This window comes from Setaria viridis, chromosome 4 (assembly GCF_005286985.2).
Source record: "Setaria viridis chromosome 4, Setaria_viridis_v4.0, whole genome shotgun sequence".
NCBI classification, from domain to species: domain Eukaryota; kingdom Viridiplantae; phylum Streptophyta; class Magnoliopsida; order Poales; family Poaceae; genus Setaria; species Setaria viridis.
Genome location: NC_048266.2, coordinates 39,192,049 through 39,263,935, shown reverse-complemented (window position 1 = coordinate 39,263,935; position 71,887 = coordinate 39,192,049). Strand labels below are relative to the sequence as shown.

The following is a 71,887-nucleotide window of genomic DNA, read 5'->3' as shown; positions in this document are numbered from 1 at the left end:
GCGGAGGCTTGTAGATAGAGCGGGCCCGAGTTTAAACTCCCCGAAGGAGTCGGAGCGGAGGCGGGCGGTTGCGGAGTCGGCGGCGGCCGTTGCGGGGAGTCCCGGCCGGATACGGCCGGATGAGGAAGATGACGGGTGGCGGGCCGGCGCGACTTCGTGGGCTGGTGCGCGTTCACGGGCCGCGAGACGTCGGGCGAGCGGCAGCCGGAGGCGGAGCGATGGGCCGCGAAGGGCTTCGCGGGCCGGCAGAAGAGAAAACGGAGGGGGCCGGCGAGCGAGGAAGGCGGGGGCTTCACGGGCCGGCGAGAGGAAAAGGTGGAGCGGGCCGAGCGGCTGGCGCTGGGCTGCCGGCAGAGCTGCTGCGGCTGGGCCGTGTGGGAGTAAGGGGCAAAGGGGCTGGGCCGAAAGAAGAAGAAGAAAGAGAGAGAAAGAAAGATGCGGCCCAGGAGGAGAAGAAGAAAAGGAAAAGAAAATAAAGAAAAGAAAAGGAAATGGTTTTGGAAATTGAATTTAAATTGGAAATCCAAATTTTTGGTTCAAACTCCAACAATAAAAAATTATGCTCCAGCATGTATGCACAAATAATTCCTATGATGAGTTAATCAAATTAAAGAAAATGAAATTAAATGCCTAGAATTTAAATGACACCCTAATTTGAGCAAATTTTTATGAATTTGAATTATTCAAAAATTTGGGTGTTACACGACGCAAGCGGTGGAACAGGTATCCCCGCGGCTACCTCGCCCTCCGCCGCAACCGCCGAGGGAGGCTCCCCTGCTCCTGCCAGAGCCCCTCGAGTGGGCTCCTCCGCCTCCGCCGCCGGTGCCACCTCCGCTGGGATCCCCAGGGTGGAGGTCCCCGCCTGTGTCGCCGCTGCCTCCTCCTCCGTGGCCGCGGAGGCAGACGCTCTCTCCTCTATCGCCGCCGCCGCCGACCCCATCGTGGCTGCGGGGACATCCATCCCTCCTCCCGTCGCCGCCGTCCCCTCCGCCTCGTCGGCGTCAAGGTCGATCACATCCGTAGGGTCGACCGGGGGAACAGAAGGTGGAACGGGGGCCACGCCCTCTCCCGCGCTTGACGCCGCCGCCACTCCGCCGGTCGCCGTCACAAGGGCCGCTCCCGCGGCGGGATCCGCGACCTCACTAGGGACCCCGCCGCTCACCGCGGGCGGGACCGCGGTCCGCCCCACAGAAGCGGACAACACCCGCAGCGCCTTCTTGGGCGCCAGCTGCAAGATGAGACCACGGGGGGCGGCGCTGCGAATCAACGAACAAACGTTAGCGGAAACAAACGTAGGGAGGGGAAAGGAGCAAGGTTCATGAAGAAGTACGACTCACGTTCCCCCAGAGCAGGGACAGTGCGCGCGCTTCGCCTCGGAGCCGGACGCCGACCCCGGGGCATCCGGCAGCGGCCGCTTGTCGCCGCTCCTCCGCTCTTGGTTCTCGGGCGCGACGGCGGGGGTGGGATCCGCAGACCTCCGGGAAGCACCCCGCGCGAACTCCTGGAGGACGCCCCGCGCCGTCTCCTGGGTGACGGTGGGAGCGGGCTCTGAAGACCACCGGGGAGCGCTCCGCGCCAACTTCTGAGGAGCGCCCCGCGCCAGCTCCTGGGAGGCGCCCTGTGCCGACCCCAGGGGGGCATCCCGTGCCGACCCTGGGGAACACTTTGCGCCAACCCCTGGGGGGCACTCCGCGCCGACCCCTGGGGCGCAGCCCCGGAGCCTTGCGGAACAAAGCCCCGGGCAAACGATCCCTCCGCCTCATCCCTCGCGGCTGTTTGCGGGCGCACCTCCCGGATTACGAGCGCACCCGACCGAAGGGATGAAACCAGCTCTTCCCCCTCTTCATCATCTTCCTCATCTTCCTCCTCGTCATCATCATCATCATCGTCGTCGTCGTCCGACACGACTTGCCCTTTCCGCCGCCGTTGGAACTCCTTGGCGGCCTTCTTCTTCCTTTTCGCCGTCTCCTTGTCCTTACGGCGCTTCTGCTCTTCGGCAAGGAGACGGTTTTGCGTCCGCCGATCGGCGTCCTCCGGCACCGGCGGGTGCGAGTCCACGACCCGGGTCAGCATGCCCTGCGAACACGAAATGGCCCCGCGTCAGGGCGGCGACTATGGGACGCGAAAAAAGGAAGGGAGGCACCCCGAGCCCTTACCAGGTCGACGAAGCCCTCGTCCGGGCGCATCGGCGGGTGCCCAAGCACCGAGTAGTTGGCATCCTTGTCCTCCAACGCCTCTCGAATCCGTTGCCGAATCTCGGAGGCGGCGAGCGCGCCCGCCACCAGGGCGGTGCCCTCGGTCGGCGCGTCCGGAGTCATGGCGGCGAGCGAACGAACCCAGAGCATCAGCGGCGCCACCCGCCGGGTGTGGCGTCCCGCCCCCCGGGGCCGGGCCCGCTTACACCTGGCAACTCTGTAGAATATCAAGAATTCCCTCACAGACCAACACAAGTCTTTTCTGCGCACTTTGTCCTCACTCGTGAGCACCCGGGAAGAACTTCCCGGTCGGTCACCCATCCCGAAATTGCTCCGGGCCAAGCACGCTTAACCCCGGAGTTCTTTGAGGATGAGTTTCCGGAAAAGAAGTTGCAACTTGTTGGTATGAGTATTTTATTAATCCTATTAAGCCTTGGGCCAAGATGTCACACCGGGCATGGTACGCCCCGATGACCCCGGCACCGGTAAGCCCCCTCCTCTTCAGCTGCTCGATAGCTTGTAGCAGGTCGAGGATCCGCTTCTTCTCCTTCTCCACCGGCCCGTACGCCCACACCTCCGGCGCCACGTCGATTGTGTGGCCGGTGAATTCCGGCAGGGGGGAGTTCGAGTAGTTCTTCACATAGAACCACTGATTATGCCACCCCTTGTGGGACGCTGAGGTCTTCATCGCCATATACTCCTTGGAGCGAGTATGGCGGAGGTGGATTCTGGCGCACCCGATCGGCACCGGGGACGACCGCTGCTGGCTCCCCCTCCTCTCCGTCTTCTGGTACAGGCTCACCGCGAAGAAGTACTTCCACAGCGAGAAGTTGGGCTCGATGCCCATGAACCCCTCGCACAGCGCGACGAACGCCATGATGTGCTGGATCCCGTTGGGGTTGAGGTGCTGAAGCTCGAGCCCGTAGTAGTGGAGGAGCCCCCGGAAGAAGCGGCTCGGCGGAGTCGCGAACCCCCGCTTGTGGAAATGGGCGAAGGAGAGGATGTAGCCGGCGGGAGGCGACGGCACCTGCTCCGACCCCGGCAACTCCCACTCGCCTGCCTCCGTCCTCTCGCAGAGGAGGCCTTTCCTCACCAGGCCTTCGGTGCGCGAGGAGTTGAAGTGAGAAATCCCCCAAGATCCCATCGCCGGAGGAGGAAGAAACCTGACGGGGGTGGGAAGAAAGGGCGTAGCTTTGAGCGGAGGAAGACGAAGCGGGCGCAGGTGAGCTAAGGGCGAGTCTGGAGGGCGAAAAGGCTTGAAAGCAGAAGGCGGGCGGAATCGGCGAGGCAGAGCTTCCATTTTTATAGGAAAGGCGCAAGGGGAGCGGAACCGACGCCCCTGTCGCCATAAATGCGGTGCCAGGTACGCCCCCATCACGCCCACTTTCTTTTCGAAAACCGCGCGCACGACCGACCGCAAAAACATCCTCTCCCCCTCAATTCATGGGTCGGCGCTCTCCATAACTCTATCTCCCGGAAGGCACGCCCACGATGTCCCCCACGTTCGGCCCAAGACGCAACATCTGCCCCGATTCAGCCCGAGGCCCACCGAAAGGTAAGAAAGGGATACAGGGCTGAAAACGCCCCTACGGCCCATTATGATCTAGAGGTTCGAAGGCTGGCCCGCTACGGGTTCGACAGCTGCCTCAGGACATCCCCCGAGCGAGGGGTGAGAAGGGGCGGGTCTGCTAGCGGCCGACACCCGGGTGAGCAAAAGCCATGGGCGTCCCGTTCTCACGTTCGAGTCCAGACCGGCATCAAAGTTCATGGTTTTTCCATGAGGAAAGGCAACGAGCCCCCGGATCCGACAGAACGGACTCGGGAACTATATGAGCTGGCCGGCTGGAGTCTGGTGTACGCCACCAGCTTGGCCCGAGCTGGACCCCCCCCGAACAGGGACCGGGACTCCACTCCAACCTACCCGTTCGCAGCTCAACGAGCACCACGGTTCGTCCAACGAGGATAGCGTGGCACGGCTCAACCCCTCCGTCCTAGCGAATGGATGCTTGAGGGGTAACGATCAAAAGTCGATCTAGCCTCCCGATCGGTCTCCTGCAACGCGCGGGGGCTCGGGGGCTAGCGTCGCAACCGACGACCACGCGTGTGGTCGTGATTCGAGGATTCCCCAGTCAAGCCGAACTAACAACGCTCCCTACCCCTAATCAGCCGCAGCTCCCAGGATGAACAGAAGATCTCCGGCGGAAACAACGAAAGAAACCTCTAGAGGAGCATTCTTGCTCCACCACAGGCTCGGGGGCTACTGTCGGGGGGAAATATTAACGACCTCCTAAATACCGCTTAAAACAACAGTCATGAAGGCCCAGGCCTATCTAAGGTGGCGAAATTGCCATCGGCCCAGCACGGAAAGAAGAGGCCACGCTCCGCCTCACCCGACTGAAGACCCGGGGTCGGACGCTCCCGACTTCTTGTAGACTGCACTCCGCCTCGCCCGACCCCGAGTTTCGGGGTCGGGCGTTCCCGACCCCCGGAAGACCAAGCTCCGCCTCGCCCGACCGTAGATCTGGGGTCGGGCAGATCCGGGCCCGCCCGACAAGGATCTGCCTCGGGCGGGGATCTCGTGGGTCCCCCTGTCAATCTCGCCATAAATGTGCCGCAGGTATGTCAGGAAGAAGGATGATCACGCTCCTCACGCAACCTACTGCAAGTACCCATGCACGGCCGCACTGTACAAGCTACAGTACCAGCGGCCTCCTTCCATTCGCCGCAAGGCACTCATGGCCTATGCCGCTCGGAGCAGAGGGAACACTCGCCCGTTCTCGGGCCCCGCGCGCCCGGCAGCAGGGATGTGACGCCCGCCCTCCGCGAGCCATCAGCAGGACGGCGGTATCCGCCGTCCCTCCCAACGGACACCAGAGTCACGACGAAACTCCCTCATCATGACCCGGCGGCTACAGCCACTGAGGAGGCCACCTGCAGGGCGCAACGACAGTTGGCGCGCCACCACCCTTCTCCTCCAGCATACGCGTCGGCAGACGCCGAAGGCCGGCGAGAACGCCGGGAACCTAGGAACTTGGTTCCTCCCTTCGTGTTGTATTTTTACCCTACTATGTTTAACTCTTTACTGCTCTCACCACCCGTCTCATCTGTAGCCCCGGCGGTCTCCTTACGATATAAAAGGAGCGTCGGGGGCTAGAGAGGGGGGGGGGGAGATTCTTTCCCTCAAGCCAACCGCACACTCTCACATTCCCTTAGAGCACAAGCACCTTCAAGAGACCTGGGATTAGATCCCTCTCTCGTCCATCTGTAACCCCTACTACAGAACCCCGCGTGGGCAACACGAGCAGCCTCGATACTGGACGTAGGGCCTCCTTTGCCAGAACCAGTCTAACCCCGTGTCTCCCATGCCACCATCCGAAGCCTTACGCGCATAAAAGAAATTTACTAGTCTAAGTCTTGATCCGCAAATCTTGACAACGACAGAGTGGAAGTCGAATTGGATCGAGATATGTTTCCTACTCGGAATCGGAGGAATCGTCCGTGCCTAGCTCGGTGTTTCTTCTCCAATTGGAGGGCTTCCTCGTTTTTTTATAAGCCACCAATCCCTTCTTCTCCAATCAATGCCCCCGCCTCGGCGTCTACCGCTGCCGCCACTACGGGCACCACCCATGCCCACGCTCAACTCACTCCCCTGGTGAGTCACCATCGCACCATCTTCGACCAATAGGTGCGTACCTGCGTTTCCTTCTTCTCTGTTGCACTTTGTTGTCCTCGATTCGGATTTGGATACTTGGATTTGTCGGTTTGGGTTGTAATAAAAGATTGTGCCTGATTGAGTTCCATTTGGCCATCGATTATTACGATTCAAATCGTAGGGATCAATCTCAGTGCCAACCTCTGTTCGAACCTTAAGGAATCAGATATAGGCCTTGTTTGGCATAACTCCAACTCTGGGTGGAGCTACTCCACTCTAGAACTTCAGGTGGAGACAGCTCTGGGTGGAGTTGGAGCTGTCTGATGAGGGTGTTTGGCTGGCAGGGTGTCCCCAGCTCCAGAAAAGAGGAGTTTGAGGGTAGATTGACTTTCTTACCCCTGGTTCAACTTGAACTACTTATCACAAATATGAAATGAAAGTACATGCAGTGAAGTCCAAAGTAATAATAAATTACATGTCATTTGCCTAGAACCAAAATTTTGAAATAAGTTCATAATTCGAAAATAAGGTCATTACAATAATCATTGCACTAATTCCATGCTAGGGTGATGGATGTAGCCATACTATCACGAAAGGTGTCCATAGTCACAAAGATTGATTCCGAAGTTGATCCATCGGAGGCATGTTGAGACATGGGATACTTGTTGTACCTTTCTGGAATAGTAGGCATGTAGGTAGGATCTCTATCAAAATTAGCAAAGTCCACATCAACACTAGCTTGTTCACGTATGAAATTGTGTAGGACCATGGTAGTAGCAATAATCTTCTTTTGTGTGACCATTGAATAACCGGACATCTTATAGAGGATTTTCCATTTAATTTTGAATACTCCAAATGAGCACTCAATAACATTTAGAACAGATGAGTGTATATGGTTGAACTTCTCTTTTGGAGTATTTGGTTCCATACCTCGATACCACTCGGGTAAGTGGTATCTTTCACCCTTGTATGGAGCCAGGTACCCCGGACGATTAGGATAACCCGCATCTACAATGTAGTATCTTTCATATGTATTCATGTGTTTCGATGGTTTTAATCTGTACCTCTAAACCAACACATCATGAAAAATAACCTCATTCATCCGAAGCATTCGATGACACTCCCTTGGAGTGTTTACCATCTCCATCAACCATCCCATTCCACTTTGTTGTGAAAACATAAACCTCGGCGGTGCATTCAAGTGTGTGTTTGGCCGATTTCCTTTTCCAACTTGTTTGGCAAACAACATACATAGCACCCGAGTGTTTTTCGAGTTCCAATCAATTCCAGGCATCTATCGAACTCACAAATTTCATATAAACAAATCATTTTAAACTTGATAGATATATAACTTGCTAGGGGCATAGATTCCTACAAAAATTTTAGTATATGTACTTGTTGACGCCAGATTTTGACACGTATGGAGTTGGTTGTAACAGGCTATAAATAGCTATCCTAAGAGATTTGTAAACAACATATCAATCAATACAAACAAATCTACTTTTTCATCGCACTTTAGTTTCAAGTCGGCGACTTCACCAAAATACTTTTCTTCTTTCATGAGTTCGTACGGGTTGGCAGGGCTGCATCGACACGATTTCCGGCAGATTCTGTAAGTTCCGTTTATCGAGTAATATCTAAGATTTAACTTCGGGCGCATCGCTGTTGTTTCGTTTAGATTTATTCATCAGTTATCGATATTTACTAGAATTATATGTTTTATCTGTTGTTCTAGTTTTATCATCAGTTATCCAGCTTGAAATTTGAACTGTCGGCTCTATATAGCCGATTAGATCTATTTCGAGAGTTGCTTTCGTAGCTTTGGCTAGTTTACTCTAGTAGTTCCCTTCGCAATCGCTACATGATTGTCGGCTGTATCATAGCCGATTATCTTTATATAGCAAATCGGCCAATTCGCTGATACGCTTTTCGAGATCAGAACCTTAGCCGATCAGAACCCCTGGAATTTGACACGTTTTGTTCCTTGCCAATCAACAGGTCAGATTGGCTGGCACGTCGCGCGAATCGCACCAGGGCAGTTACCCGAAAAGGAGCTAAGCAGATTCTCTCGGGTCATGTGTTCGACACTGAGGGTCAATCAGCTGACTTTTAGCAGCAACACACTTTTGGCAAGCCTGGTGGGACCACTTCAACCTCCAACATGTCGAAAGCTGCCGAAATCTCTGAAGACAATGTCATCAAAGTGACGGAAGCAGATCTCAAGGACGACCAGAAAGAAGAGTTGGCAAAGCAAATAGAACAATCTTGGAAAACATGCTTGCAATATTTCAGTCGTACCAGGAGCAGGGAGACCGTCAAGAAAACTCTTTTCCCAACTCCCTGCCAGATCACCATCGCTAAGGATTCGGCCAAGATGTCCGACATGATCCAACAGTCTGTCTACCAGGCCTTCATCGATCAATCCTCGGTGATGGCCAACACGGTGTACAATGCCGTCATCAGCTCCTTGGCCAACGGCGTATCTCAAGGATATCAGGGGCCGGCGTACGCCCCACCCATTGCAGCCCCAATCAGGAGCTTACCGAGCACGTCGCAATCGGCTCCTTAGCCGATGCCGACACAGCATGGAGGACACAACACTTCACTGCCTTCAATGCATCCAGGATACAACAGTGCGCCATGCTTTCAATCACAGGCACCGCCGCAGCCTGCTCAAGTTTCCTCCGTGCAATCATTGCCATCAAACTCAGTGCCTTGGGGGGCACCGTCGATAGCGACCGTTCTGGATCAATCGGCCGGCTATGGAGGCTCTCCGATCCAGGCACCATTCCAATCGGCCACCCGGCCGACGGTTCCACAGTACGTCAGAAATCAGCAGGGGGCAGACGCTGCTGAGGTACTCCGAGGTGCGGCGCCGATGATACTGTACGATGAGATGGCCGGTTCACTGCGCCATCAAATGTCAACCGCTCAGCCGGCCACGTTACCGCAGAATCCGCCGCACGCTTTGATTCATCACCCGGTCATCCTGCCGCCGATCCACCAACATGTGCCGATTCCCCAGCCAGTAATTCATCAGCAGCAAGTAGGCTGGACGGCAAGGATAGTGGAGGTGATTCAAGATCAATTCAGGTTGAAGCCAAAAGTACAAACTTACACGTACAAAACGCCATACCCGCTTGCCTACGATCTACTGCCGTTTCCCCATCGGTACAAAGTTCCCGACTTCACTAAGTTTTCGGGGCTGGATGACACCTCAACTGTGCAACACGTAAATAGATTCATCATCCAATGTGGGGAGGCGGCTACACAGGATGCTCTGCGGGTGCGTCTGTTCTCATCGTCCCTGTCCGGGTCGGCTTTCCAGTGGTTCACTACGCTGCCGCCCAATTCCATCATCACCTAGGCCAACCTGGAAAAATAGTTCCACAAATACTTCTATGCGGGAGTCCACGAGATGAAGCTTTCGGATCTGACTAGCCTCAGGCAGAGGAGCGATGAGCCTGTGTCCAATTATGTGCAGAGGTTCAGAGAGATCAGAAACAAGTGCTACACCCTAGCCCTGACCGACGCGCAGCTGGCCGATATCACCTTCCAAGGTCTCCTGCCGCACATCAAAGAAAAGTACGCTTCCTAGGAGTTCAAAAGCCTGAGTCAGGTCGTTCACCAATTAGCCGGCCAAGAAGTACGCCCTTTTGATCATCGGAGAAATTTTCAGAAAAAGGTGGCATACCTGGAGGGATCTGAATCTGACGAAGAAGCAGAAATCGGCCTAGTAGAATGGGTGAAAGGGAAGAAGCTGATATCATGCCCGTTCGGGAAGAAAGAACCAGAAGCGTTCGGCTTTGACACTTCAAAGGCCGACAAGATTTTCGACTTACTTCTCCAAGAGGGGCAGATCAAGCTCTCGCCTTATCATACAATCCCATCGGTCGAGCAGCTTAAGAAGATGAAGTATTGCAAATGGCACAACGCCACGTCCCACGACACAAACGACTGCAAAATCTTCCATCAGCAGATACAATCAGCCATTGAGCAAGGCAGGCTCAAGTTCGAGGTCCCGACAATGCCAGCAAAGCCAATGAAGATTCACCAGCATCCTTTCCCCTCCAACATGGTTGATACGGGAAGAAACGTCCTTCAAACCAAAGTGTTGATGTCGGAATTGGCTAAAAAGAGCGGCGCTATGGACCCCAGAAATCAAGCTACGGTCGAAGATGTCAAGGGGAAGAGACGAGTTGAAGATAAGGGTGAAGGATCGGAAATGCCACGTAGACCTATTACCTCCCAATTCTTGCTCAACAAATACCAGCAGCAGTAGGAAAGTTTGAGATATCGCGAAGAGATAGTGCGACGACACGAAGATCATTGGATATGTCTGTTCTTCATCCACTGTTGGGAAAATAACCTCAGGTTGCCATCGGCCGATAATTGCCTGGAGTGCAGCGGTCCATACCGTGACGATCGCCCGTTCAAGAGGTCTCGCTCTAGGGATGGAAAGTCAGAGCCAATCTGTATAAACTAGCATGAGAAAAAGGATTGGTGCCTTTCAGTGCGTGATCGGCTAGGGGGCAGAGTTGACCAATATGATCGGCCAAGGGGTAGACTTGAATAGTATGATCGGCCAGAGGGCAGATTTGACCAGCACAAGCGACCGGGGGACAGAGTCAGCGCGCACGATCGGCTAGAGGAGATGGCCAATGCCAGTGTGTCAGATGAAAACCCCCTAGACGGGAACCAGACTGGGAGCGCGCCAGACCGCCGGCCAAACCGGTGAACCCCAGGTGGTGCCCTGATGGATTGACCAAATCACAAAAATGAAGGATCCAATGCCTGCGCCAATGGGAACAACAGGAAGAAGAGCAGAGGCAGATGGTGGATAAGAAAGATGATAGGTCTCGAGTCTGGCGCCCCAAAAGAAACAACAATGAAGAAGGCGGCAACCAAGAATCGACAGCTGACGTCAGCATGGTGTTCATCTTGCCGATGGAGTTCATGGCTACCGCCGATAGGGACGACACGATGAAGATGGAGGAACAAATGGCACAATTGGCTTTGGAGCCAATGACAACCACTTTTGAGAAACCCGAAGATAAAAAAGGCAACACCTCAAGGCACTGTTTCTCAAAGGACACATCAACGGTCGACCTGTCACCAGGCTGCTAGTAGATGGAGGTGCTGCAGTCAACATCATGCCGTATGCCATATTCCGAAAGCTGGGTAAAAGCAACGAAGATCTGACCAAGATGGACATGATGCTTAAGGACTTCGAAGGCAACGTGTCTCCCGCCCGCGGAGCGCTTTGCGTCGACCTCACCATCGGCAGTAAGACCCTTCCCACCACTTTCTTTATTATTAATGGCAAAGGGTCCTACAATATGTTGCTTGGTCGCGATTGGATACACGCAAATTGCTGCGTCCCGTCTACAATGCATCAATGCCTCGTACAATGGGTCCGCGACAACATCGAGATAGTCACCGCCAATTCCGCCTACAGTGTTGCCGCGGTCGATACGCAGCAATGAAGCTGCGAACACGTCAAGTGCATATCCGGAAGAACTTGGGACACCGATTTCCTGAAAGTGTCCGATTTTGGCCTACAGCCGATCCGAGCAGTCGGCTCTGAAGACTCAGATTAAATGGATCAATTCGTCCAAGAAGATTTGAAGCTGGGGCATGGGTTTACGTCAGCCGATTCGTTGGAGATGGTAAATTTAGGTGATGGCACCAAACCAAGGCCGACGTACATTAGTGCTAACTTGGATCCCGAGTACAAGTGTAAATTGACAAATTTATTAAAAGAATTTAAAGATTGTTTTGCTTGGAAATACCATGAGATGCCTGGCCTAGACCGGTCCATTGTTGAACACCGTTTGCCTATAAAACCAGGATGTCAGCCATATCAGCAGCCCGCACGACGATGCAATCCTAAAATCCTACCTGATATAAAGGCCGAGATCACAAGACTAATTGAAGCAAAATTTATTCGGCAGTGCCATTATGCCGAGTGGATCTCTAATATTGTACCCGTATACAAGAAAAACGGAAAGCTGCGCGTATGCATTGAGTTCAGGAACCTTAATCAGGCTACGCCGATGGATGGATATCCAATGCCGACAACCGATGTGTTGATAGATGCCGCCGCAGGATATAAAGTCATCAGTTTTATGGACGGTAATGTTGGGTACAATCAAATATTAATGGCCGAAGAAGATATTTCGAAAACGGCTTTCAGGTGTCCGGGCCACCTCGGTTTATTCGAGTGGGTAGTAATGACCTTCGGATTAAAGAACATCGGCACTACATATCAACGGGCTATGAATTACATCTTCCAAAAGCTCATTGGCGCCCTGTGTGGCGGAACCGCCCAAATTAACCTGACTAAAATGCATTCAAGTCACCTGACACGCGATTATGCACTTTAAGCAAGTCAACCTGGTCGACCGTCGGATTTCATCCGATGAACCACTTACACAGGATCGAGAAGCATCGCTCACACGAAGGTGAGTAGCACAGAGATTACAACATTACCATCACATTAACTTAGTTCCATAATTTATTACAACAGAGTTTCTGAAATTCAAACAAGTTGGCAAGGTTCGGATAGTCAAATAAGACAAGCGGAAGCTAAACGTCGATACACGATATCATGACGAAGCTGATCATGACATCAAAAATCCCTGCCCTCGCCGTCCGAGGAGGGATCCCACTCGACGGTCCAGCCCGGAGGGAGCTGGGTAGGCCAAGTGGTGCCAGCAGCCAAACTATTAACATCACCTGAAAAGTTAAGCCACAACAAGGCTGAGCAACTAATACTTAGCAAGACTGACCCGTCGGTAAACTATTTTTACCAAGACCTAGACATGCAAGGTTTCCTGACTTTGGGTTTGCTTTGCCAAAAGCGTCTATAGTAGGTCCTTACTTTCAATATTTTAGCTCAAGTTCTACATTCTTTAACCAGTCTAGGTTAGCAACTTATACTAAGCAAGCATAGTTTTCAAGCAATTAAAGAACAAGCATCCAGATTAATATCATCATCATGTTCCATCTTTACTCAGTGCAGAATAGTGATCAAGCAGTCCCAAACTGTGAGAGGCAGACGAATCGATTCGAATTTATTAACCATGCATGGTGAACCTAATCTCACGACATTCGCGCACCACGAAGGGTCACTTCATTTATCAGCCGTCCCCATCGATTCCTTAGGCATGTGTCAGGGCCAACTGCCTTTGGCATGCAATGCTCCATAATCCCTGTCTCTGTCGTACTATGACCGCACTTGCACCCACATGATGCACCATGGGAACGACGTTCCAAGGACAGCCGCGAGAGTATGACACGCCCCAGTTCAATCAGGTACTAGACTTCCCCATCCCATACTAGGTTTGAGATTAGTACTTTCAAACACTTGATCATGAACGCCGACAAGTTTCGACCTTAGTCCAATTTCTTTTAGACAGACGGGGCAATCCACCAAGTATCGAACATAAGCTCGACCCCGTCCATCGTCCTTATAGTTGCAACATAAATAAAACATTCAACTCCTATAACTCGCGAGTGATAGGAAATCACTCGACTTTTACCGAGACCTATTAAGCATTGCAACTACTCGACCTTAGCAACTATTATTCAGATCAAGGTACTAAGTTCATGAATCTACGGTTTCAATCAACTCCTACCAACGTAAATGCACAATCATAAGCATCAACAATTGGCATAAATTTAAAACAGAGAATTCATGCACTGGGGCTTGCCTTTAGGATAAGTTAGCGGTTCCTCGGGGTCCTGATCCGGCTCAGGCTCGCCCTCCAGGTGATGAAGCTCCACAGCCGGGTCTTCCTCCGATGCCGGGTGGAGCTCGTAGGTTCCATCGGCAGATTAGCTTCTATACGACATGCACATGCAAGAGTTTAGTTGTATTCGTGCGTGTACCCAATGATGCAAGGCATGGCTTAAAGTAAACAGGAAGTTGCATCAGCCACATTCACCTCGACAAGGTTTAACTCTCTTTAACTTCAAAAGAATGTGGTCGGTTTAAACTGGAGTTCCAATTGATGGCGATTGTGTACATATATAGTTTCTTACATCTTAGAGTTGCACCAAGAGAGTGGAAGGTCGGGTTCAGGTGGTTCAAGTGCATTCAGAGAGTTACTTACTTCTGAATGTTTTTATGTACCTCTTCCAATTTCATTTATTTAGCGTATTAGGATTTGTGCTTCCTTTATTCCTTTAGGTTGATTAATTAACCAAAAATGATTTCATAACCAAACAGTAGCTAAAGGTACTGAGAAAATTACATCACCTCACTCAAGCCATTAATAAGTTACTGTAAAATTTTGGAAGCCATTGGATGACTCAAAAAGGAATTACATGCATTTCATTATTGAAGGTAGTATGAGCTTAACTTTTTCTATCTTCAAAGTTACAGTGCAACCGAGGGTGAAATTTTACCAGTATGTTAAAGGTGTGTTACATGAGCTTTGGTGAATTTTTCATGATTTTTGGAGAAAGAAAACTATTTTCTCTATTTATCTTCTATTTAAACATGCTTAAAAGGAAGGTGATTTTCTTTCTGATTTTTATCACAACTCATATTTTTCCTGCAAACTATACAACAAAACAAACTCAACCCAGCTGGTTTCACATTTTTTTGAGCTCTGGATCAAAACTTAAGCAAAAAGGAACATTTAATCTTAGATTCCCAAAATAAAGTTAAAGCAGTGACTTTAAGTTCTAGACCAGAGCCTTAATTATTTTTCTGAGCTTCTACACATAGCAACAAGCATCATCGAGTTGGGTTTACACTTTTCTCACTTTTCTTCTATTTATGATGATTTAAAAGGCCTAAACCATGATTAAAAGTATAGGATATTATTTACAACAGTAACATGAGCAAACTTATTTTTCTTAGGAACTAGAGAGAGCAAGGATTCCGACAAAAGTAGTTTGGCATTTTTCTGATTTTTGTATGATTTTTCTGCCTATTATTAAACTAAAAGCCGTGGCAAACTTGCATTCTACCCCCTGAGTCTAAGGGTTAAACATGCAAGGGTCCCTGAGTTTTTGCGCCTAGGCCCTTGGAAAGACTGGGGAAGATGCAATGTGGTCCCCAAGGGTGCGCACGGCGGCGGTGGCGAAATCCCCGGTGGTTCGTCGGCGGGGATGAGGCAACAAGTTGCCAGAGAGGCTCAGGGGCTCACCTGAGCTCGACTTGGCGGGGTTGGGGTGATGGAGATGGCCGGCGAGGGTCGGAACGCGGCGGCGGCGACAGAGCTTGGCGGGCGGTGGTGCAGGCAGCGTTCTGGCACACTGGCGACGTCGGGGAGGCCACGAGCTGCTCGGAGATGTGCGCAGAGGGGTGGCAAAGTGGGCGGAGAAGTCGTCGGAGTGCAGGGTGGTGCGGAGGTGTGAGCACCATGGGAGCCTAGCGGCGGCGCAGAAGAAAAGCAGAGGCGCGGGTGCGGGAGGTGGCAAAGGGTGGCGCTAATGGCGAGCTTGACCCTTTATAGGGCAGCGGTGGAGCGGAGGGTTGAGGCGGAAGGATAAGGCTGGGGAGCGGCGGGTGCGCGGGCGAGGCGGCCATTGGCCAGCGGCGCCATTGGGCTAGGGAGGCGGAGCTCCGGGCGCTCTCCTGCCGTGATTGGCCTCGGGCGAAGCGTGTCGTGTGCCTCCGGTCTGTCAGGCGGGCGAAGTGGAGGACCACGGCCTGGGTTGGGCGAGTGGGTGGAGGCGCGGGACATCGACGGGGTGGCGGCTTCTCCGGCGGGCGGGCGACGCACTGGTTGGGCGGAGCAAATGCACGGCAGGGGAAGGGATGCGCGCGGCTGGCGGTTGGCCAGCCCGGCGCTTGCCCCATCCTGTCGCAGGCGCGGGTTGGGCACCGTGGCTCCCGCCCTGTCACTGCCTCGTTGGGGATAGGGCGTCGGTGAGGTGCCGGTGGCTGGCGGCCTCGCGGCGCGCGGCGCACGGGCGTTGAGGCCACTTCGGGCAGCAAGCCCTACCGGCTTTGGGAGCTCCCCTATCCAGATTTTTCAACTACACTTTCAAAACTCCTTTAAGCAAACTTGTTCAACTGGTTGTAGTTCAAACTTGGTTTAAGGTGTTTGTTCAGATTTTGAAAGGATTTGGAGATACTCGAGCCAAAGTTTGCCAAAAATCTGAAAATTCAGACTTAGCCAATTTAGCCGAAGAGGTGGAAACTCAGGAGTTTAGCTATCTTTGACTTGATTTTAGGGAAGCTTCTGAGTTGAATTAGACCAAAGTGTTATTAAAGGAGTTGCTCTCCAAACTGAGGACTTCAACTTCTATTTAGGTTTTTTATTGAGTTTAGTTCAAAAATTTGGAGGAACACCCTCGCCAAGAGGCGCACTCTGAGCAGTTTTCCAGACTTAGTGTTGTAGTGCCCAGGGGCTGAGTTGACTGTTTTACCCAAATTTGACCAAGATTTTGAATAGGTTCGGATTCGATTTGGACCTGGGTCAGGGTAACAAAGTTGGAACACACTCGAGGGACTACAACTTTTATTAAGGACCTGACTTGAGGTTAGATATGAATTCGTGAGATAACAGATTGCAAAGTTGGAGGAAAACTTGAATTCCAGGACAGGTGGTTTATAGGGTTCTTTAATACTCCGGTTTTGATTCCTGTTTTTGACCTTCTCCCACTGCGAATTAGACAAAGTGCCTTTAACAAAAGTTGTTTGAAATTAAAAGTTTTACAAATCTTATTTGGGAAAAATTTAAGTTTGCATATAAGATCTCAAGTTTTATTTTAAACTCCAAAAAGAGCTTCTTAGTGTCAAAATGGGTATTCCACCTCTTTTGCTTAGTGACTAACCACCTGTTTAGATTTAAAAGCACTTAATTTAGGTAGAGTTGTTACACCCTGGTGGAAATCTACATTGATGACATCGTGGTCAAATCAAAAGGGCATCAAGAGCATCTAACCGATTTGCGAGAAGTATTGGAGTGCACAAGGAAGCATGGATTGAAAATGAACCCGAACAAGTATGCATTCGGTGTATCGGCCGGGCAATTTCTGGGATTCATGCTTCACGAGCGCGGGGTAGAAGTCAACCGAAAAATCATAGCGGCCATCAATAAGGTCATGGCCCCACAGAACAAAACTGAGTTACAGTCCCTAATCGGCAAAGTCAACTTTATCAGACGATTCATATACAACTTGTCCGGGCGTATTCAAGCCTTCGCGCCGTTATTGAAGTTGAAGCTCGACCAGGAATTCGTATGGGGAGAAGAACAGCGAAAAGCACTAGAAGACATCAAGCAATATCTGATCTCGTCACCTCTATTGGTCCCACCACAAGCTGATAAGCCGTTTAGACTATACTTATCGGCCGACGAACGGGCTATCGGATCGGCGCTGGTACAGGAGTTCGAAGGAAAAGAACGGTTAATATATTATGTTAACAGAAGACTTCTAGATGCCTGTTGACACCAGATTTCGACACATATAGAATCGGCGTCGGGAAAGGAGAAGACTGGCTGATGCGGCAGATTGGAAGGTCACGATTGGGAATCGGCCGCTTAAAGTGGATCAGAAGAAGAAGGTAGAGATTGGCCCACGGGAGTATAGAAACCAACTCCGATATGAGTTATGTTTGTAAATATTCATTTTCGTTTAAAATTAGAGATAGATTCTAGTCGGTTAAGAAATTGGTTGTAACAGGCTATAAATAGCCATCTTTAGGGATTTGTAAAAGAACACATCAATCAATACAACAATCTACTATTTCCTCGTACTTTAGTTTCAAGTTCGCGACTTCACCAATACTTTTCTTCTTTCACGAGTTCGTACGGGTTGGCAGGGTTGCATCGACACGATCTCTGGCCGATTCTGTAAGTTCCGTTTATCGAGTAATATCTAAGCTTTAACTTCGGGCGCATCGCTGTCGTTTCGTTTAGAATCATTCACCAATTATCGATATTTACTAGAATTATAGTTCTCATCTATTATTCTAGTTTTATCACCAGTTATCCATCTTGAGATTTGAACTATCGGCTTTATGATTGTTATTCTTTATTCGTTATTTTCATATATAGCCGATTAGATCTATTTCAAGTGTTGCTACTGTAGCGTTATCTAGTTTACTCCAGTGGTTTTCTTCATAATTGCTACGTGGTTGTCGGCTGTATCATAGCTGATTATCTTTTTATAGCAAATCGGCCAATTCACTGATGCTCTCCTCAAGATCGGAACTCTAGCCGATCGCAACTCCTTGAATTTGACATGTTTTATTCCTTGCCAATCAACAGGTCAGATTGGCTGGCACGCCATGCGAACCACACCAGAGCGATCATCCAAACAGGAGCTAAGCAGATTCTCTCGGGTCGTGTGTCCGACACTGAGGGTCAATCGGCTGACTTTTAGCGCCAACATACTTTTGGCACGCCTAGTGGGACAACTTCAACCTCTACTATGTCGAAAGCTGCCGAAATCTCCGAAGACAACGTCATCGAAGTGACGGAAGCAGACCTCAAGGACGACCAGAAAGAAGAGTTGGAAAAGCAAGTGGAACAATACAAGAAAACATGCCTACAATCTTTCAGTCGTACCAGGAGCGGGGAGACCGTCAAGAAAGCTCCTTTCCCAACTCCCCGCCAGATCACCATCACTGAGGACTCGGACAAGATGTCCGATATGGTTCAGCAATCCGTCTACCAGGCTTTCATCGATCAATCCCTGGTGATGGCCAACACGGTATACAGTGCCGTCGTCAGCTCCCTGGCTAATGGCGTATCTCAAGGATATCAGGGGCTAGCGTACGCCCTGCCTATTACAGCCTCAGTCAGGAGCTTTCCAAGTACATCTCACTCGGCTCCTCAGCTGATGCCGACTCAACATGGAGGACACAATGCTTCACTACCTCCAATGCGTCCAGGATATAACGGTGCACCATGCTTTCAGTCACAAGCGCCGCCTCAACCCGCACCGATTTCCTCCGCGCAATCATTGCCATTGAATTCAGCGCCTTGGGGGGCACCATTGACGTCAGCCGCCCCAGATCAATCGGCCGGTTATGGAGGCTCTCCGATCGAGACACCATTCCAATCGGCCGTCCGGCCGATTGTCCTACAGTATCAACCGGCCACGTCAGAAGTCGGCAGGGTGCAGATACTGCTGAGGCACTCTGAGGTGCGGCGCCGATGATACTATACGATGAGGCGGCCAGTTCGCTGCGCCACCAGATGTCGACCACTCAGCCGGCCACGTTATCGCAAAATCTGCCACACACTTTCGTTCATCACCCGGTCATCCCGCCGCCGATCCACCAACATATACCGGCTCCCCAGCTAGTAATTCATCAGCAGCAAATAGACTGGACGGCAAGGATAGCAGAGGTGATTCAAGATCAGTTCGGGTTGAAGCTGAAGGTACAAACTTACACGTACAGAACGCCATACCCGCCTGCTTACGATTTACTGTCGTTTCCCCATCGGTACAAAGTTCCCGACTTCACCAAGTTTTCGGGGCTAGATGACACCTCAACTGTGGAGCACGTAAACAGATTTATCATCCAATGCGGAGAGGTGGCTACACAGGATGCCCTGCGGGTGCGTCTTTTCTCATCCTCCCTATCTGGATCGGCTTTCCAGTGGTTCTCTACGCTACCGCCCAATTCCATAGTTACTTGGGCCGACTTGGAGAAGCAGTTCCATAAGTACTTCTACATGGGAGTGCATGAGCTGAAGCTCTCAGATCTAACCAGCCTCAGGCAAAAGAGCAACGAGCCAGTGCCCACTTATGTGCAGAGGTTCAGAGAGGTCAGAAACCAGTGCTACACCCTAGTCCTGACCGACGCGCAGCTGGCCGATATTGCCTTCCAAGGTCTCCTGCTGCACATCAAAGAGAAGTACGCTTCCCAGGAGTTCAAGAGCCTGAGTCAAATCGTTCACCGATTGTCCGGTCAGGAAGTACACCCCTTTGATCAGTGGAGAAATTTTCAGAAGAAGGTGGCATATTTGGAGGGATCTGAATCCGAGGAGGAGGCGAAAATCGGCCTAGCAGAATGGGTTAAGGGGAAGAAGCCAATATCGTGTCTTTTCGGGAAAAAGGAACCGGAGGCGTTCGGTTTTGACACGTCAAAGGCCGACAAAATTTTCAACCTACTCCTCCAAGAAGGGCAGATCAAGCTCTCACCCTATCATACGATCCCATCGGCTGAGTAGCTGAAAAAGATGAAGTATTGCAAATGGCACAACGCCACGTCCCACGACACAAACGAGTGCAAGATCTTCCGTCAGCAGATACAATCGGCCATCGAGCAAGGCAGGCTCAAGTTTGAGGTCCTGACGAAGCCAGCAAAGCCGATGAAGATTGATCAGCATCCTTTCCCCACCAACATGGTTGATACGGGAAGAAACGCGCTTCAAACTAAAGTGCTGACATCGGAATCGGCTAAAAAGAGCGGCGCTGTGGACCCCAGGAAACAAGATACGATCGAAGACGTCAAGGGGAAGAGACAGATGGATGATGAGGGTGAAGGATCGGAAGGACCATGCAGACCCATCACTTCCCAATTCTTACTCACCAAATACCAGCGGCAGTAGGAAAGTTCAAGATATCGCGAAGAAATGATGCGACGACATGAAGATCATTGGCAATGCCCATTCTTCATCCATTGCTGGGAAAATAACCTCAGGTTGCCATCAGCCGATAATTGCCTAGAGTGCAGCGGTCCCTATCGCAACAATCGCCCGTTCAGGAGATCTCGCTCCAGGGACAGAGGATCAGAGCCAATCAGCAGAAACCGGCGCGAACAAGAGGATCGGCGCCTTTCAGTGCGTGATCGGCTGGGGGGCAGAATGGACCGATATGATTGGCCAAGGGACAGACGCGAGCAATACGATAGGCTGGGGTGCAGGGCTGACCAGCACGACCGACCAGGGGGCAGAGTCAGTGCACACGATCGGCTAGAAGAGATGGTCGATGCTCGGGTGTCAGATGAAAATCCCCTGGGACGGGAGCCAGACTGGGAGCGCGCCAGACTGCCGGCCAAACCGGTGAACCCCAGGTGGTGCCCCAACGGATTGACCAAATCTCAAAAATGAAGAATCCAACGCCTGCACCAATGGGAACAACAGGAAGAAGAGCAGAGGCAGATGGTGGATAAAAAAGATGACAGGTCTCGAATTTGGCGCCCCAAAAGAAACGACAAGGAAGAAGATGACAACCAAGAATCGGCAGCTGACGTCAGCATGGTGTTCATCTTGCCAATGGAGTTCATGGCTCCCACCGATCGGTATGACATGTTGAAGATGGAGGAACAGATGGCGCAATTGGCTTTGGAGCCAATGACAGCCACTTTTGAGAAACCCGAAGATGCAAAACGACAACACCTCAAGGTACTGTTCCTCAAAGGGCACGTCAATGGTCGACCTGTCACCAGGTTATTGGTGGATGGAGGCGCTGCAGTCAACATCATGCCATATGCTATGTTCCGGAAACTAGGTAAAAGCGATGAAGATCTGACCAAGACAGACATGATGCTCAAGGACTTCGAAGGCAACGTGTCTCCCGCCCGTGGAGCGCTTTGCGTCAACCTCACCATCGGCAGTAAGACCCTTCCCACTACTTTCTTTATTATTAATAGCAAAGGGTCCTACAATATGTTGCTCGGTCGCGATTGGATACACGCAAATTGCTGCGTCCCGTCTACAATGCATCAATGTCTCGTACAATGTGTTGGCGACAACATCGAGATAGTCACCGCCGATTCCGCCTACAGTGTTGCTGTGGCCAATACGCACCAATGGAGCTGCCATGTCAAGTGCATATCCAGAAGAACTTGGGACACGTGCTCTAGTGCACTGCCCTTTTGAGAACTAAAAGGAATTTCAGTCAATAATGCATGCCACTTGATTTTTCATGACTATACTGCAGTTAGCTGACTGTCTCTCACATTATACATTATGGAACCAACTTCTCCTGCGCAGAATTTACAACTTTAGCCTGTTCGATGAAAAATTAAGTCAGTGAAGGATAACAGGTAGCTGACAAATACAACCATGTTATACTTGTGAATTCTTTGTTCATGGACTATCATTTATGTATGTCCTGATTATTTATGCTGCTCTCTTGTCTGATATTATAGAGCATTTTGTAGCATTGTTACCCTTTATCTGCTGAGGGGATTGTATTTCCTCATTGCCTTACGACAACTATGTAGTCATTAGGTAGGACAATTAGTGAGAATTTGTACTCATAACATTCAATCTGAAATAGCATCTCCTAAAAGTTCCCTTATTTGGTCAAATAGAAATTAAAGGAAGGGGAGGAGGTTTGGTGAGCTGCTCAACTGGACTGATCTTCAGAAACCATTTACAATTTCAGGGCTAGAGTTTGTTCCTTTGCTAGTAACAAGTAGCATTGCGTTCCTTATAAAAAGTAGCACTGCATTCAACTGCATTTTGTTTATCTATGCATTTTTCTTAATTTTATATTTATATCGGGCAATCCATGGTGAAGACTACATTTGATTGGGTTTCCTTTTTGGAAGACAATCAAAAGTTGGTTACGTATCAGATGTTTTGCATTTTCCTCCAAGCACAGAATATGGTAAAACTTGTGTCTCCTAATGCTGCTCTATTTGTTGTGTTTTCTTAACCATCTTATATGCTGCCATGTTGCCCGACTTGCTTTTTTTTCCTCGAACAATGTAGGAGAGTTGCATGTCATTTCATTAAGAAAGAAGATAGCATACAACAGGATGAGTTCCTGATGGAGTTCCATCGCTATCTCATCCCCATAGCCACCATGAAGCGCAAGGCGGATGAGTTCCGTGAACTTCGCCAAGGCAACAGGTCTGTGGAGGAGTACACCTATGAGTTCATGGAGCTAGCCCGTTCCGGCTTTTCCATCGCCCCCTCAGTTGCGCTGCCCACGCGCGCGCCCCGCGACGATACCGCCCTCGCCAACCACGGCTCCGACAATGACAGCTCCTTTTTCCGCCTCGCCATTAGCAATGCTCGGCAAAGCCACTGGTCAGCACCTGCTAGCATCGCTGCTCGCCCTGTCACCTCGTCTGCAGTGCCCCTTCCTTCCTTCCTTCCTGCCGCACGCTAGCCGAGCCGCCGCCCATAATCCGCCGCTTGACACGACCAGACCCACGCTCGCCTCGCCCATCCTTGCTTCCGGCAAAACCGCGCCTGCATAAGCTCTATCTTCAGTGCCCAATGACTGTAAGATCCTATCCTCGAAGCTCCGATTCGCCTGCCAATGGAGGCGTCGCCCAATCGCCGCCACGGCAGAGCACTCCATCCCCTTCGACCTGATCCTCGCGCTGCCTGGACTCCTTCTCTTCCGCGCAGCTATAAAAGGGAGTACCAGAGCCTTTACCGGAGTTCCCTTCGCCATCATTGCCTCGCCGCACCTTCCTCTGTTCGCACTCAAGCGCTGTCGCATAAGCTCTTGAGGAACTTCCCATCTCTACTCAACACCCGCTTTTCCCAACCCACCAGCCACCTGTTTCCTCCGCAAGGTGCTAGAGCTTACTTGTTGTCCACAAGAAGCACCGCCGGACCCCGCCGCCGCCCAAGCTTTAGCGCCTCAAGTCCTTCCGCCTGAGTCTGTTCCTTCCCGACCCCAAGACTTTACCAGTAGGTCTAAAGGTAAGCTGCCGACCCCTTTCCGGTTCGCCCAACCCCTTTTTCCGTCTCGCCCGACCTTGTCTGTTTCGTCGACCCTTGTTCGCCTCGCCCGAGGGCTCGGCTGTATCTTTTTATTTGACCCGAGGGTATCTGTGTAAAATTTCGGGACTTCTCTGTGTTAAGTCTGAGGACCCCGGTACAGTTATTCCTTAGGTCTGAGGGTCAGATTATATGTTTCTCCCAATTCGACCCTTTTGTCTTGTTCTCTATCAACTGAAGCTTGGAATTTCACACCTTTTCCTGTAGCTTTGCTACAATTTTCTGAGCTAAAGCGTGCAAGTGTTGTTGAAATAACCGTCTAAATGTTTAACCCCTGCATTTGCATTTCCGTGTAGAACTAAATCTCACCGACGGCACCTACGAGCTGCATCTGGTGCTAGAAGACGGAGCGATAGCCGAGCTGCCGACCGCAGGAGCTGAAGAAGAACCCGCAAAAGACCAGTTTGCCTCCGCCCCACTCGAAGGCAAGCCCCGGAGCATAACCCAACTTTTCTAAACTTGCGCATGCCTTCTTTTGTATGTATGTGCATTTACGTTATAGGAGTTGTTTGAAACCATAGATGCATGACTCAGTTCCCTTGATGTGAACACTAGCATGATAAGTCCGAGTAGTTGCAATGCTTAATAGGACTCGGTAAAAGACGAGTGATTCCCTGTCACTCGCGAGTTATAGGAGTTGCTTGTTCTCCTTTTTGTTACAACTATAAGGACGGTGGACGGGGCAGGGCCTTGTGAACTCTTTTGGTGGTCGGTGGATTGCCCCATCTGTCTACTGGAATCTGATTAAGGTCTAAAAGTGGTGGTGTTCGTGATCAAGTGTTTGAAAGTACTAATCTCATACCTAGTATGGGATGGGGAAGCCTAGTACCTGATTGAACCTGGATGTGAGCAGTTCGATCCACTGTCTCTAGAATGGAGTTTTCCCCTGCGGCCGCATATGGTGGCAAGTGTGGTCACAAAACGGCAGAGGCTGGGTCTGTGGAACATTGCACCAAGAGAAGTGGGCCCAACACGGGTCAGGGGATCGATGGGGACGGCTGACACAGGAAGCGACCCTCGGTGGTGCGCGGATGTCGTGAGATTAGGTTCGCCATGCATGGTTAAGAAACCCGAATCGATTCGTCTGTCTCTCACAGTTTGAGACTGCTTGATCGCTATGCTACACTGAGTAAAAGAAAATGGAACATGATGATGATATGAACTTGATGCTTGATATATATATATATATATATATATATATATATATATATATATATATATATATTGTTTGGAACTATGTTTGTTTAGCATAAATGCCAATGTAGGCTGGTTAACAAACTTAGAATCGGAGCTAAAATATTGAAAGTAAGGACCTACTGTAGTCGCTTTTGGCAAAACAAACCCCTCAGCCAAAGAGCCTTGCATGTCTAGAAGTTGGTGGAGTAGTTTTCCCACCGGTCGGTTAAGACTTGTCGAGCTTAGTAGCTCAGCCTTGCTTGTGGCATCTCTTTCAGGTGAAGTTGAAGCTCCTGAGTGTGCTGCTGTTGGCACTTGGCCTCCCCAGTTTCCTCCTGGGTGGACGGTTGAGTGGGATCCCTCCTCGGACGGTGAGGAGAGGGATCAGTGATGTCCTGATCAGCCTTATCAGGGACATCCGACCCGATGCTAGCTTCCGCTATTCTATTAATCTTTCCGCTGCTTTTGTACCTTGTCAAAAATCTGATTTTCGAACCAGTGTTGTAATAAAATTGGTACTTGTCCAAGTGGATGATCTGTTGTATTCTCTGAAACCACTCACCTTCGTGTGAGCTATGCTAACTCGATCCTGTATAGTGGTTTTATCGGATGAAATCCAACGGATCATCGAGTTAACTTGATTAAAGCATATGATCACATGATAGACGACTTAAATGTGCTTTAGTTAAGTTAATCCGAGGTGTTCCGCCACAGCAGAGCATGCTTTAACTGCCATGAGCCAGGGCATTTCATTGCTAACTGCCCATATGCTAACAAGCCAGCAGCGTCGGCCTTCTCCAACTCAGTAGTTGGACCAAGGGCAGCATTGTCAGGAGCCAACCGTGTGCCAGTCCGCAGCAACAACAACCCCAGCAACAACAACAGCCAGCAAATGAGGCTGCCTCAGCAGTCATTTGGACAAGCCCGCGTCAACCACATCAGTGCACAAGAGGCTCGCGAATCTCAGGGCGTGGTACTCGGTGAGTTTCTAGTCAGCTTAGTCTTGGCAACAATACTTTTTAATTCTGGGGCGTCACATTCTTTCATATCCTCAAGCTTTGTGGAAGAGCACAATATACCTACAGTACTACTAAAGTTACCCCTATTAACCTGAACTCCTGGACCTGACATTTGGTGTCAACTAAGTTGTTCCCGGGTAAGGATCAATTTAAGCGGGGGTAGAATTCTTAGCAGATCTAGTAGTACTTAAGTCTAAGGGGATAGATGTAATTCTCGGAATGGATTGGTTAAGCCTGTATGATGGTCATATAGGGTGTGCGGATAAGGTAGTACACTTGACCAATCGGGATGGTGTGCAAGTGACCTGTCACACTCGAGGAAGTGGACCAGACCCCATGGTTTTTAGCATGGAGACCAAGGCCATAGAAGAGGTCCCGGTAGTGAGTGAATATCCTGATGTCTTTCCTGAAGAACTACCTGGAATGCCCCCAGACAGGGATATAGAGTTCGTAATCGACCTTGTTCTTGGAACCTCTCCTATAGCCAAGAGACCCTATAGGATGGCAGCATCTGAGTTGGCAGAACTGAAGAAACAGTTGGGGGAATTACAGCAGAGTGGTTTTATCAGGCCTAGCTCATCCATGGGAAGCCCCAGTACTCTTTGTCAAGAAGAAAAAGATGGAAGCATGAGGATGTGCGTGGATTATCGCGCACTTAATGAGGTCACTATCAAGAATAAATATCCTCTCCCTAGAATAGATGATTTGTTTGACCAGCTGAAGGGGAGCCAAGTATTTCTCCAAGATAGATTTGAGGTCAGGATACCATCAGCTCAAGATTAAGGAAAGAGACATTCCGAAGACGGCCTTTGTCACCCGTTATGGTCAATTTGAGTTCACTGTGATGTCTTTAGGATTGACCAATGCACCTGCTTACTTCATGAATCTCATGAACAAGGTGTTTATGGACGAGTTGGATAAGTTTGTCGTAGTCTTTATCGATGACATACTTATTTACTCCAAAAGTGTCCAAGAGCATGAGCAGCATATACGGGTGGTGTTAGAAAAATTGAGAGCCCACCGACTCTATGCTAAATTCAGCAAGTGTGAATTTTGGCTTGAGAAAGTGGCATTCCTTGGTCATATCCTGACCGCGGAAGGGGTAGCAGTTGATCGGGAGAAAGTTGAGGCTGCCTCCAACTGGCAGCAACCCACCAATGTCAGTGAAATCAGAAACTTTCTTGGTTTAGCTGGGTACTATAGGAGATTTATTGAAGAGTTTTCCAAGATAGCCCGACCCATGACGGAGCTGCTCAGGAAGGATAAGAAGTTCACCTGGACAGAATCCTGTGAGAGAAGCTTCAAAGAGTTGAAGAAGAGGTTGACAACGGCCCCGGTGTTAACCTTGCCGGATATTCAGCGGGACTTCGTGTTGGAGGTATGCCCTAGAGGCAATCATAGAGATGATGATATTCTTTTTGCATCCATGATTTATATTGTGTTCCTTGAATATCCATTAAAGGCTACTTGAATTGATTTGCAATTATGTGAATTGTGTGTGAAACTCTTTACTTGTATGGTTATTCTAAAGTTGTCCCTAGTCGGAGTTCATGTGAGGACACACATGAATATTAGACTAGCACATGTATTAGTTGATGACTATGTTTCACAAGTCATGGATATGGAGATGTTGAACTAATAATGTGGGCACATGTGGAGACATGTGCTAGGACTGACCCAACACGAGAAGTAGTTCTCTCTTTAAACAACATATACGCTTTGTCCTTAGACCTGAGATTGTCGCATGTATTCAGGATGTGGATCGACTTACTTAGGGGCTATCAAACGCTATGCCGTAACAGGGTAGTTATAAAGGTAGCTTTCGGGTTTGTCAAGAAGCATGCTATGAGACATGGTCAATCAAGATGGAATTTGCCCCTCTCTGATTGAGAGTGATATCTCTGGACCCCTCGAGTGATCGGATCCGAAAATGCATGGCCATGCTACGTACGGTTAAGAGTTAACCTACAAAGGGATTCCGAATCACAGGATCGAGAAAGAGCGGTCGGCTTGAAGCTAGACCAAATATCGTGAGGCAAAGGGAATATCATGTATATAATGTTGTGATGGTTCGTCTGATATGATCTTCGTGTGCATATAGGAGTTGGCACGTCTTGCTAGAGGCCGCTACTGACTATTGGGCCGAGTAGGAGTACTCGGGCCATGTCTATACGTATCCGAACCCATAGGGTCACACACTTAAAGGGCTGGAAGCCCAATTCGGATGTGATCCGAGTTGGATTAGGTTTAGAAGTACTAATGGGCCTCGAACCCAGAGGCCCGTTAGGAACCTCTATAAATAGAGGGGTGGGGGCGCCCTAGGGTTTACACCTTTTTGGCGAAACACATCTGCCGCGCCTCCCACGCCCTCGCCTGTTGCAACTCACGGATCTAGCATTCCGGCTTGCGACGCTTCCTCCCTGCACGTGTGGATACCTTGGAGGTGTTGCGCCTGCAGCACTTGGACGAGCTGCCGACGAGCCACGACGAGCCGCCGACGAGCCGACGACGAGCCGCTGCATGAGGGCGATCTTGCTGCACGTGGACGAGCTACTGAGGAGCTGCTGGACATCGACGTGATCGACTACGTACGACTACGCTGATCGACTTCGCTGCATCGACGTGAATCTACATCTTCCGCACCAATGCGTCGAGTGGTAATCCCGTGATCCTTATACGGCAGTTTTTTCCTGGTTTATGCGGTAGAAAATTTTGATTTGCGCTAGTGTAGCCTACCTCGTATCCCAACACTTCATCATCTATTGTGATACATCCCGACAAGGTTTAGGATGTGTCCTCATGCAAGATGGGAAGGTAGTGGCATATGCCTCCCGCCAACTCAAGCCTCATGAGCAGAACTACCCAACCCATGACTTAGAGTTTGCAGCCGTAGTGCATGCCCTCAAGATCTAGAGGCATTATCTGATTGGGAATAAATGTGAGATTTACACCAACCATAATAGCTTAAAGTATATCTTCACCCAACCAGATTTGAACATAAGGCAAAGAAGGTGGTTAGAATTAGTGAAGGACTACAACTTGAAAATCCACTACCACCCCGGCAAAGCTAATGTTGTAGCTGATGCCTTAAGCAGGAAATCCTATGGACAGCTCGGACCCAAGGATACCCGTTTGCAAGAAGAAATGGCCCGGTTAAATGTACACATTATTCCTCAGAATACCAGCCGCAAGCTAAGTGTCCAGCCCACCTTGGAGGATAAGATCCGAGAAGCCCAAGGTTCAGATCAAGACCTAGTGAGAATCCGCAAGCAAACTGGAGAGAATAAAGCCCCAGATTTCAGAGTGGACAACAAAGAAACCTTGTGGTACAAGAACAGAATTTGTATCCCCAAGGAAGGTGAATTCCAGCAAACCATCATGGATGAAGCCCATAACTCGGCGTACTCCATCCATCCCGGGTCCACCAAAATGTATATGGACTTAAAGCAGAAATACTAGTGGAAGTGGATGAAGGCGAACATAGCTCAGTTCGTCGCCCATTATGATACTTGCCAAAGGGTCAAGGCCGAACACCAGAAGCCCGCGGGCTTACTGCAACCATTACCTATCCTAGTTTGGAAATGGGATGAGATCGGTATGGATTTTGTAGTAGGCTTGCCCAGAACTCAGAAAGGCAATGACTCCATATGGGTAATAGTGGACCGACTCACTAAAGTTGCTCACTATCTACCCGTACGGACCACTTATGGTAGAGAAAGGCTAGCTCGGCTCTATGTGGACAATATAGTGAAGCTGCATGGTGTGCCTAGTAGAATTGTTTCGGATAGAGGGACGCAATTTACCTCTAGGTTCTGGAGAAGTCTGCATAAGGCCATGGGCACCAAATTGGATTTCAGTTTAGCCTATCACCCCCAGACCGATGGCCAGACAGAGAGAGTAAATCAAATTATGGAGGATATGTTGAGAGCATGTGTCCTTACCTATGACAAAGACTGGGAACAGAGGTTACCCTATGCAGAGTTCTCGTACAACAACAGCTATCAAACCAGTTTGGGCATGTCACCATTTGAGGCTCTCTACGGAAGAAAGTGTAGAACCCCTTTGATGTAGTCAGAAGTGGGAGAACGCGCGCTAGTCGGACCTGCCTTTATAAAGGAGGCAGAAGATCGAGTGGCTGAGATTAGAGAGAAGTTGAAAGCAGCACAATCCAGACAGAAAAGCTACTCAGACAAGAGGAGACGAGAATTGAGTTTCAATGAAGGAGATTTTGTCTACCTCAAGGTCTTCCCGATTCGGGGTACTCGAAGGTTTCAAGTACAAGGGAAACTAGCCCCTCGGCATATTGGACCATACCAGGTGTTAAAGAGAGTTGGAGATATAGCATACCGTATCCAACTGCCCGAAGAAATGTCAGATATCATCCGGTATTTCACGTCTCTCAGCTAAGAAAATGCTTAAGAGTATCGGAGGAGCAAGTACCGGTGGATACAATAGATTTGCAAAAGGACCTTCGGTATCAAGAAGTACCTATCAAGATTCTGGACACCGTCACCAGGAGGACAAGGAATTCAGTAGTCCGGATTTGCAGAGTCCAATGGAGTAGACATGGTGAAGAAGAAGCTACTTGGGAACGCGAGGACGCGTTAAAGAAGGAATTTCCCCATCTCTTCAGGATTCAGCCAAATCTCGAGGATGAGATTCAATTTAAGTGGGGTAGGTTTGTAACATCTGCAAAAATCACTAACTTAAATCACCCGCTAAAAATTGTTTTCAAAATCTTGTTACCATTGAGCTCTCGAAAATCCAAAATCTTTCCTACGATTTCGCCGTCCCGGCACCCAAAGTCGAAAGCCATCATTTTATCCTCTCCCGTAAATTTCGCCGCGTGCCGATCGACAGACCGCCGCGCGTGCTCCGACCGCGTGCCGCAATCACCGCCGGCTCTTCCTTCCTTTTTCTCTTTTTCCCTATCATTTTCCCTTTTCTTCTTCTTCTTATGTTTCTTTCTTTCTTCTTCTTTCTTCTTCCTTCTTCCTTATTCTTCCTTCCTCCTCCTCCCTTCTTCCTCCTTTCCTGGCTGCGCACGCCAAGCCACCTCCTGGCTGCCCCCCCCCCCCCCAGCGCCATTACTCCCCGGTCTTCCTCTGGCGCCCAGGCGCCGGCGCTGCCTGCCGCGACTGGGGCTCGCCGGCCCGGCCCCGCCTCCGACCCCTGTGGCGGATCCACTTCGGATTAGCTTGATTAAACAGAGTTAAGCCGCCTAACATGCGACACCCATGCCTAAGCCAAGTTAACACGAAGTGCCGTCAGATTTCATCCGATTAACCACTTGAACAGGATCGAGTTAGCAAACTCACACGAAGGTGAGTGGTTCCAGAGAATACAACAAGTCCACCGAGTTGAACAACTCAACCATTTAGTTCGGCCAGAAAAACAAATCATCAGAGTTTTACAAGGTTTCAAAAGAAAACAACAGAAGGTAAAACAGCAAGCGGAACCTAAACGCAGGGGTCGGACGTCCTCGGTGAGGCCAGCCAAGACATCAGTGATCCCTTTCCTCGCCGTCCGAGGAGGGATCCCACTCGACCGTCCAACCCGGAGGGAGCTGGGGCGGTCAAGTGCCAACGGAAGAAGGCTCGGGAGCAGCAACTTCACCTGAAAAGAAAGGCCACAACAAGGCCGAGCTACTAAGCTCAACAAGACTTAACCGACCGGGGGTAACTACTTCACCACTTCTAGACATGCAAGGCTCTTTGGCTGAGGGGTTTGTTTGCCAAGAAGCACTAAGTAGATCCCTACTTTCAAGTTTTAGCTCCGGTTCTAAGTTCATTATCCGGTCTAAGTTTTGCAACCTATTCTAAGCAATCATAGAACCAACCAAAGGTATATATATAACATCATCAAGACCATGTCATCATTATATTTCTTTCTTACTCAGGGTAGCATAGCGATCAAGCAGTTTCAAATTGTGAGAGGCAGACGAATCGATTCGAGTTCTTTAACCATGCATGGTGAACCTAACCTCACGACATCCGCGCACCATGGAGGTCGCTTCCTGTGTCGGCCTTCCCCATCAATCCCCTAACCCGTGTCGGTCCCATTTCCTTTGGTGCAAGGTTCCACAGACCCGGCCTCTGCCGTTCTGTGACCACGCTTGCCACCACGTGCGACAGCTAGCAGGGGAAACTCCGTTCCAAGAACAATGGGGTGACCGCTCACGTCTAGGTTCAATCCGGTACTAGGCTTCCTCATTCCATACTAAGTATGAGGTTAGTACTTTCAAACACTTGATCACGAACACCACCACTGTCGGGCCTTAGCAAGTTTCATAGACAGACGGGGCGATCAACCGACCACCAAAGAGTTACCCAAACCATGCCCCGTCCATCGTCCTTACAGTTGTAACAGGAGGAAGACAACCAACTCCTACAACTCGCGAGTGACAGGAAATCACTCGACTTTTACCTCTTCCTATTTAAGCAAAGCATCTACTCGGTCCAACAGCTAGTGTTCAGATCAAGGGAGCTATGTTATGCATCTATGGTTCCAAACAACTCCTATACGTAAATGCACAAGCAAGATGCAGAAGGCATCACTGTTGGAGGTATGCCCTAGAGGCAATCATAGAGATGATGATATTCCATTTGTATCCATGATTTGTATATTGTGTTCATTGAATATCCATTAAAGGCTACTTGAATTGATTTGCAATTATGTGAATTGTATGTGAAACTCTTTACTTGTATGGTTATTCTAAAGTTGTCCCTAGTCGGTGTTCATGTGAGGACACACATGAATATTAGACTAGCACATGTATTAGTTGATGACTATGTTTCACAAGTCATGGACATGGAGATGTTGAACTAATAATGTGGACACATGTGGAGACATGTGTTAGGACTGACCCAACACGAGAAGTAGTTCTCTCTTTAAACAACATATACGCTTTGTCCTTAGACCTGAGATTGTCGCATGTATTCTAGATGTGGATTGACCTACTTAGGGGCTATCAAACGCTGCACCGTAACAGGGTAGTTATAAAGGTAGCTTTCGGGTTTGTCAAGAAGCATGCTATGAGACATGGTCAATCAAGATGGGATTTGCCCCTCTCTGATTGAGAGTGATATCTCTGGGCCCCTCGAGTGATTGGATCCGAAAATGCATGGCCATGCTACGTACGGTTAAGAGTTAACCTACAAAGGGATTCCGAATCACAGGATCGAGAAAGAGCGATCGGCTTGAAGCTAGACCAAATATCGTGAGGCAAAGGGAATAGCATGTATATTATGTTGTGATGGTTCGTCTGATATGATCTTCGTATGCGTATAGGAGTTGGCACGTCTTGCTAGAGGCCGCTACCGACTATTGGGCCGAGTAAGAGTACTCGGGCCATGTCTATACGTATCCGAACCCATAGGGTCACACACTTAAGGGGCTGGAAGCCCAATTCGGATCTGATCCGAGTTGGATTAGGTTTAGGAGTACTAATGGGCCTCGGATCCAGAGGCCCATTAGGAACCCCTATAAATAGAGGGGTGGGGGCGCCCTAGGGTTTCACACATTTTGGCTGAACACACTTGCCGCGCCTCCCACGCCCTCGCCTGTTGCAACTCGCGGATCTAGCAATCCGGCTTGCGACGCTTCCTCCCTGCACGTGTGGATACCTTGGAGGTGTTGCGCCTGCAGCACTTGGACGAGCCATCGACGAGCCGCGGCACCGGAGGCGATCTTGCTGTGCACGTGGACGAGCTGCTGAGGAGCCGCTGGACGTGATCGACTACGTACGACTACGTTGTTCGACTACGTACGACTACGTGATCGTCTTCACTGCACCGACGCATATCTACATCTTCCGCACCAGTAGTGCGTCGAGTGGTAATCCCGTGATCCTTATACGGCAGTTCTTCCTGGTTATACGCGGTAGAAATTTTGATTTGCGCTAGCGTAGCCTACCTCGTATCCCAACAATCACAAGTTTGGAAAACAAACATAGGGTTTGCATGCAACCGGGGCTTGCCTTCAAGCGAGAAAGGAGGAAGCTGCTCTTCTGCTTGGGCGGCTTCGGCTTCTGGGGGCAGGAGCTCGGCTACACCGTCGTCTTCTGGTGCCAGGTGCAGCTCGTAGTAGCCGTCGACGAGACGCAGCTCTACACGAATGCAATGCAAGAGTTAGCATTTAGACGGTTATTTCAACAGCCACACTTGCAAGTCTGAGCCCAGAAACTTGCGACAAGTTACAGGAGGGTGGGGAGGTTCAAAGTGTTGGAGGTATGCCCTAGAGGCAATCATAGAGATGATGATATTCCATTTGTATCCATGATTTGAATATTGTGTTCATTGAATATCCATTAAAGGCTACTTGAATTGATTTGCAATTATGTGAATTGTATGTGAAACTCTTTACTTGTATGGTTATTCTAAAGTTGTCCCTAGTCGGAGTTCATGTGAGGACACACATGAATATTAGACTAGCACATGTATTAGTTGATGACTATGTTTCACAAGTCATGGACATGGAGATGTTGAACTAAAAATGTGGACACATGTGGAGACATGTGTTAGGACTGACCCAACACGAGAAGTAGTTCTCTCTTTAAACAACATATACGCTTTGTCCTTAGACCTGAGATTGTCGCATGTATTCTAGATGTGGATCGACCTACTTAGGGGCTATCAAACGCTACGCCGTAACAGGGTAGTTATAAAGGTAGCTTTCGGGTTTGTCAAGAAGCATGCTATGAGACATGGTCAATCAAGATGGGATTTGCCCCTCTCTGATTGAGAGTGATATCTCTGGGCCCCTCGAGTGATCGGATCCGAAAATGCATGGCCATGCTACGTACGGTTAAGAGTTAACCTACAAAGGGATTCCGAATCACAGGATCGAGAAAGAGCGGTCAGCTTGAAGCTAGACCAAATATCGTGAGGCAAAGGGAATAGCATGTATATTATGTTGTGATGGTTCGTCTGATATGATCTTCGTATGCGTATAGGAGTTGGCACGTCTTGCTAGAGGCCGCTACCGACTATTGGGCCGAGTAGGAGTACTCGGGCCATGTCTATACGTATCCGAACCCATAGGGTCGCACACTTAAGGGGCTGGAAGCCCAATTCGGATTTGATCCGAGTTGGATTAGGTTTAGGAGTACTAATGGGCCTCGGATCCAGAGGCCCATCAGGAATCCCTATAAATAGAGGGGTGGGGGCGCCCTAGGGTTTCACACCTTTTGGCTGAACACTCTTGCCGCGCCTCCCACGCCCTCGCCTGTTGCAACTCGCGGATCTAGCAATCCGGCTTGCGACGCTTCCTCCCTGCACGTGTGGATACCTTGGAGGTGTTGCGCCTGCAGCACTTGGACGAGCCGCCGACGAGCCGCCGACGAGCCACGACGAGCCGACGACGAGCCGCGGCACCGGAGGCGATCTTGCTGTGCACGTGGACGAGCTGCTGAGGAGCTGCTGGACGTGATCGACTACGTACGACTACGTTGATCGACTACGTACGACTACGTGATCGTCTTCACTGCACCGACGCATATCTACATCTTCCGCACCAGTAGTGCGTCGAGTGGTAATCCCGTGATCCTTATACGGCAGCTCTTCCTGGTTATACGCGGTAGAAAATTTTGTTTAGCGCTAGCGTAGCCTACCTCGTATCCCGACAGTGGTATCAAGAGCCGTAGCTGCTTAGTTTTGGATTCGGGATGTGTGCATATGGAGATATGCGAGTTCTCTGTTTGATCTATGTCCGGATTTCGTACCCTTGCTGCAATGGTAGTGTAACGACATACTCCTACCGGTCGGTTTCCGCCATCGGAGTTAAGTGATACACGTAAATCCAGTTGCAGTGAGGGAAGATCAATATGATTGGTCAAATCGAGATCCAGGGTCATACGCCAGGCGCATTAGATGTGCAATAGTAGATAGGATCTACTGCCGGGGTCGGGATTTTGCCGTATGCGTATGCTTCGGTAAATCAGCCGTAACTTTTCGGTACGATCTCGGATCGAGGCGATTTCTATACGAAAATTGATCTACAGAAAAAGTTACACGTGAATTTCAACCGCTTTGCCGTTTTCGGCGAAATTAGATTTGCCAAATTCGGCTTGGAAGATAGAGTTTCGGGCCTCCGAAGTTTGGAACGTTAGGACGCCTAACTCTATTTTGCAGGATGTATGTATGCATGTATCTTGTGATCAGTATGGCCCCCTTGTGTATGTGATGCATGTGTGTAACTAATTCGTGACCTGCGTGTCGCGCGTACGGCAACACGGCAGGAGCCATATGTGTTGTCACTTTATTGTAATTAATGGTCTGCGTACCAATCTGTGATGATCCAAGCAACTATGTAATCTTCATTACTAGATTCTTTACTAGCTATTAGGCGTAATAGCATGGTCTAGTTCTTGGAGGACTCATCACCAGGAGGATGGCGCACATGGAACATGGAGATGGAGATCACCATGGTGAACAGGTTCAATGGAGATGGAGATCACCATAAGAAAAACGGGCCATACTGTGTCACAACTGTGTGAATGCTATTCTGTTTATGTTTTACTTTCTGCATGCTGTGATGTTAGAAGTAGAACGATCCCTCACAAAGTTTAAGTTAGTATGCCCTCCCAACTAAAACTTGCACCGTCCCATGTCTTGTACAATTAGTGGTGGGTCTATGAAATTAGGGTGCCACTAGTTTTCCTTGACTAGACGGGTCTGTGTCGGACACTTACACGCATAAGGGTTGGTTTGCTTAACGAGGTCATCTTAACGGTTAAGGACCTTGGGGCATAAAGGTTGGGCGCCGAGACATAGAGATGTCACCCAACAACAGGAGTCATATGTGATATGATTAGCAAAAGTTGCTTACCGATCTACCTCGTTTGCTAGCGGTGATGCTAAAGCTCACTAGTGGACTTGTTAGTTGTGGATCCTGAATCACTAAGTTTCAATAGAGGGATATTGATTTTAGTGGGAGTAGATTCTGTTAAAATAGTTTAATGTAATTTGCTCTATCATGGATACGTTTGTCTTAGTGTATTTTGCATTACTTTTGTTGTAGATTAAATGGCACCTAGCAACACCACCACATCGTTTGCTTTGCGTTCGGTCCTTGAGAAGGACAAGTTGAATGGAACAAACTACTCGGATTGGATCCGCAACCTGAGAATTGTTCTCAGGGCTGAGAAAAAGGAAGATGTTCTAGACAACCCACTACCAGAAGAACCTGCTGAGGATGCACCCGCTGCTGCTAAGAATGCTTACAAGAAAGCATGTGATGCTAACCTTGAAGTAAGCTGCCTTATGCTTGCTTGCATGGAACCCGAGCTGCAGATGCAGTTCGAAACAAACCATGAGGCGCACGATATGATCGTGGCGCTTAGAGACATGTTCCAAACACAGGCCAGGACTGAAAGGTTCAATGTGTCTAAGGCCTTTGTTGAGAGCAAGCTAGCAGAAGGCGCAGCAGTAGGACCACACGTAATCAAGATGGTTGGTTACACTCAACGGTTGGAGAAGCTAGGCTTCCCACTGGGCCAAGAGTTGGCCACTGATTTCATTCTTTCATCTCTTCCGGCTAGCTATGGGAACTTCATCTCGAACTACCATATGCATGGGACGGAGAAGGGTTTGAATGAGCTGTGTGGCATGCTTAAAACAGCAGAGGCTGACATAAAGAAAAGCGCTAGTACCAGCCATGTGATGGCGATACAGAACAAGCCCAGCTTTAAGAAGAAGGGCAATTCTTGGAAGAAGAAGGGCAAGGCTGGAACGTCCAAGCCAAACCCACCGCCCAAGGTTAAAGCTGGACCTGGACCTGCTCCAGACAAAGAGTGCTTTTACTGTCATGAACTTGGTCACTGGAAGAGAAACTGCAAGCAGTACCTAGCTTCGTTGAAGAACGGCGGAAGTAAGAGTACTTCTACCTCAGGTACGCTTGTTGTTAATGTTATAGACAACATATTTCTCGCTGATACAGTTATTAATTCTTGGGTATTTGATACCGGATCGGTTGCTCATATTTGCAATTCGATGCAGGGAATGATAAGAAGTAGAAGCGTGGAAAGAGGAGAAGTTGATTTCCGCGTGGGCAATAATGCAAGAGTTGCTGCTTTGACCGTCGGGACGATGCAACTCCACCTCCCGTCAGGATTTATTATGGAGTTGAATAATTGTTATTTTGTTCCTAGTTTAAGTCGAAACATTTTGTCTCCTTCATGTTTGATGAGGGATGGTTATTCATTTGCGAGTGAAAACAATGGTTGTGTGATCTCTAAGAATAATATGTTTATGGCTTTTGCACCCATTGTGAATGGATTGTTTGTTTTAAATCTTGATGGTTCACCTGTCTGTAATGTAAGTGCTAAAAGGCCTCGGCCTAATGATTTGAGTCCTACCTACTTGTGGCATTGTCGTTTGGGTCATATAAGTGAAAAGCGCATGAAGAAGCTTCATTCTGATGGACTTCTAACTTCGTTTGATTTTGAATCATACGAGACATGTGAGGCTTGCTTGCTAGGCAAGATGACCAAGACGCCTTTCACAGGATTTCCTGAGAGAGCAGTAGACTTGTTGGAACTCGTACATAGTGATGTATGCGGACCAATGAGCACGACGGCTAGAGGAGGATTCCAATACTTCATAACTTTCACTGATGATTTTAGTAGATATGGCTATGTCTACTTGATGAGGCACAAGTCTGAGACCTTTGAAAAGTTCAAGGAATTTCAGAATGAAGTTGAAAATCAGCGTGGCAAGAAAATTAAGGCCTTACGATCTGATCGTGGAGGCGAGTATTTGAGCCACGAGTTTAGCAATCATCTAAAGAGTTGCGGAATTGTTCCACAACTTACGCCGCCTGGAACACCTCAGAGAAACGGTGTGTCCGAGCGACGTAATCGAACTTTGTTAGACATGGTTCGATCAATGATGAGCCAGTCGGACCTACCGTTGTCATTTTGGGGATACGCTCTAGAAACAGCAGCTTTCACACTTAATAGGGTACCATCTAAATCCGTAGTTAAGACACCATATGAGATGTGGACTGGAAAGGTTCCTAGTTTGTCTTTTCTAAAGATTTGGGGATGTGAAGTGTTTGTCAAGCGACTTCAGTCGGACAAGATCACACCCAAGTCGGATAAGTGCATTTTCGTGGGATATCCAAAGGAAACTTTGGGATATTATTTCTACAACCGATCAGAAGGCAAAGTGTTTGTCGCTCGGAACGGGGTTTTCCTAGAGAAAGAGTTTCTCAAAGGAGAAAAGAGTGGAAAGACAGTGCATCTTGAAGAAGTTCAAGATGAGCCAATCGGGCAAGAATCAATGAGTGATGCTAACGTAGCAGAACAAGTTGAGATACCCATGGCAAGAGAAGCACCGCCACAACCACGAAGGTCGGCAAGGCTCCGCGAAATGCGGGAAATATTATTGTTGGACAATGATGAGCCTGCGACATATGCAGAAGCAATGATGGACCCAGACTCCGAAAAATGGCAGAGTGCCATGCAATCCGAAATAGAGTCCATGGGAGACAATCAAGTTTGGAACTTGGTTGACCCGCCTGATGGTGTTAAAGCCATAGAGTGCAAGTGGATCTATAAGAAGAAGAAGGACATGGATGGAAATGTTCACATCTACAAAGCACGACTTGTCGCAAAAGGTTTTCGACAAGTTCAAGGAGTTGACTACGACGAGACCTTCTCGCCCGTAGTGATGCTTAAGTCCATTCGGATTATTCTAGCTATAGCTGCATATTTCGATTATGAGATATGGCAGATGGATGTCAAGACAGCTTTCCTGAATGGAAACCTAGCTGAGGACGTGTATATGATACAGCCCGAGGGTTTTGTCGATCCGAAAAATGCTGGAAAGGTATGCAAGCTTCAGAGATCCATTTATGGATTGAAGCAAGCATCTAGGAGTTGGAACATTCGTTTTGATGAAGTGGTCAAAGGGTTTGACTTCACCAAAAACGAAGAAGAGTCTTGTGTTTACAAGAAGGTTAGTGGGAGCTCTGTAGTATTTCTAATCTTATATGTGGATGACATATTACTGATTGGAAATAACATTCCTATGCTTGAGTCCGTAAAGACTTCACTGAAAAATAGTTTTTCGATGAAGGACTTAGGGGAAGCGGCATATATTCTGGGTATTAAGATCTATAGAGATAGATCGAGAAGGCTTATAGGTTTGAGCCAAGATACTTATATTGACAAAGTGTTGAAGCGGTTCAGCATGGAAGAGGCAAAGAAAGGGTTCTTGCCTATGTCACATGGCATACATCTCAGCAAGACTCAGTGTCCTTCGACTGCTGATGAGCGGGATCGCATGAGTAGAGTGCCATATGCCTCGGCTATTGGATCTATCATGTATGCAATGATAAGTACTCGCCCAGATGTTTCATATGCGCTAAGTATGACAAGCAGACACCAATCTGATCCAGGTGAGAGTCACTGGACAGCGGTGAAAAACATTCTTAAGTACTTGAGAAGGACTAAAGATATGTTCCTCGTCTATGGAGGTCAGGAGGAGCTCGTTGTAACAGGTTACACCGATGCTAGTTTCCAAACCGACAGAGATGATTCAAAGTCGCAATCAGGATTTGTGTTCACGCTAAATGGTGGTGCTGTTAGTTGGAAGAGTTCCAAGCAGGAGACGGTGGCCGATTCTACGACAGAAGCCGAGTACATCGCGGCTTCGGAAGCCGCGAAGGAAGGTGTTTGGATAAGGAATTTCCTCATTGAGCTTGGTGTGTTCCCAAATGCGTCCAGCCCATTGAATCTCTACTGTGATAACAATGGGGCAATTGCGCAAGCAAAGGAGCCAAGGAACCACCAGAAGAACAAACACGTAATGCGGCGATTTCATCTCATTCGAGACTTCGTTAACCGGGGTGAGATCAAGATATGCAAAATACACACGGATCTGAACATTTCTGATCCGTTGACAAAACCACTCCCGCAGGCTAAGCATGATGCGCATGTAAGAGCTATGGGTATTAGGTACCTTCTAGATTGACTCTAGTGCAAGTGGGAGACTGTTGGAGGTATGCCCTAGAGGCAATCATAGAGATGATGATATTCCATTTGTATCCATGATTTGAATATTGTGTTCATTGAATATCCATTAAAGGCTACTTGAATTGATTTGCAATTATGTGAATTGTATGTGAAACTCTTTACTTGTATGGTTATTCTAAAGTTGTCCCTAGTCGGAGTTCATGTGAGGACACACATGAATATTAGACTAGCACATGTATTAGTTGATGACTATGTTTCACAAGTCATGGACATGGAGATGTTGAACTAAAAATGTGGACACATGTGGAGACATGTGTTAGGACTGACCCAACACGAGAAGTAGTTCTCTCTTTAAACAACATATACGCTTTGTCCTTAGACCTGAGATTGTCGCATGTATTCTAGATGTGGATCGACCTACTTAGGGGCTATCAAACGCTACGCCGTAACAGGGTAGTTATAAAGGTAGCTTTCGGGTTTGTCAAGAAGCATGCTATGAGACATGGTCAATCAAGATGGGATTTGCCCCTCTCTGATTGAGAGTGATATCTCTGGGCCCCTCGAGTGATCGGATCCGAAAATGCATGGCCATGCTACGTACGGTTAAGAGTTAACCTACAAAGGGATTCCGAATCACAGGATCGAGAAAGAGCGGTCAGCTTGAAGCTAGACCAAATATCGTGAGGCAAAGGGAATAGCATGTATATTATGTTGTGATGGTTCGTCTGATATGATCTTCGTATGCGTATAGGAGTTGGCACGTCTTGCTAGAGGCCGCTACCGACTATTGGGCCGAGTAGGAGTACTCGGGCCATGTCTATACGTATCCGAACCCATAGGGTCGCACACTTAAGGGGCTGGAAGCCCAATTCGGATTTGATCCGAGTTGGATTAGGTTTAGGAGTACTAATGGGCCTCGGATCCAGAGGCCCATCAGGAATCCCTATAAATAGAGGGGTGGGGGCGCCCTAGGGTTTCACACCTTTTGGCTGAACACTCTTGCCGCGCCTCCCACGCCCTCGCCTGTTGCAACTCGCGGATCTAGCAATCCGGCTTGCGACGCTTCCTCCCTGCACGTGTGGATACCTTGGAGGTGTTGCGCCTGCAGCACTTGGACGAGCCGCCGACGAGCCGCCGACGAGCCACGACGAGCCGACGACGAGCCGCGGCACCGGAGGCGATCTTGCTGTGCACGTGGACGAGCTGCTGAGGAGCTGCTGGACGTGATCGACTACGTACGACTACGTTGATCGACTACGTACGACTACGTGATCGTCTTCACTGCACCGACGCATATCTACATCTTCCGCACCAGTAGTGCGTCGAGTGGTAATCCCGTGATCCTTATACGGCAGCTCTTCCTGGTTATACGCGGTAGAAAATTTTGTTTAGCGCTAGCGTAGCCTACCTCGTATCCCGACACAAAGGAGTTGGTGGAGATCAAGAGGTAAGGGTCGGAGGAAAGGAACTTATGATCTGACCCTTAATCTAGAGGATTTGGTGTGCTAGGGGTCCTCAGACTCAACGCTGAAAGATCCCCAAGTTTATACATACACCCTCGGTTCGAAGAAAAAGGATACAGCCGAGTCCTCGGGCGAGGCGAAAAAAGGGTCGGCGGAACAGACAGGGTCGGGCGAGACGGAACCGGGGTCGGGCGGATAAGAGGGGTCAGGCGAAGCGGACAAGGGTCGGACGAACAGAAGGGTCGAACGAGGCGGAAAAGGGATCGGACGAATAGAAGGGTCGGACGAGGCGGAAAAAGGGTCGGACGAACAGAAGGGTCGGACGAGGCGGAAAGAGGGGTCAGCAGCTTACCTTCTTCTTACAAGGAAAGCTTGGGGTCGGGAAGGAGCAGGTCTGGGCGGAGGAACTGGAACACTAAGACTTGCAGCGGAGATGTCCAGCGGTGCTCCGGCGGCGGCGGTGCTTCTTGTGGATCACAAGTAAGCTCTTACGCAGCACGGAGGAGCAAGCGGCGGGGTGGATTGGGGGAAAGCGGTGTGGAGCGGAGAGGAGAGTTCCTCAGGGACTTAGTGTGGTGGCGCTGTGAGCTCGAACAGGGAGCAAGAGAAATGGCAGCTAGGGCAAGGGGAACTCCGGCGGGGCTTGCGCATTCCCTTTTATAGCGGCGCGGGAGTGAGAAGAGGAGCGGCACAAAGGCTGGGGAAGAAGCAATGGAGTGCTCTGCCCGGGCGGCGATTGAGCGACGAGGGCGGTGGAGCAGGACTTCGGGGATGACGCCGGCGGTCATTGGGCTCTGGCGTCAGGGCGGCTCAGGCGCGGGTTTGCCGGTGGTTGAGATTTAGCGGAGGCGAGCGTCGTCATGCGGTGGAGCTGATGGAAGTGACCGGGAAAACGGCACTAGGATCGAGGGCGCACAGGTGAGAAGACAGGCGGCCGTGGGCGCGCGGGCGAGCGCGGAGCAACAGATTGTCGGGCGGCTTCTGACAGGGCGGGAAAAGGAGCTGTCGCTGTCGTGGTCAGGGTTGGCGGAGGAGGAATCGTCGTGTAGCGAAGACCGGGCGGCACGACTGTGGCGAGGTGACGGAAAAGACGGGCGACATCGGGCTCTGCGGCCGGGATCTGGCGATGTGATGATGGGCGCGGGCGGCGAGGTGCTGCAGAAAGGTTGCAGAGGGGCTTCCGCTGCGATTGGGGAGGAGGGCGCGAGAATCTATTTGGTCGCGGGCCGAAGACGAGGCGGAACGGCGGACGTCGGAGGAGTTGAGCCACGCGGCGGGAGAACTCTGAAGCGGGCATGCAACTCGAGTGCGCCTGTCGCGGGGGATCTGGGAGAAAAGATCTTGTGGGCCCACCGGTCAGATTGAAGGGAGGTGTTGAGGAAGACTTAGAAGAATCCGGCGGGTGAGTTGGGGTCGGCGGGGTCGGAACTGGAGGCCAGCGGAGAGGGGTCGGGTCTCAGGGGTCGGGACCGGACTGGAGGTTGATCACTTAGGCTTGGAAAACTAAGACAGGTGATCAGGGGCTCGGATTAAGATTAACTCGGAAGATTTCGGGGTCGGTCGTCACAGCCTACCCCTCTTAAAAAGAATCTCGTCCCGAGATTCAGGTGTAAGAGTAAGGTGTACCGTTCTTACCTCCTTGACGAGACAAAAAACCTGGGAAGTGCTTGTTCAAATACTCGTCTGTTTCCCATGTTGCTTCATCCTCCGTGTGGTTCCTCCAGAGGATCTTGTACATTCTAACCATTTGGCGCCGGATATGCCTCTCCTTCTGGTCAAGAACTCTGTCCGGGTACTCAGCGTAGGTTAGGTCGGGCTCTATCTAAAGCTGTTCTTGCTCTAAGATCTCGGTTGGAACTTGGACACATTTCTTCAGTTGAGACACATGGAAGACATCATGTATGGCCGATAGCTGTTCTGGGAGTTGGATCCAGTAAGCAACGGGTCCACAGATCTCCACAATCTCATAAGGGCCAATGTAGCGGGGAGCCAACTTTCCTTTCACTCCAAACCATTGCACTCCCTTGGTCGGGGAGACTCGAAGATACACATGATCACCAATGTCAAACTGTAGGGGCCTTCTTTGCCTGTCGGAATAACTCTTTTGTCGAGATTGGGCAGCCTTGAGATTTGCTTGAATTACCCTTACGTGCTCTTCTGCTTCTACCACTAAGTTAGGGCCATAGATCTGTCTTTCTCCAGTTTGTGACCAATTCAAAGGTGTCCGACATCTCCGGCCATATAAGGCTTCAAATGGTGCCATCTTCAAACTGGCCTGGTAGCTATTGTTGTAGGAGAACTCCGCCAAGGGCAAGCACTTGTCCTAATTCTTGTCATAGTGGATGACACAAGTTCTTAACATGTCTTCAAGGATTTGATTGACTCTTTTGGTTTGGCCATCGGTTTGAGGATGATAGGTTGAGCTACGGATGAGCTTGGTGCCCATGGATGCTTGTAGCTGTTCCCAAAAGCGTGCCACAAACTGAATTCCTCGATCAGAGATGATGGTCTTAGGTACACCGTGTAGGGAAACTATGCGGTCGAGGTACAACTCTGCATACTGTTTGACTGTGTGGGTGGTGCGGACAGGAAGGAAGTGGGCAGACTTGGTCAGGCGGTCCACTATAACCTAGATGGAGTCATGTCGCTGTGATGTAAGGGGTAGTCCAACTATGAAGTCCATGCTGATGTCTTCCCATTTCCAAGAGGGAATAGGTAGGGGCTGCAGGGTACCTGCTACCTTTAGATGGCTGGCTTTGACACGTTGACAAGTGTCACATTCTGAAACATACCGGGCAATTTCCGGCTTCATTCCACTCCACCAAAAGGGTTGACGGAGATCATGGTACATCTTATTGCTGCCAGGATGGATTGAGAACTTGGAGAGATGAGCTTCATCTAGGATCTGCTTCTTAAGGTTGGGGTCGGCTGGTACAACCAGTCGGTTTCCATAATATACCTTCCCAGTCTCATCCTGTCGGAATTGCTTATACCCTTCATCCTTCAATGAAATCTTCAGTTTGATTCGTCTCACTTCCGCATCCTCTAGCTGTGCTGACCTTATCTAGTCCTTCAAAACAGACTCAAGAGCTATGTGGCCGAGGGTTCCATGGGGAACAATTTCCAGACTAAGTTTTCCCATCTCGTGACACAAAGTCTTGGTGAAGGTTGTTGCCAACAAGCAGTTGTAATAGGGCTTGCGGCTAAGAGCATCGGCCACCACATTGGCCTTGCGGGGGTGATAGTGTACTTCCAAATCATAGTCTTTTATCAACTCTAACCATCTCCTTTGGCGCATGTTGAGGTCGGCTTGAGTGAAGATGTACTTGAGGCTCTTGTGGTTGCTGTAGATGTTGCAGTGGGTGCCCATCAGGTAGTGTCTCCATATCTTTAAGGCATGAATCACTGCTGCCAACTCAAGATCATGGGTCGGGTAGTTCAGCTCATGAGGTCGTAACGCCCGTGAGGCATAGGCAATGACTCGGTTGTCTTGCATAAGAACACACCCAAGTCCAGTGCTAGAGGCGTCACAGTACACGTCAAACGGCCTAGAGGGGTCGCGTTGGGCCAAAACTGGGGCGGTGGTCAGCAAGTACTTCAGGGTCTTGAAGGCTTCGTCACACTTATCGTTCCACACGAATCTGACCTCCTTCTTCAGCAGTTCTATCATCGGCTTAGCTATCTTGGAGAAATCCGGTATGAAACGCCGATAGTAGACTGCCAGTCCAAGGAAACTTCTGATCTGGTGCACTGAGGCAGGAGGCTTCCAGTCCATGACTTCCTGTACCTTGCTGGGGTCGACGGCTATGCCATCCTTGGAGATAGTGTGTCCCAAAAACTTGACACTATCTAACCAGAACTCACACTTGGAGAACTTGGCATAGAGTTGATGATCTCTCAGCCGCTGGAGAACTACGTGAAGATGGTTGGCATGTTCTTCTTCGCTCTTCGAGTACACGAGGATATCATCAATGAACACCACTACAAACTTGTCCAACTCGGGCATGAACACCGAGTTCATGAGGTACATGAAATAGGCGGGTGCATTGGTGAGTCCAAAAGACATGACCAGGTACTCGTAGAGTCCATATCTTGTGGAGAAGGCTGTTTTGGGGATGTCGCATGGTCGGATCTTGATTTGGTGATAACCTGAACGAAGATCGATCTTGGAGAACACTTTTGCTCTAGCTAACTGATCAAACAAGACATCAATGCGTGGCAGTGGGTACTTGTTCTTGATAGTCACCGCATTGAGGGGTCGGTAGTCCACACACATGCATAGGCTCCATCCTTCTTCTTCACAAACAGGGCGGGGCAACCCCAAGGTGATGTGCTGGGTCGGATGAAGCCTTTTTCCAACAGATCATGCAACTGGGTCTTCAACTCAGCCAATTCAGCAGGCGGCATCCGATAGGGTCTCTTGGATATCGGAGCGGTGCCGGGGATCAAATCTATGGAAAACTCCACATTTCTATCAGGTGGCATGCCAGGCAAGTCTTCTGGGAACACGTTAGGGTACTCACAGACAACAGGGAGGCTTTCTAGTCGGGCTTCCGATAGAGGGTGCGCACAAGGGAGTGCGGACTTAGGATGTTTCAAGGATAGGGTAGAACTGCCATGAAAGGGTGAGTTGATGTGGTGAGTTCGGGCAGCTGTATCTAGAACCACTTGGTGTCTGGTCATCCAATCCATCCCGAGGATGATATCTATTCCTTCCAGGTTAAGGATGATAAGATTCTCCTTAAAAAGAGTTTGGCCTAGCTGGAGAGGTACAAGAGTAACGATCTGATTCGAGGCTATCTTTCCTCCCGGAGTGGCGATCACATAGGATTCTTTAGTGTGACCGACATCCAGCTCACATCTTTCTCTAGTCTTACTCCCGATGAAGCTATGAGAGGCTCCCGAATCAAACAACACAACAACAGCTTGATTTAAGACAAGGAAAGTACCCGTCATCACTAGCGCACCTTCGGGGAGTTCGGTCAAGCATGTGTAGTTGAGCCATCCTTGTCGAACTTACACCTTGGACCTTCTTCCTCTGTTCACCATGGGGTTCTGGCTAGGCTGCTGATTTCTGCTCCTGGGGCAGTCTTTAGCAAAATGCCCTTCATTGCCGCAGGTGAAGCAGCGGTTACCAGTTGCAGGGCGCGGTGGGGGTGGTGGGGTCGGCCAGGGCGCCTGTGGTTGGAAGCCGGGAAAACGGGGCGCTGCTGCTGGTGGGGGTCGGGCAATCCACCTTCCCGACTGCTGGGGTCGGCTGGGCGCTTGTGGAGGAACCATCCTGAACCTTCGAGTTGGCTGGCTCGGAAATGCCACGGAGGCCTTCCTCTTCTGGTCGGCTTTGAGAACCTGCATGCAATCCTCTTGAGATATGGCCAGGTTGACCAACTCGTTGTAGGTATCCACCTTGATGGGGTTCAACCTCTCTCTGAGCTCCAAACTCAGTCCTCGGTGGAATCTGTCCCACTTCTTCTCGTCTGTGTCCGCATGATAGCCGGCATAACGGCACAAGTCATTGAAAGCCTGGGCGTAGTGCAGGACATCTCGGGTCCCCTGGGTAAGAGCCAGGAACTCATTGAGCTTGCGCTCCAGGAGACCTTCCGGGATGTGATGCGCTCTGAACGCGGTCTTGAACTCGTTCCAGCTGACCACATGGCCAGCTGGCAACATAGCATGGTAGTGGTCCCACCAGAGCTGGGCAGAACCACGCAGCTGTTGAGCCGCAAACCGGGCCTTGTTATGGTTGGGGCACGGGGTGGTGAGGAGCTCGAACTTGGATTCAATCGTACGAACCCAGGCGTCGGCGTCGAGCGGTTCTTGTGTCTTCTGAAACAAAGGGGGTTGTGTCCCCAAGAAGTCCTCATAGCGAGCAACATGGGGTTACTGCTGAGCCCTTCCCCCATGGGGCTGCTGTTGTTGTCCTTGTACAAGATGCCTCAGCAGCTCGGTTTGAGCCGCTAAGATTGCCTCTAGTGGAGACGAGGGCGGGGGTGGGGGAAGATCCTATCTCTGCTCGCTGCTGCCGGGCACAGAACCAGATCTGGTGCGATGCGCCATCTGCAAGAGTTAACGTTCCATTAAATTCATGATCTTAGAAGTACTCCAACAGATGGAACGCATAAGCTAAAATTCTCCGATGCAACTCTTGCTGACAAAGTAACACACATCCTCATAAGGGAGATACATTCTTCTTATTGCCATGTTAGTTAGCATCTATCTTAGCTGTGTACTCGACTTCGGGCGAACCATAACATACCCAGACTCCTGGAATTTCCTTACATCCGAACTTAAGCCACGGGGTCGGGCTAGGCGATCATCCCGAGAAAAAGGGGTCAGCAACGATCCACACTAAAAAGGGGTCGGGCGAGGCGGAGACTGCCTCGAAAGGTTGGGCGAGGCGGAGAACTGCCTCGAGGGGTCGGGCGCATCCGATCTCGCGAACCGGGGTCGGCCAAACTTGAACAGACCCACAAAAAACAGCGTGTGTGGTCACTGCACAACTTACTTAGTCTAACATTCCAACACTTTGCCAAAGAGTTAAAGGTCAGACTCAGGATTTGATTTCATTGGGATCTTTTTACAGAGGTGTTCCAAACACAGGGAGTGCTCGACTCAAGGCTAACCTATTACAGATCTTTCCAAAATTTAGGCTACCGAGGAGTACAACAAAAGAATGAGTTCCTTGCAACTCTTCATCTACAAATGAACACTATGAGTAGGAGAAGGGGCGCCGTCTTCTTCAATGTCCATACTGGACGCTCCCTCAACCTCCTCGGGGTCCTCTTGAGCTTCTAGTTGCATATGGAGGGCGTGCATATCGTCGAGCTCGGCTTGATGCTCGTCCAGGTAAGCATTGGCAACCGCCAGCTCCATTTCCACTTCCATTTTCTCCTCTGATAGCTCGATCATGCCGTCCACCAGGTCGGCTACTTCTCCTTCGAGCTCAGAGATTCTGTCTTGCATGTCATGGATCTGAACGCCTCATTGGATAAGCTGATAGGTTTGGCCTACCAGGTCTCTTCTGGCAGCCTGGAGGTGTCCTTGGGCATCCACGACGGTCCGAGCAAGAATGGTCATGGCTCCTCCTTGGAGCTCAATCATCCGATAGAGGGCTGACATACACCGGATGTTGGTGGTGATGGTGACCATGGAGTAGGTGGTGGCCAGCACCTCGATATTTCCGACGCGGTCGAGCCACGCCGGATCCAACCGGTTCCTGGCAGGGAACAGGCCGATGGGGTCTAGGGTGACCTCCAGTGGGTGTAACTGACAGAAACGAGTAAGGAGCTGAAGAGCGGCGGACTCCCAGGTGTCCTCCGGAGCAAGACCATATGCTGATATCCCGAACGAGGGCCAGTCGGGCCGCACAGGAGGAGGAGGTACTACCGCCTGTACGTTGCACGTCTGGACGCCTTGCTCCAGGTACAGTCATCCCGCATACAACGGTGGGGACTGGTACCCGAACCATTTCAAGGTATCCCACAAGATCGTGGGGAAGCCCTCGAAGTGTAGACACGTTGATTGGAAGGTGCCATCCGCTCCAAACAGAACGTGTCCGGGGACGGCCATCGGGAACCAAGAAACCAAAACCACGTGAGATGGACTCCAAAGGTCAGGGGTCGGACCAAGAAAGCATTCGGTTTTTAACCGAAAACACACTGGAAGAACTAGAAATCCTTAGAACCAAAGAAGAGCTCTCCGAGCAAGGTTGCTTTTGAGGAGGGTGACTTTACAGATTTTAGCTTATGTCGCATGCACGGCCTACCTCGTTCTCAACCAAAACAAATGCCAAAACTTGGTCTTACGCAGTTAGTGCCGGTGGCAAGGCAACAAGTACGTCTCTCCCTATGATAGCTAGTCGGTTCTAGCAACGTCTCCTAAGCGAACGCGGTTAGTATACCTGCAGAAAACACCACCACACGAACCTTTCGTGCCAGGACCCACGAAAGCGTTCCCAAACATTACCGCTCACTATAGGAATGGCACCCATGCATTCAAGGCTGCATGGACAGCACTCAACCGTGGAAATAGGTTCCCTTTGAATGGAATCGTATAACCCTTCGCATACTCGCGATGCGGAATCAGCGCACGTGTAATAGACGTGGCGAGCAACCATGCTGATAGGCTCATTGGAATCGAACCGTACCAACCTTCATATGGATTACATACGGAACCTGCGCACGTATGATAGACGTGGGCGAAACAACCGCAATGATAGGGTCCTTTGAATAGAACTCCCTATCACCCCTCGCATACTCGTGATGCGAAACTCGGCACACGTATGATAAACGTGGCGAAGTGCTGGAGGGGTTAGCAAGATAACCAATAAAATATTAGCCACCTAAAACAACCCCAAAATCCCTAGGGCCTCTCGCACTAAAGTCATCCTTAACGATCGTACGAGACAGTTTTCAAAGAGTTTCTTGCAACTTTTATCTTTTCAAAGAAGTGTTTTAGGGCTTGTTGTGTTCTCTGTATTGCTAACCAGCTCTGGTACCAGCTGTGGCGGATCCACTTCGGATTAGCTTGATTAAACAGAGTTAAGCCGCCTAACATGCGACACCTATGCCTAAGCCAAGTTAACACGAAGTGCCGTCGGATTTCATCTGATTAACCACTTGAACAGGATCGAGTTAGCAAACTCACACGAAGGTGAGTGGTTCCAGAGAATACAACAAGTCCACCGAGTTGAACAACTCAACCATTTAGTTCGGCCAGAAAAACAAATCATCAGAGTTTTACAAGGTTTCAAAAGAAAACAACAGAAGGTAAAACAGCAAGCGGAAGCTAAACGCAGGGGTTGGACGTCCTCGGTGAGGCTAGCCAAGACATCAGTGATCCCTTTCCTCGCCGTCCGAGGAGGGATCCCACTCGACCGTCCAACCCGGAGGGAGCTGGGGCGGTCAAGTGCCAACGGAAGAAGGCTCGGGAGCAGCAACTTCACCTGAAAAGAAAGGCCACAACAAGGCCGAGCTACTAAGCTCAACAAGATTTAACCGACCGGGGGTAACTACTTCACCACTTCTAGACATGCAAAGCTTTTTGGCTGAGGGGTTTGTTTGCCAAGAAGCACTAAGTAGATCCCTACTTTCAAGTTTTAGCTCCGGTTCTAAGTTCATTATCCGGTCTAAGTTTTGCAACCTATTCTAAGAAATCATAGAACCAACCAAAGGTATATATATAACATCATCAAGACCATGTCATCATTATATTTCTTTCTTACTCAGGGTAGCATAGTGATCAAGCAGTCTCAAACTGTGAGAGGCAGACGAATCGATTCGAGTTCTTTAACCATACATGGTGAACCTAACCTCACGACATCCGCGCACCACGGAGGTCGCTTCCTGTGTCGGCCTTCCCCATCAATCCCCTAACCCGTGTTGGGCCCATTTCCTTTGGTGCAAGGTTCCACAGACCCGGCCTCTGCCATTCTGTGACCACGCTTGCCACCACGTGCGACAGCTAGCAGGGGAAACTCCGTTCCAAGAACAATGGGGTGACCGCTCACGTCTAGGTTCAATCCGGTACTAGGCTTCCTCATCCCATACTTAGTATGAGGTTAGTACTTTCAAACACTTGATCACGAACACCACCACTGTCGGGCCTTAGCAAGTTTCATAGACAGACGGGGCGATCAACCGACCACCAAAGAGTTACCCAAACCATGCCCCGTCCATCGTCCTTACAGTTGTGACAGGAGGAAGACAACCAACTCCTACAACTCGCGAGTGACATGAAATCACTCGACTTTTACCTCTTCCTATTTAAGCAAAGCATCTACTCGGTCCAACAGCTAGTGTTCAGATCAAGGGAGCTATGTTATGCATCTATGGTTCCAAACAACTCCTATACGTAAATGCATAAGCAAGATGCAGAAGGCATCACAAGTTTGGAAAACAAACATAGGGTTTTCATGCAATCGGGGCTTGCCTTCAAGCGAGAAAGGAGGAAGCTGCTCTTCTGCTTGGACGGCTTCGGCTTCTGGGGGCAGGAGCTCGGCTACACCATCGTCTTCTAGCGCCGGGTGCAGCTCGTAGTAGCCGTCGGCGAGACGCAGCTCTACACGAATGCAATGCAAGAGTTAGCATTTAGACGGTTATTTCAACAGCCACACTTGCAAGTCTGAGCCCAGAAACTTGCGACAAGTTACAGGAGGGTGGGGAGGTTCAAAGGAGTTGGTGGAGATCAAGAGGTAAGGGTCGGAGGAAAGAAACTTATGATCTGACCCTTAATCTAGAGGATTTGGTGTGCTAGGGGTCCTCAGACTCAACGCTGAAAGGTCCCCAAGTTTATACATACACACTCGGTTCGAAGAAAAAGGATACAGCCGAGTCCTCGGGCGAGGCGGAAAAAGGGTCAGCGGAACAGACAGGGTCGGGCGAGATGGAACCGGGGTCGAGCGGATAGGAGGGGTCGGGCGAAGCGGACAAGGGTCGGACGAACAAAAGGGTCGAACGAGGCGGAAAAGGGGTCGGACGAGGCGGAAAAAGGGTCGGACGAACAGAAGGGTCGGACGAGGCGGAAAGAGGGGTCAGCAGCTTACCTTCTTCTTACAAGGAAAGCTTGGGGTCGGGAAGGAGCAGGTCCGGGCGGAGGAACTGGAACACTAAGACTTGCAGCGGAGATGTCCGGCGGTGCTCCGGCGGCGGTGGTGCTTCTTGTGGATCACAAGTAAGCTCTTACGCAGCACGGAGGAGCAAGCGGCGGGGTGGATTGGGGGAAAGCGGTGTGGAGCGGAGAGGAGAGTTCCTCAGGGACTTAGTGTGGTGGCGCTGTGAGCTCGAACAGGGAGCAAGAGAAATGGCAGCTAGGGCAAGGGGAACTCTGGCGGGGCTTGCGCATTCCCTTTTATAGCGGCGCGGGAGTGAGAAGGGGAGCGGCGCAAAGGCTGGGGAAGAAGCAATAGAGTGCTCTGCCCGGGCGGCGATTGAGCGACGAGGGCGGTGGAGCAGGACTTCGGGGATGACGCCGGCGGTCATTGGGCTCTGGCGTCAGGGCGGCGCAAGCGCGGGTTTGCTGGTGGTTGAGATTTGGTGGAGGCGAGCGTCGTCGTGCGGTGGAGCTGATGGAAGTGACCGGGAAAACAGCGCTAGGATCAAGGGCGCACAGGTGAGAAGATAGGCGACCGCAGGCGCGCGGGCGAGCGCGGAGCAACAGATTGTCGGGCGGCTTCTGACAGGGCGGGAAAAGGAGCTGTCGCTGCCGTGGTCAGGGTTGGCGGAGGAGGAATCGTCGTGTAGCGAAGACCGGGCGGCGCGACTGTGGCGAGGTGACGGAAAAGACGGGCGACATCGGGCTCTGCGGCTGGGATCTGGCGATGTGATGATGGGTGCGGGCGGCGAGGTGCTGCAGAAAGGTTGCAGAGGGGCTTCCGCTGCGATTGGGGAGGAGGGAGCGAGAATCTATTTGGTCGCGGGCCGAAGACGAGGCGGAGCGGCGGACGTCGGAGGAGTTGAGCCACGCGGCGGGGGAACTCTGAAGCGGGCATGCAACTCGAGTGTGCCTGTCGCGGGGGATCTGGGAGAGAAGATCTCGTGGGCCCACCGGTCAAATTGAAGGGAGGTGTTGGGGAAGACTTAGAAGAATCCGGCGGGTGAGTTGGGGTCGGCGGGGTCGGAACTGGAGGCCAGCGGAGAGGGGTCGGGTCTCAGGGGTCGGGACCGGACTGGAGGTTGATCACTTAGGCTTGGAAAACTAAGACAGGTGATCAGGGGCTCGGATTAAGATTAACTCGGAAGATTTCGGGGTCGGTCGTCACAGCCCCTCCTGCGCCGCCCGCCACTCGCCCCCCCCCCCCCCCCGGCGTCCCCTACCGCCGGTGCCAGTACCTGCCCGAGCCCCCACCACCACCTGCCTCGCCGCCCGCCGGCCTATAAAAGGGAAGGGGGCGACGCCCTACCTCGCCCCATCTCCCGTCCACCAGTGCCACCGCCCCTCCCCTTGCTCCCTCCCATGCGCCGCCCTCGCCGAACGCCGCCGCCACCATAGCCGTGCGCCGCCGCCCGAAAGCCACCACCGGCCGCCCCTTCCCTGGTGCCGCCACCCAAGGTAAGGGAGCCAAAATGGGCTCCCCTCACCCTCCTCCACCTCCCCTCGCCGTGGGGCTCGCCGCCGGCAAAGCCACGGCCGGCCGCCGACCGGCCATCTCCTCCCTCTCCTTCTCTATTCCTGAACCAAGGAAGAAGAGGAGGAAATCACCTCCCAATTTTGATCTAACCCCTCTTAGTCCATATTCACGAACCAGTCCTTCCACCACTCTCAAGAATTTCTCGCAGATGTGCCCCTCTACCACCCAAAAATATTTACAAATAGGTCCCTGGTTTATCGCAGATCAGTCCTAAACCTCCTTTTAAGCCCCTAATACGTGATTAACTCATCATTTCATGCGCCAAACTTCCTCCAATTAATCCCAAATTCGACCACATCATCCTCCAGTATACTTCTGCCAAACCATATCCAAATTTCATGAAAATACTCATTCCACCTATTTTCCGTTCGCATTCTCTGTTCGGAGCTCAACGGGTAAAATCTTATTTTCTTTTATTTATTGTGTGCTCGTTTGTGTGCGTCGTAGATCGCGGAGTACCGGAGAAGGAGCCCGAGGAGGAGTTTGACCGCGAGCCCGAGCCCGAGCCCAAGGATCACTCACCCTTTGATGCATATTTATTCCTAGTTTTTCAAACACAACCTATTGACCCATTTTATAAAAGTGCATATTGTTTTATTGCAAGACATGGTTGGATAGCCACCCCTTGATTGTTATGATTATTCCTTGTTGTCCTATAATTATCTCTAAATATGACTTGCTCTGTTTGGATGATAATTACTGCTAGAATGCTTAGGACCTTGTTACTCAATTCAATCATGACCACAATATGTTTTGTTAAAGAATAAATGTGTGAGTATTTTCAATTGGGAGAATGGGTTTTCGGATATAAAGGAAAGAAATGCATAGATGGGATGGATGGGCGTTTCATGTGTGAAATGCCAAAATTGTGGGCTCGTACCTTAGTGATTGAGCAATGTTGGGAGATATCCATCTTGTCATGGTTAAGGACCGAGTTGATGTGTCATCTTGCCTAATTCAACCATCGTGCAACCACTCGACCGTTGTATGGGCAACGGCTTAGCATAAATCAAACTAGCTAAACTGTTAGTCTTCGGGTGAGCTGGTGAGCAACGGAAGCCCATGGAAAAGGGGTAAGATCTTTGTGACTTAAGTCCCGGCCGTTGGTAGGTCATTAACCGCTTGGTCGCTTCCATGTGGACTAGTCAGTCTTAGCTAAGGTGGGTAATGGCTTTGTTAGGATCCACACCGGCACTAACGTGATCGTGCTGCGGTACCCTACTTGTGGGAAAAGTGTACAACCTCTACAGAGTTAAAACCTATCCGGGTAGCCGTGTCCACGGAATTGGACGAGTTACGGCTTGGTCACATAACTAGCATTTGGAGATGGATGGTTTTTATGGCGGGTGTTGGATTTTGGAAGTGTCCGGCAATTGTGCCGTGGGCTATGGCGGACGGGGAGTCCGATAGCAATAAAATTTGGATCCTTTGTGTAGGATCAACCCCACTCAATGTTTCGGTTACTAAAGGAAAAGCTTTGCGAAAACTCTTTTGAAAAATGAACCCTTGCATGTGTTGAAAAACCTAGCTTTATAGCAAAATGAACCTTAGCCTTATTCTTGATATATCTGTGCATATTCTTGGTTGTATTCCCCTCCGTGGATAGGGTTGGACTTGTTGAGTACTTCTGTACTCACCCTTGTTTCGTTGCTACAGAGGAAGACCCGGGCTTCGCCGCCGAGGACTTTGAGTAGGAGGTTGTGTCCGCACCCAACGCTGCCTGTGGTGTTGGCCCTCGCAAGATGCTTCTGCTGCTGTGTAGTCCTGAGTGTTGTCTTTTAGCAGTTGCTTGGCTAGCCGCTGTGATTTATTTGCTTCTTATCGCGGCGTGGCTTTCACGCCCACTCCCTCAGGAGTTGTACTGTATTTGAACTATCTGTTGAATAAATGTGTTATCAACCTCCTGGGACTGATATTTGCATCACATTTAGTCTCGCTGATGTGGGGACGCTTCACAACCCTAGTACAATACTCACACCCCCCACACACACTAAAGGATTAACAAACAGGCGTGCCACAAGAATACACAAAACATGAACAAGAACACCACAGCCTAAGCAGCTATGGTCAGCGACCTGAAAAGGAAGTTTTGGAGCTTAGTTGCACCAGCCATGCCCTAGAGACTACATTCATCCATCTGTGTGCTTGCTTTTTCTAGAATAAAGTTCACCATGTCAGGAGAACACAGTTTTGGTTGTGATGAATTACCTTTGTAGTGTCCTGTGGTATTGTTTGTTAATATGTCGTACTGGTACTCACCATAATACATGGGTTCCCCTACAACAGAAAGTGCCGCGCAATGTAATATAATTATAATATTATTAATGTTGATTTATGGACCTTTGAAATTATAATAATAAGTATTGGGAGTGCTTTGCTTTACCCTTCCTTTCCTCGCATTCCTTATTAATGCGTGCTTATGCTTACATACGTGGGCTGGTATATTATCTTCAGTTCTTCACTGATTGCTTTGAGAATAGCTGCAGGTTTTGTAGATATATTTCCTGTCCTCTTTTTCTTGTTACCTCCTGGGATCCTCATTGCCATGTGTACATGTACATACCTTTCAACATTTTCGAAGTCTGGAGGGGGCCAACTAGATTTGCTCATCTTGGATTGCCTCTACAGGGTTAGTTTCTTTAGTTCCTTCTTGAGGCTATACTGCGTATACAGTTGTTTTCCCCTTCGTGCTGCTCATTTTTTATTTGTTTCTGGATTCACATTTAAACCAGGGAACTTTTATGGATCTACAATTCACTCCAGATTACAGCATAGGGACAAATTTTTCTGAATACTGAGAGGAACATGTAGAAAGGTAGAAAACGCCATTTCTTAAAGTTTCCTATTTACTATTTTTTTTTAAAATCCTATTTTTTAGTCACGAACTAATAATTGCACATGGCAGGAAATCTTTCAGTTTGGCGGCGCTTGAGAATTTCTACAAGCACAAATTCCGCTTTTTATGGGTCCAAAGATTCAATGATATTTTTCAAATAGCATAGCACAAGCATGATCTGTTGATTTGGCATCAACCATACAACCCACAAGATAGTTCAAGTCAAATTAGAACATTGACTGCAACAGATAGATGATATTGATTATATTTGTAAACGACTTTCTCGTGAGTAAAAGTAGGTGTTTCAGTGTCCCCACAAAATACCGTCCATCTTCTTTATAAAGTAGTTGAGTGTTCTTGTCAATTGGAGAACGTAATGCTGCTCGACCAGTCCCCGCACTAGCTCGAGAAGTCCTACCAGCAGGAGGCACTCAAGGGGGGTCACTATCATGGACGGCGATGCCGAGGACCTGCCCAACCCCACTGACACCTTCGACCGACACATCTTCGCCGGCAGGTCACTGACGCTCTTGCTTGATCCACTTCACTTCTCTTCACTACTGTACATATTATGAATCAGTTGCAAGTAATTGGTATTGTGATGATTGCACATTCTGTTCTTAACTAGTCAAGTAGAGATTGCTGATTTTCGTGACCTATCACATACATTGCAGCATTGAGTATTGGGCTGAGCTGCAGAGAGGTTTGGTGGGCTAGCTTGTGAGATTGGCCCCGTGTACCCAACCTTCTGGCTGTCCTACTGCTTCGTTGATATGTGGATGCTTTTCCCCAAGGAAGGTACATCAAGTGGTTCAAGAAGGCTGGGTTCCAGGATGTCACTATGTCAGGCTGAAAAGAATTGGACCAAAGTGGTACCATGGTTGCCGAAGGCATGGCCTCATTATGGGATGCTCTGTCACAGGTGAAGACAGAATGTGGACACTCTCCTTTGGAGGTATACTTCTTCTCATTTTTGCTAATGGATTCGCTGTTACATATCTCAGTGAATATTTGGCATACCTCATTTGATTTTTTAGATTGTTCATTTCACCGAGGGTTTCTAGTATAAGTTTTCCATTCTATTTTTTATGCAGCTTGGTTCAAAGGCAGAGGATGTCAGCAAACGGGTGAGTCCGAGCACTGTCCTCCTTCGCATCCTCATTGGAACGATATATGCTGCGTACTGTATTCTGTGCCTATTTACATGTTGTTAAAGAACCGGATTTTCCCTAAGGCATGCCAATCTAAGTGAAGGGGACTGAGCTCAACTGTTCAAGGAAGAGAGGATAGCCAATATCTGAATTATCCTTCTCTATATTATGTGCTTCCTATCTATTTTGTATTTACCTTTTGTTTTTGTTGCTGTTATATACTTCACTACTGTTATTCATGTTTGTGTGAAGCAACGATATTATGGTCCGGATTATTCTCAACAGTATATATTACGTGCATATATAACTTAATTAACAATGTCTGATGATATAATATGAAGCTCCCCTTACCTGTCTCCAATATCATTTTCTGTGCAGCCCAGAGGCTAAGGATATCGGCAAGCCTGTGAGAGTGTGAGTCCAATTACCTTCATATTCCACTTTCTTGTAGGGACGATACCAGCTAAGGATATGTTGATGTCTATTTACATATGGTGAATGACCAGATTGTGCCCTAAGACATGCCAATGTGATTAAATGGGACTGTACTGTAAGTAAGAGGGGTCTGAACCAATCTTTTCTATTAGGTGATTTTTGGCTGTTTTATACTTAGCTTTTTTCATAATGCTTTTGCTATCAATCCTGTTTGTGTGAAGCAATAATATTAAGACCTTGCTTTCTCAACACTCTTGTGCATGAAATGGAGTCTATGTCAGGTTTATTGATTCTAAATTGCGATGAATGTGTAATCTACTTAGTATCTAACTCTGGAAAATTTATTCTTCTTCAGTTTGCTAATGGTACATAGAAATGTTATCTGATGACTTCTGCTAAGAAAGATTTTTTGTCGTGGTGAAGGTATATAAATGGATTCCTTTTTTGTTCTTCATGTACTTGATCTTCTCTTATTGCATGATATATGTGCACAACAAACTGATTTCTCTTGCTATGTGATAATATTTGTTGTTAACAAATTTGATTCTATGACATTTGCATGCCACATTATCAATGTATCACTCTATTCTGACTGTAAATAGGTTGCCATGATGTTGTGCTGTTAACAAGATCTTCCCTGGAAGAGCATTTATGAAGTGAAAGTGACCACTAGATGGGCAATGAAATTGACTACTGAACATTAAAGAATGACTTGTAAGGTAGGCCTTACTGCAGGAAAGTCTAAATGAATTTATATGCATGCTTTTGTACACATAACATCTATGCAGCTAATGCATTTCCTGTGCACGTTTGCATACCCTGACAAACTAGTGCAGTATAAGGAAAGTAATCACCATAACTCGCACAAATTTTTCTAAGTGTTCTGAAAGGCCTTCATACTTGTGTGCTGTAAATTGTGTGTGTAGAGAGTGGATAGCTGAAGTTAAGTCTGATAATTGCTTATTTGTTGGATCTGGATCTATGATAAAGCATGCTGCATATTTGGATTTGTTAAACTTCAATCACAACTCAAAATGCTCTCATCCATTTTGTTTGTGTTCTTTCAATTGTACATTTGTTCTACTTCTCTGCATTGTCTTTATACTCTTTTTGGTTTGTGCAAAAAGCAGAATAGATATTGCATAGTGCATGTTCTTCATCAAGGTTTCATATAACACCCAGCTTTTCTAAAGGAAAAAAATGACAGAAGGTAGAAGTATAGCATGAATTTGGTTAGAATTAACTCTCTGCTTGCATATCAACCTATCTTAACCCAATATGTCGAAATGCTCATTTTGGAGAAAGTGTGTTATTGCAAATGCGAAAATCCAGAACTCTTTAACATTTGAGCACGGTAATCTAACATCCAAATGAAGTTTTGAACTAAAACTGCTGATCAATTAAACGTTGAGAGATTTTTAAAATATGCACATAAGTTTGTACATAAATGGTGGTTTTGGCACACAATAGCTTAGTTAGTACTGCATTGATGTTTTATACATTACAAATATAAAAAGAGTTACATAACACGTATCTATCTTCCAGATCTACATTCAACACCAGTTTGACTCATTCCACACTTTGGTATCCCATTTCGTCTTCTTCGAGATCTACATTCAACACCAGTTTGGCTCATTCCAAACTCTGGTAACCCATTTCGTCTGAAGAGACAGGTGATCTTTTTCTCGAACTATGTAGAAGAGCTGCGTGTCATTTCATTAAGATAGAAGAAAATAGAACAATGAGCCTGGATATAACCAGGTCAAGAAACACACACAGGGGCTAAAGACTCACCACAGCCTAGAAAAAAATACATGACCATGGACCCTTGGTTCTTAAGCTGCCGCAGTCAGTGACCTGGCTAGAAGTTCCTGAAGTTTGTAGGCTCCTTCCATACGCCATAAACTGCACTCATCCGCCACTGTACGGAGGAGTGTACTGACATAAGGTGACCTTCCCTAAAAAACGCAGGAATTCCGATGCTTCCAGACTTCCGAAGACACTAAGGTCCTATTTGGATATACTCTCCTAAAGATTAGGAGTCCACTTTTAGGATACTATTAGGACTTGTGCATCCAAACATGGGTCTTAAAAGTACACTCTAAACTTTAGGAGGGTCATTTTCATTAGGAGAGCCAAGGGGTACTAATGGATCCTATTTATCCTAAAAGTGGTCCCCAAGTCCCCCTTTACCTCTGTTACCCTCGCATGCATTAATGACGTGAACAGTGCAGGGTAGTTTAGAGGAGTAATTGGGGGGTAAAAATGATATTTTCCCTCCAACATCCTAAAGATTAGTAGTCCATCCAAACAGCCATGTACTAAACTTTTCAAAAAAATTCAAAACTTCTAGATACTGTTTTTTTAACATTTCCCCTTTTATTGTAACTGTACTCATTATCTGTTTCAGGCTTTATTCTATTCCATGTCACCCCCGTTGTGGTTATGTTTGATTGTTGTTCTGAAAATGAACTCAAGAAGTAAAAATGTAGTTTTGACATATCATGGAAAATTCTCTGCACATGCTATTCAGGCCTTGAAAATTGAAACCCTTTTTCGTCACATAATTTGCTTGGGTGTTTGGAATAGTTTTATCTGATTGCCAGTAGCCTAAGTAGTAATCTGGTGATAAGAGCCACGGAGCCACATAGGTATACTACTTAGATGCTACTAAGAAAATAATGGGGTTTTATCGTCGTATAGTCCTTTTCTATAATGGTTACAAAGTATGCTCTCTAAATTCCGTGTTTTGAACCTGTGGAATGACGGCTGCCTTCCTGATTCACCTGCAGCACTGTAATGCTGACGGGACACCTATTACGTCGCCCCCGATAAATGACTATCCCTGGAGTCCTAGATGGGATCAGGCAGAAATGGTTGAACGTATCTAGTAAGTCTATGGTCTACATGTAGTCAATCTATGTTTGCCTTTGGAGAATCCAGTTTTAAGATCCTGTCGCATTTTGCAGTGACTTCCTGACCGATGAGTGCCAAAATTTCAAGAAGTTCTGCAGTGATGCTATCACTCAGCAGAAATAGCTGCCATCACTCAGCAGCGGAAGCTTTGAACAAGCTTCCTTATTCTTAGCAACTGGAACCCTCGTGTCCATTTCTGTATCGCAACAGGCAACAGGCAACAGGCGATGGACCGGTGCCCATTCACTGCTGTATCAGGATTTCCTGTCATGTGATGCGGGAAGTTGGGAGGCAATCTCAGGCGGTAGAACCCCATAGGATCGCTTCTGTTTTGCAGCCTTGTTGATTGTTTGGGATGTGTGCAATCCATTTCTTTGGACCTTGTAAATATGGTTAGAATGGCAGGCATCTCTACCTCCATCGCACCCTCCCTTGTAAAGTACGCTGGCAAAGATTTTTACTCTCGCTGCTGTTAGGAAAATTGTATTGGTTTTCTGCGCATACCTGATAATCCATACAAACTTGTGTATATTGGCTCAATTGTCCGAGAAGCGGTGCGTTTGGTTGGGTGCGATTTTACTCCATGCAAACTTGTTGAGAGGGAATGCGAGTTTAGAGATAAGAGTCTATAAATATCTTTTTATCAGATGAGAATGGGAATTTTGTGGGGCGAAGAATATGAATTTAGGGTTCAACTAACTAGCACCAATCTGGTTGAGAATTGAAGGATAATAAATCTTAACTGTTCATCGAAACTTAATGATGCAATTTCGCACGCCCCAAACCACCAACCAAACAAGGATAACAATTCTCTATCGAATTCCCGTTCTCAAACAAGGAATATTATATTATGACTAAAAGTCCTAACTCCAACGCAAATTTACTCTGAGTAGCTGCATTTGGAGTCTTCTCAACATCTGTAGTCGCTCTGCCACTACATTTATTGTTGGCTTGTCATCTCCTTTTGGGCTCAGACAGTGCATAACAAGTTCCCCTAGTTTCTCAAGCACTACCAGAACTTCACCATCTATTATTTCACTGTCCAATATATCCTGGAGATTATTCTGGTTGAACATAAATATGAAAGCATCTCATCCTAAAAAAATTGTCACAACTTAAACATAGGAAGGCAATACATTAACAGAACTGCAGTTGAGTGTACACATCATTAAAACATATAAGGCAAAAGAGTCACAACCGAGTTAAATTCAAAGATACTAACTCCTTATCACGACATGATTGTAGCATCTTACAGCCAAAATGCCACAGGGTCCCCATCGAGGAATCTCTCGGTGGTTTGTTTAGGCACCTTGTAGCATTGCACCTTGCAAGTCCCGCCGGTCGTCAGGTCTCCATTGTTGTCATAGCTGACAGAGAACGTTGTCAAACGATAAAGATGGCGACTTCCACCCTCCTTGAGCTCCTGATCATCGTCGCCATGTTCAATAGGCACCTCCTCTCCACCCTCCTTGAGCTCCTGATCATCGTTGCCATGTTCAACAGAGACGCACTGGACAAGGCAAAACTCATTCCCATCTCCATTCCCATCTTGCATATGGATGAGTGTAGCACCTACATGGGTCTCAGCTGGGTCCTGGCTGAACAACTTCTCCTTGCAAAGCTTCAGCTTACCGCCGTCGGCGGCGCCCACCAGGTGGCCGAGGGTGGCCGGATCTTTGGAGAGCCCTACATTGGTTCCCAAGCAGCTGACAAAGTACCCGCGGCCGGTGAATGGCAGCGTCCACTGGTTGCAAGATGGCATCCAAACAAGCTCCTCCGTGTCGATCTTCCCGATGTCCAAGGTGAAGGTGCCCTCGTTGGTGCTGACCATGATCATCGTCTCATCAGGGCTCACAATGTAGGCAGTGACATCCAGCCTGCTGAATGGCGGCTCCGGGAGTTTGCGCCACGACCACCCATCGTTGCTACTGCGACGAATTTCCAACCGCGGGGGCCAGAGCGGCTCGAAGGAGAGCATCGAGAAGGTGCAGTTGTCCAAAGCGAGCAACCCATTGTGGACAGGGAGGTAGATGGGAATATCGTGATCCATCTGGCCAGGGCCAAAGGTGACGCCCCGCGAGCGGACGTCGACGATGGGCATGAAGTCACCGGGCACCGAGCCATCGTCCCAGGGATCTCTGGGATGCGTCGCCACGATCCTGGTGCCAACGGCGGCGAAGAACAAGGGGTACCCCCGCGGTGCCTCCAAGCAGATGATAGGCTGAGGCAAGTGCCGGTCAGCGCCTTCGCTGGAGGCGGCGGCGCCGTTGCCTGAGGCGGCGGCGCCGTTCTGTGATGAAGCAGCCTTCTGACTGGTGGAGACGCGCAAGTCTATCTCGCAGATGCTGTATCCCCACGGCCAGTCATCAAAGATGAGGTAGAGGCGGCGCTCCTCCAGACGCTTTGCCGCGTAAAAGCTGTCACCATCACCGCGCCAGCGCTTTAGCGATTGCATCTCGTTCTCGTTCCTTGCTCGATCGTCGCCTTCTTGTCCTCTCCTCACCAACCGGCGCAAACTAGATCTGACAGAGGTTGGCGTTGAGATTGATCCGAATCGAGGACAACAAAGGGCAACAGAGAAGGAGGAACCGCAGGTACGCACCTATTGGTCGAAGATGGTGCGGCGGTGACTCCCCATCGTCGGAGGGCCATTTCCATTAGGAGGGCTGGGTACTAATGGATCTTATTTCTTCTAAAAGTGATCCTCAAGTCCTCCTTTACCCCTGTTGCCCTCGCATGCATTAATGACGTGAACGGTGCAGGGGTAGTTTAGAGGAGTAATTAGGGGGTAAAAATGATATTTTTCCTCCAACATCTACAAATAAGAGTCTATAAGTATCTTTTTATCAGATGAGAATGGGAATTTTGTGGGGCGAAGAATATGAATTTAGGGTTCAACTAACTAGCACCAATCTAGTTGGGAATTGAAGGATAATAAATCTTAACTGTTCATCGAAACTTAACGATGCAATTTCGCACACCCCAAACTACCGACCAAACAAGGATAACAATTCTCTATCGAATTCCCGTTCTCAAACAAGGAATATTATATTATGACTACTAAAAGTCCTAACTCCAACGCAAATTTAACTTAACGCCCCGTGATGCCAAACGATCGCAATTGTACCGGAGGAAAGGAAAACCAACAAAACCTGACGCTGACTCGGTGTGGGCCCGTGGTGGCGTGATCGGACGGCTGAGATTGATCCAGATTTCACTCTGGACGATCGAGCACTCAACCCTAGCACATTCCCCCATAAATACCACGCAGGCCGTGTCCGCCGCACCTCACTAGTAGCCGCCGCCGCCGCCGCCGCCGCCCCCAGCTTTGTCGCGTCCACCCTTGCATTCTTTATGTTTTTCTTCAGGAGAGGTCGAATGTTTCGTGTTTCTTCTATCCCTCCACTTGCGCGTTTTTTTTTTGTTCAACTTGCGGGCCAGTCTCGGCCATTTTTCCCCCGCGAATTCTTGCTCGTTTTTGCTTTGATTTGATATATGATATGATGGGGGATGCTGTGGCAGATGACGACATGTTTATCCTGCTTACGATGCAGAAGCTGAGTCAAGCTGTGTTGCTCATCTTCCATGACTCTGATGCCTGCCTGATCCCCCATCACTTGCATCCTGCTGTTTGGATCTATTTCTCCTCTGATTAGATTTTGCTTTGATGTTCCGAGCGATCAGGGGCGCCGCGATTATCACTCCATCTCCATCCAGTATTCGAGTTTTGCTAAAAATTTACATGATGTTGGAAGATAATACAAATCAAAATACATGTCTCACGCAATTCTTAAACTAATCGCGAGCCTAGCGTTGCTTGTATGACGCTAGTCGGATCAAGTTGGTTGGTCAATACAAGGATTAAGTGTGCATTAGTAACATCGATGGAGATGTGCAATCTCAACTACTACTTTCAAGACATTACAATACCATCGTGGTTACGATCTTGTTGCTTTCTTTTCAGCGATTCAGCAGGCAACTAATCAAGCTTCAGAATTTGCTGCTGATGCTACAACTGCTCGCGACTTGATGTGTTGATGCTCGTCATGCTCATAGCAGTTTTGCAGGTGATGGATCTTGCGGTGCCTTTAGAAAAAAAAATACTACAAGTACTTCCTCCGTTTAAAATTGTAAGCTATTCTAATTTTTTTTGACTGTTTAAAATTGTAAGTCATTCTAATTTTTTTTTTACTTTTAAAATTGTAAGTCATTCTAATTATTTTGAAAAGTCAAAGTATCCCTCTCATATCTGAACAAGCTCTAAAGCATCCCTCTCATATCTTGTTCGAGGAGATTAACAGCACTAGCTCTAAATTTCATTTAGAAGATGCAATACATAAGATTCAGGCTACAGTTGCGCCGTCTTCACCGGCAGCTCAAGTCCATTACAGCACTGTAACATTCAGGTTACACAGGCTACAGTTGTGCCACTGCAACATTGTATATTACTCAAAAGCTTTCAGACCATGAATCTAACTAATTCACATACACTTCAACTACATTATATGAAATAAAATCACCGAAGCAGGATAGAGGGATTTCTGCATAATGACAAATGGAGCACAAATTATGGACATCTGACCATATGGAAGAGGGGCAGCAACTTGAGCTGATTAGATCACATGTCGATTCTACTTTCTAGATAGGATGACAACCATTTTATAATGACTGTACAGGGCATAAAAGCCTTCTTAATCCCAAGCAAGCTAGGGTAGGCTATAGATTTGAAAACCAAAAGGAGTCAAAAGAGACTGTAGAAAATAAAACAAGCTGAATTTCAACTATAAACTAAAACAGGTTGGAATTGCGCAATCTACTTATGGTAACGAAGACAGAGTATCAGATGTACTCCTCATTCAAACCAGCACAGATAACACAATCATGTCGTATGAAATTTATCTAAGGTCATCAAACAGAATGGCACATCTGAAAACAGCAAAGCAGACTCAATCTTAACAGGTAAGTATAGAATCTACTCAAGACTGAGAATTCAACCATAAAACGGAACATAGATACATAGTAGTTATGCCGCCGCTACCAGTACCAAGAGTTTTCTGATTTCAAAAGATATTGCTTGGGAACTTGTCAGGAGTTAAAATTTTGCTACCCTATTCCAAGGTGCTTCTGCATCAATTGTCATGCTTCAGTAACTTCAGCATCCCTGTCTTCCTCTGAAGTCAAGCTCCAAACTTCAGAGCACAAGAGAAGTAAACAAGATCAACATTATTAGAAACCAAATATTGTGACAAACATATTATTGTAACTGATATTCTGAACCGCGAATTTCTCACCAGGGCTAGCCTCAAGGCCATAGGGGAACCTTTTCGAGCTGTCTGGGGATTTGAATACTCCAAGGTTTTCAACTGTTCTCTTCTCCAGATCAACAGCCAGCATTAGCCCGTTCACATCTCCAATCCGTGCAGCAGATTTCAGGTAGACCACATTCAAATCATCCATAGCAAAGGAAATGAAAGTAGTGTACCTTCCTATAAAGGACAAATGCTCTCCCTGGGGCATTGTGAGATCCTTAGCATCAATGATACATCTGTTGGACCAGGAAGAGCCATCAACCTCACGTGACCAGGTCACGATTCTCCAAGTAGAGACTGAGTAACTTGGAAGGGGAAAATCAATACACCTGTTATTGTTGCTACCATCTTCAATGATATCAACATCATAATCTATTTCAGGCAAGTCTAGAGATGCATAGAAGGCATTGTGAATCTCACAAAACTTCAGTATTCCATCAGATGATCCAACTCCCCAATACGTGCATGGAGCAAACTTCTGATAGCCACTCACACGATGGGCAATCACACGGTGGGCAAAAGTTCTATATGGCAAAGGGATGTATCGCAGTTCAGGCTGCACTGAGGATGCATCACATATTAGCATTCCATTCTTTAGATCAACCCATAGAATGTGACCATTACCCAGCTTGACTGCGTATTCTGGTCGAACTGCTGCACTGCCATGGGGCTTGCGCACATTAAGAGTTCTCCAGCCACCATCTGTTGAATACATTTGCAGATCATATGAGAGGTAATCAGAGGACAGCGACACCGAAGCAAGAATTAGTTTTGGCAGAATGCCAAACACACTTGAGTATGATCTGGGTAGTGACACAACAAGTTTTGGCAGACTAAATAGTGAATCAGGACTGCCAGCAGCATCAGTCAACAGTACAAACCAGTCCATGCTTTGGATTATACTTCTTCTGCCTAAGTCTGAAGTAGAAATGCAAGCATTAAAAAAGGAAACATTTCCAGTATAAACATTTAGTAAGGGTACAGGCTACCAGGAGACAAGATCTCACCAGCGAAATCGACACCGAAGATAATGTAGGGGAACTGTGCGCAAACCAATTCGACTTTCGCTATCCTTGCGCTGGAGTATACACGACAGATTGATTCTTGTGGTGGCTTGGCAATGCTTAGCGATGCACTGACCATATAACCATTTGGAGAGAATGCAATGCATCTGCCTTTATCCGTGGGGGAACCACGTACCACCGCAGCTGAGAGTAAAATCCAAGGATGCCTGTCTTCTAAAGCTGTAGGAGTTTCATCATCTGTTGAGGGAGCACCTCCAGTCTCTGTGTCACTATTGAGCTGCTTTCTATTTATAATTTCGCCACAAAGCCCTTCTGGTGGAAGGGAATATTCCTACAGATGAAGCATGAATTTAATAACATTGGTTCTGGACCATCAATAAAGCAAGAAATCAAAGAGAAACCAGGTTGCAGAACAGAAAACTCAAAAGGTCATTATTCATCAACTTAAGACAATCAGCTTTATCATAGTAAAATCTGTCAAATCGATACAAATGACCGTCTAACATGAAACTAAGTGATTTTTTTTTTGTCAATACATACCAGAAGCCTATGTGCAAATATAAAAAGAACCTATTCTGCATAATGTTAGCCATAATATTTATATTAAAGTTGATACTCCTTGCAAATTGAGAAGTACCTTCTTCTGCACGCTCTTGATGACACCAACAGCAACTGTTTGCTTCATATCGCGCATGACGAAGCGACCAAGAGGAGGGTACTCAGAGAAGGTCTCAACAACCATGGGCTTGGTGGGAATCATCTTCACCATACCACCATCACCCTTTTTCAAGAACTTGGGCTCCTTCTCAAGCTCCTTGGAAGACCGCCTGTCGATCTTTGAAATGAGCTCGGCAAACTTGACAGCAATGTGAGAGGTGTGGCAGTCCAGCACTGGGGCATAGCCGCTTGTGATATGGCCAGGGTGGTCCATGATGATGACCCGGGAGGTGAAGCTGGCAGCCTCCTTTGCAGGGTCCTCATTGGAGTTTGAGGCAACATAACCACGCTTGAGATCCTTCACAGCAACGTTCTTAACGTTGAACCCAACAATGTCACCAGGAAAGGCCTCCTGGAGCGCCTCATGGTGCATCTCTAGAGACTTCACCTCAGTAGTCAGGCCACTGGGACCAAAGGTGACAACCATACCAGGCTTTATAATACCACTGGCTACACGGCCAACTGGAACAGTTCCAATAGCACCAAGCTTGTACACATCTCGAAGGGGGAGACGCAGGGGTTTGTCTGAAGGCCTCTTAGGCTCATTGATCAAGTCAAGAGCCTCAAGCAGCGTTGGGCCCTTGTACCAGTCAAGATTGGTGGACCTCTCAATCAAGTTATCACCATTGAAACCAGATATGGGCACAAAAAGAATCTTTTCCTGATTGTAGCCAATACGATTGAGAAGTAAAGAGACTTTCTCCACTATCTCGTTGTAGCGATCTTTCGAGTACTTGGGAGTGGTGGCATCCATCTGCAACATAACAAAACATCACCCGCATTAAAGCAGGGAGTTTACAGTGAAGCAGGTGACAACAGCACCATGATTGTCGGCAAATTAACAGCACACTTTGGGAGAATACAGCGTAAAAGAAACAAACTACTCCAATAAAGTTTTGGAGGATGAACTAACTCAACAGCATGCCAAGTCGGATCAACATATGAAAAGTCAAGTTAAACTTACTACATGTACTAGAAATTATGGCAACAGAACTAAAATATAGTAACAAATGCGGAACTTCCAAGTCTATGAGGTATCAGCAGATCCTAGAACTAACTCAAGTAAAGAGTGCATTTGATAACCATATAACAAGCACGGTGCATCACAAATGTTGCATTATTAAGGATATCACAAGATGTGTTATTAAGTATATCACCACCGTTACATTATCAATTGGTACCGCACTGCACTTTCATTATACTATTAATACTAATAAATACGGACAGTTCATGCAGTTGACAGTTTAACACAAATTTATGGGGGCAGATTGCCAAGATGTACAAACATAGGAAACAGACAATTTATAATGCGACCAGCATGTTAAATCTTCTTCATGAGCCACTATTTGCAATGCAACAAGCATCAAATTATTAAAACGAGGAAGTACAATGAACCGTATGAGCTCACAAGCAAAAATAGGAAGTATACCTTGTTGCAGCAGCAGATCATCTGCTTCACTCCAAGGGTGAAAGCAAGGAGAGCATGCTCACGGGTCTGGCCATCCGTGGAGATACCAGCCTCAAAACTACCAGCCATAGAGTCAATAACAAGGACAGCACAGTCAGCCTGGGAGGTACCAGTAATCATGTTCTTGATAAAGTCGCGGTGTCCAGGGGCATCAATGACAGTGCAGTAGTACTTGGTGGTCTCAAACTTCCTCAGAGCAATATCGATGGTGATACCTCTCTCACGCTCAGCCTTGAGCTTGTCAAGCACCCAGGCGTACCTGAACGACCTCTTGTTCATTTCATCTGCTTCTTTCTCTGTTCTGTCAATCACACTCTTATCAATACCTCCAAGCTTGTACATCAGGTGGCCAGTGGTGGTCGACTTGCCAGAGTCCACATGGCCGATGACCACAATACTAATGTGAACTTTCTCATTACCCATGACTAAAATTGAAACTTAATCTGCAGCATAAGTTACGAAAATGTAGTTAGTCTCTAGCACATAAATCATGATGGTCATGGAAGAACATGCAGATATTTAACGGCAATATACAGTATTTCAGATAACCTGATCAAACAAAAAAACAGAACAACCGAATTCATGGAAGTAGTATTTGAAAAGGAGGTTAGTACTATATAGCACAAACATATTAGAGCAGACTTAGACCAATAAGGCGGTTAAACACTTGTTAGAGTCACCATACACCATCAGTTCGATTATCAATTTAACCTACATTACAAATGATTCCAATTCCTAGAGGCAGATGGAACATTATGAACCAACTCTTTAGAAAGTAGACGGCTAGATGCAAAACTCTCACACTTACATAGATGTATGGACATTCATCAAAAGTATAATCGCCAACAGAGGGAGAGGGAGACGAAGAAAAGAGGGGTGGCGCGGTGCTCACGGTAGGGGGTTTCGCGGACGGCGAGGTTGGGGAAGGAGTAGCCGTGCAGGCGCTCCTCCTCCTCGTTGCGCTCCCGATCACGACCTGAATAGCTCCGTCCTCGTCCTCCGCCTTGCTTCTCCGGGCTCGGCGGCTGCTTGGTGGAGATTGGAGGAGGGAGAGAGAGAGGGGGAATGGGGAATGGCGAGAGCTAGTGGGGTTTTATGGTTCTACACACTAGAAGTAGGGTTTGGGCAAGGCGGCTTGGAACTCGGCGTCCGGGCCGTGGACCGCGGTTGGATGCGATCGAGAAGCTTCCAAGTGGCGACGTGGCGGGTGATGAGCACTCTGTGATGGCGAAGGCGCGGATGAGGGTGTGGTGTCGGAGCGTGCGCTCGGACCCGCGCTCGTCGGCGTCGTGCGGCTCGAACCGCCTCGGGAGCGGAGCAGAGAGATAGAGGGTGCGGAACTGTGGGCGCTGCATCCCGTTACGCGGAACGGGCTCCGGTGGCCTGCTGCTGCTGGGCTAGCTAGCAGCAGGCACCAGGCAGCAGCACGTCGGCCTGCAGCGTGATACGACGTACGGGTAGCTTTCTTTTGCTCAGCATGCTTTTGCGGAGGAGAGATAGCTCGCCGGGCTAGTTTCATCACATAAGTTTTGAGGGGCTTTTGAATTTTAGTCCTGATTAAAATTTATGTCATATTAAATATTCTGAGACTAATTAGAAAGATTAAATATGAGCTAATTATAAAACTAATTACACAGATGAAGGCTAATTCACGAGACGAATCTATTAAGCCTAATTAATCCATCATTAGCATCACATTGTCAAATCATTGACTAATTAGACTTAATAGATTCGTCTCGCAAATTAGTCTCCATC

At 48.6% G+C, this 71,887-nt stretch overlaps 1 protein-coding gene, 2 long non-coding RNA genes and 1 pseudogene across 4 annotated transcripts; 3 read left to right on the top strand and 1 right to left on the bottom strand.

Annotated features, from left to right (window-relative positions):
- The first annotated feature begins 26,948 nt into the window (after positions 1 to 26,948).
- Positions 26,949 to 59,410, top strand: LOC117853715 (2-methyl-6-phytyl-1,4-hydroquinone methyltransferase 2, chloroplastic-like; annotated as a pseudogene).
- A 1,692-nt stretch (positions 59,411 to 61,102) lies between these two features.
- Positions 61,103 to 62,142, top strand: LOC140220103 (uncharacterized). Its single transcript, XR_011897958.1, has 2 exons — positions 61,103 to 61,587; positions 61,667 to 62,142. It is a non-coding gene; the product is annotated as an uncharacterized lncRNA (long non-coding RNA).
- Positions 62,143 to 64,838: 2,696 nt separating this feature from the next.
- Positions 64,839 to 65,804, top strand: LOC140222534 (uncharacterized). Its single transcript, XR_011898101.1, has 2 exons — positions 64,839 to 64,986; positions 65,578 to 65,804. It is a non-coding gene; the product is annotated as an uncharacterized lncRNA (long non-coding RNA).
- A 680-nt stretch (positions 65,805 to 66,484) lies between these two features.
- On the bottom strand, positions 66,485 to 71,502 carry LOC117852377 (elongation factor 1-alpha). Of its 2 annotated transcripts, none has more exons than XM_034734443.2 (6): positions 71,025 to 71,502; positions 70,094 to 70,575; positions 68,585 to 69,418; positions 67,930 to 68,278; positions 66,905 to 67,624; positions 66,485 to 66,802 (listed from the first exon to the last, which is right to left on the bottom strand). In XM_034734443.2, the coding sequence occupies exons 2-6, from the start codon at positions 70,553 to 70,555 to the stop codon at positions 66,750 to 66,752; spliced, it is 2,418 nt and encodes an 805-aa protein (XP_034590334.1). In that variant the 5' UTR covers positions 70,556 to 70,575; positions 71,025 to 71,502; the 3' UTR covers positions 66,485 to 66,749. The 2 variants fall into 2 exon arrangements, with proteins under 2 accessions (XP_034590334.1, XP_034590333.1); XM_034734442.2 differs by having other exon boundaries at positions 66,905 to 67,840; positions 71,025 to 71,501.
- Positions 71,503 to 71,887: the final 385 nt, after the last annotated feature.

Bases quoted from the DNA above. Each gene is read 5' to 3' on its own strand.
- LOC117852377 (XM_034734442.2), bottom strand. From the start codon at position 70,555: ATGGGTAATGAGAAAGTTCACATTAGTATTGTGGTCATCGGCCATGTG. The intron at 69,419-70,093 runs GTATACTTCCTA...GTTATGTTGCAG, and splicing joins TGATCTGCTGCTGCAACAAG to ATGGATGCCACCACTCCCAA. The intron at 67,841-67,929 runs GTGAGATCTTGT...TTTCTACTTCAG, and splicing joins CTTCGGTGTCGATTTCGCTG to ACTTAGGCAGAAGAAGTATA.